Source organism: Lactuca virosa, chromosome 1 (genome assembly GCF_052849685.1).
Source record: "Lactuca virosa cultivar CGN04683 chromosome 1, Lactuca_virosa_CGN04683_v6, whole genome shotgun sequence".
In the NCBI taxonomy this organism is placed as follows: domain Eukaryota; kingdom Viridiplantae; phylum Streptophyta; class Magnoliopsida; order Asterales; family Asteraceae; genus Lactuca; species Lactuca virosa.
In genome coordinates this window covers 97,719,342-97,791,430 of record NC_136426.1, presented here as the reverse complement: position 1 = coordinate 97,791,430, position 72,089 = coordinate 97,719,342, and the positions used below count along the sequence as shown (strand labels likewise).

The window sequence follows — 72,089 nt, the reverse complement described above, 5'->3', positions numbered from 1 at the left end:
TGACAGTGGACTCGCCGATTCCACTGGGGGAATCGCCGAGTCCCAACACAATTCTGACCAACTCGCCGAGTTTGTACTTGCACTCGACGAGTTGGTGCTCCAGAATGCAGATTTTCGATGTTTTTGGCTAGAATTGGACTATGATCATTACCCTAAGCTATTTTTGAACTTATAAACCTATTTTTGATGTGGTAATGATCATGCTTATCCAATTTATAAGATAATTGTCAATGTTTCATGTTTTGTATGATTATGCTAATTACATGAAATTTGTTTGATATGAATTATCTTGTTCATATGAGTTTAATCTAGATCATGGACATTATTTGACATGCTTGTTAGTTTATTTGATGATCTTTATGGCCTTTAATGTACTCCATAACTTGTCCTCAGGTTATGGAAAATGAAAAGTTTTTCTTTTAAAAGACTTCATTAAACTCATAGGTTATGGTCTTGAAGAGTTTTTTTTTTCCATAAATGACTCCATAACTTGTCCTCAAGTTATGGATTTCCAAGAGTCTTTTCATTAAAGCCTATATTAAACTCATATGTTATGGATTCCAAAGGTTTTTGAATAGTTCAAAACTTGCCCTAAAGTTTTGGAATTTGTAAATGTAGAGTCTTCTTTTTCACACATTTCGGTCCAAAACCTAGAATTTTAAAAGTTTAAAATTCAACCCTTATACTATTATAATATTATAGGTTTCATATATATATATATATATATATATATATATATATATATATATATATATATATATGTATAAGAGTAAAGTCAGTCTTACCGTTAGTAGGCCTAATTCACGAAGCCGGTCTGTAAGGTGGGTATAAGGTTACTGCCTATAAAATGGCAGTTTAATGGGTGTCCACTCTCACCAACCGCTTCCTTGACTGGTGGAGGGTCTTTAGCCGAACGGGTAGGACAGGACACTAATTCTCCCTTCATTAAAAGTATAATGATAAATATAAAGTAACTAAACTTTTATTAAATTCCCAATCTTAGTTACTTTAGGAAAAATGTGAATATGGTGCTAACCCATGAAATTGCACTTTGCACCTTGGTAAGTCGTTAGTGGAGCGTGTGTGGTTAACCGACACACTAATCTGGGACTGACAATGCGTGGAAAAGGGTAGCTTGATGTTAATCATAGATTAATAGAGCGTGTGTGTTTAACCAGCACATTGATTGGGTGGTTGTAACATTGGGTGTACCAAGCTAATTTGCATGGTTATTCACACCTTGTTTGTGATCCTCGGCATCCCAATCACAAACTTGAAGGGCACAATTGAGATTAAACATGCCATTGAAAAGTTCAATGAATCTCAAAAGATCTAGGAGTTTCAATTCACTTAAAACCTAAAATTCTTTTTCGTTTTTTCGTGGTGGAAATTGGTAAATCGTCTTTTACCTACCTTCAAATATTTTGCAAATTGGATTACGGCATCCCTCTTCCAATTTGTTAAATATTGTGTTGGGTCCTAGCCTTAATATTTCAAATTAGGTGTTATATTAAGGACTTAAATCAACGAAACTTGAATTTCTCCCTCATAGATGTCTAGTTATGACAACTATGGTCTTCCTTATCCTTTTTGGATAAAGCTTTCCAAATGAAGATGATATCCCACATGAAGATCAAGGTGAAAGATTAATCCCTTTGTCGTGCATTATTGGGACTCGAAATCATACTTCACTTCCTCTACCTCCTCCAATTATTCTCCCTAACCCACAAGTTCAAAGACTTGAAAAAGTTCAAGGTCACTCAAGCCCTTTTGGCAAGCAAACACAAAGATGGATAGTCTGTGTGCACTCACGTCTTGGAGATGAAGTCACTTACTGACAGGATGGGAGAGTTGGGTGTCGAAGTCTCAAGGAAGTTGATTGTTGACTGGGTTCTTCAATCACTTTCCAAGTCATGTAGTGAGTTCATTAAGGTCTACTATGTAACAGACCACGACATGACCCTTAATGATCTTACCTATTTGCTTGTTGCTGTTGAATCAGCAATGATTTGGAGCACTGGTAAAGCAAATTTGGTTGGAAGATCTACTTCCCAAACTTACATGGACATTGACAATGGAAACATTAGAAGTCTAGAAAAGTCTTCTCTTCCCAATGGAAATGGATCGGCCATAGTCAACCCGGTTGACCAAATGGTAAAGAGAAAGGCTAAGTCTAAGATAGTCTCGTGTACCATTACTAAAGAGTCCATATGTTTCTATTGCCAAAAGAAGGGGCATTGGTTGCGAAGTTGCCCAATTTACTTGAAAGTTCACTAGGATGGTAAAAGTAAAAAATTTGACTATGCTTCAGGTAAAGTCCACTATTTAACTCTATTAAGTTCCTATTTGGAGATTCTTAATACATGATGTAATGTAATTACATTTTGATGTTTAGTAAAATCAAAGGAAGCTTAAAGGAAGAGTGAGCTGATTCTGATCATGAAGAGATGGATTTCGATCGCGTGGTTCGCTGATCAGAATTTTGAGCTGCTTAAGAGTTATGATAGATTGCTTAGGAATAGATAACAACATATTTTTCATATGTATTTGCATTGTAAGGATAAGTTTTTCGACATATATTTTTTTTAAATAAAAGAAATTTTTTTGATTTTATTTCTTTTAAGTATCCTTACAATGGCATTTGTGAAAATTATTGTTTACATGTTTTCATTGATAGCAATATTGGAAAATAGATTTGATTCTTTCGTTTGTGGTAGTGTCATAATTTACCAAATAAGGAAAGATTCTCATCAACCAAGTTTCAGTTGGATAGAAACTTGGAATCATGTAACTTGTATTGTATGATGAATGAGAACTTCATCTTTGGAAAATTAAGACTATATTCCTTGTTCACATGTATATGTGAGTCATGTGAAGGACTAGGGGATCGAGTACACTTGGTTGTGTGCTGGTCAGGTCTACCACAAAGAACAATAAGACTATTTGTTGTGTTTACTAAAGTTTAGTGAATATGGTTATACTTACAAGATTAAGTATAATTCTGAATCGTTGGAAAAGTTTCAATGTGTAGCAGAACGAATAAGAAGAATCAAATTAGGCAGAAAGATAAAAGTTTCTCCAATCTGAAGAGATGGGAGAGTACTTATGTATCTTGTTTTATGATTATCTTAAAGATTATGGAAAGCCATATCACAATTTATCCTCTAAGGACATCTTGGTGCATTTGTTTGGCTAATAATAGGAATCGTGAATTGTTGAAAAGGTTAAATCAAGAAGATGAGTCATACTTCGTTCCAAAACAAGTCTTAGAGTCATACTCCAAGATTGTAACTCGAGTGACATAATCTTAAGAAAGGTTTATAACACTTGTCAAATGTAGAGTAAAATGCTTTCTACTCTTGTACATTTGAAATTGGTAAGTTGTGATGTTTTGGATAAAACAAAGACCAACTAAGACCAATAATGTGAAGTGTTTTTCTTTATAAGAATCCGCACTAACTCTTGAATATTTTTTGTCAAGGAATGGTTCTTGACAAGAGAATCTCATATGTCATGGAGTCAGTGGGAGTCTTAATGATCTTGAAAAGGGTCTCACGAACTAATCAAGAATAAAACATGTTGTTTATAACTAGCACACGACTTGAGGTTTGTAACCTATCGTGTTGACATATTCTTATTTTTGTGCTCAGTTGAATATGCTTGTGACTTCTATGAGTTCTCAATTGGTTACATAACAACCTGTAAGCAATGGTAGGCATTGTGCTGCCAGGTGGCAAGAAATTAAGATTGAACAAGTTCAGTCCATATGAGTTTGGATTTGTTACTAACCTTGTCTTGTTATTATGGTTTTGACAAATTCACATGGATAGGAACACATACACCATAGAAATCTAAGTGTCATAAGGTTTCTCTCCGCTTCATGAAAATGATTGTAAGGAAACGCTTTCACTAAGTAGATTTTGAATAGTTAGCAATTATGATATTTGCATTTCTCAAATTCGATTATGATTACGGCATCCCTTTTCATAATTCGAATTGGGAGCAATGGAAAAGGTCTAAACATTTGAGACTATGATTACGGTATCCCTTTTCATAGTTCTAAAATTATTTAGACACACATGTGTGCTATCTAAGGAAAGGTGTATGATTTTGGGAAGCTTAGATAAAGTCTTATCGAAGCAGCTTGTATCAGAAATCTGAACCTTGGTAAGAAAGTCAATAAGTATTGATTTCTAGAAGTCCAGCTGATTTATGGGTACATGTCAAAGCTAGTGGGAGCATAAGTGTTATGCTAATAAGGATATAGTTATCATGTTAGTGGGAGCATGATTATTATGTTAAGTGTTGCAAGTTAGCAATGTTAATTATGGAAAACAAAAGTTTCAATTTGCAAAGTTGCAGGGTTTGAAAAGTTGTTTTGCTATAATTAAGGGAGAGGAATTCATATTTCATTTCAATTCTAAAAGCTTAGATTGAGATTTTAATCAAATTTAGTCAAGTATATATATGAATGTTATGTTGGAATGGTTCAACATAAGGAAATTCTATATATGGAAATATTATTTGCGTTCTAAAATTCGATTATGATTACGACATCCCTTTTCATAATTCGAATTATGAGAACATGACAAATAGAAATAGAAATATTATAGCAAAAGACTGGTCTAGTATCATGTCTTTATGTGAGACATCATGAATCGTGTCCCATATACTTCGGATATAGGATCGATTATATGTGCTGTAATATTCATCCGTTCTAAATTTTCCAAATGCCTAAGGCATTAAGAGGGAAAAAGACTAGAACTGGATATGACTAAAATGATTAAGCAATTGTCAAGGACAATCTGAGGTTTACCAAAGATTGGTTGCTCATGGACACTTGGAAGTATGGTGTAAATTTTGGAAAGGACCATATTGACATATTCTGAAAAGATGCAACTCTTGTTTAGAAGTGATAGTCAAAATGGGAAAATGGAAATGTTTCCATAAGTGGAAGTCATTCTTTAAATCTGTGTAAGATTAGAAAACTTAATGCAAGAAGGATGTTCAAAGGAATGTATTTTGAATGTGAGACTTCATTTCCATGGAATTGCTCTCTATTGGAATACTTTGTAATGTCTGTTGCCAAGTCTCTGTGACTTTTGTGCATAGTCATTACAAAAGGATCATTGCATATAAGTTTAGAATCTAACAGATTATAGTAAATGACAAGAATTTGGTATTCTTACATTTACAATAAGGATTTGGAATTGTGAAATGAGCATCATTGAAATGTTGTCAATTGATCTATTCCACGACCATAGGTAAACATAGCGTGCATGCTTGGAGCATAGGACAACTATTGTTTTAATTCAAGTATTAAGTTGATTATTCGAAACATTATACAATGAATAATGAGTAATCAATATGGCACTCAAAGTCTTGGGGCCATATAGGATTAGTATTATTCTTGTTTTTCACTTTGCATTTTTTGACTTCCCGAATAACTAGGTTATTCAAACCATCCACAGTCGATCATACTTTGGAAGTAGGTATTGAGGCAAGACTCTCATGAATGGGTCTGTAGTTTGTCTAGGTTTTTTAGACATAGCTGCAGTATTCATGAGTGCTCCTGGAATAATATTCGAGTATTAGATTAAACCCACGCTCATTTAAATCACTTCATGGATTTTATCACGAGTGATCATGAGACGATAATATCTTATATTTTTGAAACTAAGAGATATGAGTTGCACTTTGCGAGTCGGTTGCACATTGATGATGTGAAAACGCACCAGTAACTTGGTGTTATAAACGCATCATTGTGTGTGATTTGATGAGTAAATAGAGCAAGCATATGAGTCGAAGTTTATCCATTCCTTTTACCCTTAGAGGGATAAAAGCGATATCTGTGGGCCCCTCGATGATTTAGTGATGACAACCCTAAGTGCTCGGCCGGGCCTGGACTGATTTGATTTGTTCAATTAGTCCGTCATCAAAAATCAGAAATCGGGAAACAACAAATGGACAAAGAGAATGATTATAATACGTGTCTCAATCCATATGATATCTAGAATGGAGGAATATATGATCCCTTATCTAATGGACGCGTCATTGACTAGGTCAGAGTTCGACAACGGCTTTTAAGAGCTACGATTGCTAGTCGGGATTTTGGAGTCGTACTTGCAATAATAGTTATTAGACTTATCCAAGTGGGAGACTGTTGGATTAGGTGTCTAAGCCCATAACTATAACTGGTATGTACTTGACCCGACAGTAGCATGGTCCATTTCGGTTGCATATCATCAAGACAACTTGTTAGGATGGCCTTTTGAGAAGAGGTTATTTATGGTTTATTAATATATTATAAGTTCTAATATATTAATATGAAATCATATGATTTAATTACTATTGATCAAGAAGTAGTTTGGAATTAATTTAGTGATCAAAAGAGACTAATTAAATCAATGGGGACTAATTGTGTAAATTAGTTATATTTATATGTTGGGCTTATGATCCATGTTGGACTAAGTTTATGTATGGATACATAAAGAATTGGGCCACATGAACCATGGATCATAAACTCATGGGTACGGATTAGGGTTAACCCATGACCCTTGGAATCCTACATATAAATATGTGCTCCATAGCCTAAAAACGCCTCTAAGATGTTCTTGGAGTTCATGGAGGTGTTTTAGTGCAAGAAGATTCTCTCTCAAGAGCCACCTTTGTCCTAGGTGTGTTGTGATTCCATTTGAGGCATTCATACTTTTGGTGCTAAGCTCTTAAAGGTTTAAGGCTTCCAACTACACTAAAAGGTATGCCATCTAACTTGTATTTCATGTTGTTTATGCTTCATTGTATGCTAGTTAGGATGATGCTTTGGAATATTGAATGTATGCATGTATAATAGAGAAAACATAGATCCAAAGCATCTGGGGTTGCATGTACACCATAGGAGTGTTAGAATGCTCAAAACCCTTCAGGATCATCCTCCGAACCAAGTGATAGGAAATCCAAACGTTGGCGTACAAACTCGATCTGCTACAAGTGTTCAACATGAATGTCATTTTTCGGCATTTATCTGTATGGTTGAACCTAAATCCATCAAAGAAGCACTTGAACATGCTGATTGGATCACATCCATGCAAGAAGAATTAGCAGAATTTGATAGAAATGAAGTTTGGTCTCTCGTTCCTCCCCCTCAGAACCATCCCATTGTCAGTACTAGATGGGTATTTCGCAACAAGTTAGATGATGCAGGAGTATCATTCAAAACAAAGCAAGATTGGTGGCTAAAGGATTTACACAGATTGAAGGCCTTGATTATGATGAGACATTTGCTCCTGTTGCACGTCTTGAAGCTATCAGAATCTTTCTTGCTTATGCTGCTCACAAAGGCTTCAAGGTTTACCAGATGGATGTCAAAAGTGCTTTTCTAAATGGTGAACTTGACACTGAAGTATATCTTCAACAGCCTCCTGGTTTTGTTAATCTCTCATATCCGAACTATTGCTATAAACTCCGGAAAGCTGTCTACATCCTTAAGCAAGCTCCTCCCGCATGACACGAGACCCTCACCGATTTTCTCAAGCATTCAGGTTTTCAAAGAGGAATTCTAGATCCCACTCTATTCCGAAGGTCAAATGGAAAACATCTCATGCTGGTCCAAATTTATGTTGACGACATCATTTTCGGATCCACCGATTCTTCAATGGTTGTTGACTTTGCTAAGCTAATGGTCAGTAGATTTCAAATGAGTATAAATCGGGAATTAAGCTTCTTTCTTGGCCTCCAAGTCAAACAGACTAACCGAGGAATTTTCATTCACCAAGAGAAGTATATTTTATAACTCCTCAAAAAGTACTCAATGGACAGCTGTGCCTCAGCCAAGGTACCAATGGGTTTCGGACACATGATCTTTGTCGACCCTTCAGGTGTAGCAGTTGATGAAAAGAAGTACAGAGGAATGATTGGATCCCTGCTCTATCTCACAGCAAGTCGTCCAGACATCATGTTTTCTACATGTTTGTGTGCCAGATTTCAAGTCGACCCAAAGATGTCTCATCTTTTCGCTGTGAAGCAAATTTTCCGATACCTTAAAGGTACATAGAGTCTCGGAATCTGGTACCCAGCAAATGAGAGCTTCCTACTTCAAGCATATTCAGATTCAAACTATGGTGGTCTACAATTGGATAGGAAAAGCACATCAGGTGGCTGTCAATTTTTAGGTGGACGATTGGTTAGTTAGTCATCCAAGAAGCAGAACTGCATTGCACTCTCTACAGCCAAAGCAGAATACATTGCTGCTGCCAGCTGTACCTCTCAATTTCTATGGATGAAGTCTCAACTCTTGGATTATGGTTACCACTTTCAACGCATTCCTATCTATTGTGATTCTCAAAGTGCCATTGCGATTTTGCACAATCCAATTCAGCACTCCATGACGAAGTACATTGACATACGGTACCATTTCATAAAAGATCATGTCTTAAATGGCAACATTGAACTCATTTTTGTTCCATCTGACGATGAAATTGCTGATGTCTTTACTAAGGCATTAGACGAAACCAAATTCAATGGTTTTCTGAACAAGATGGGTATGATGATGCCTGATCCTCAGTTCTTTCAAGAGACCTGCTCTCTTTGATGGTAACATCAGATAGAAAATTGGTTCCGAACTCAAAATTGTTTTCGTCTCGGAACTATTGTCTCTCTGAATACATAGGATCATTTTACTTGTCTTTATCTCTAACCACCACTTGATTTTTAAGTTGTACAGTTCATCTTAGCATTTGATGCCCATAGTCCACACAATCACATTGATCAAATTTTCACCTCGGAATTTACTTCATAAGGTCATCCCGGAATTCCAATCCGGAAAGGTACTGCTTTCTACACTCCAAAAGTCTTGCAAATCTTGTTCCGGAAATTCTTTCAAATTTCACTCTGGAACATCAGAATAATCCTCTCGGAATTTCGAATTTTGCTCCGGACTCATTTCTCAAAACCTTTTCCGAAATCATTGAAAATTACTTACTCCGATTTTTTTAAAGGAATTCTGCTCCGGAATTCAAATGTGTTTGACTCCGGAACCTCAAAGTTTCACTCTGGATTGTTCGAATTCCGGACCCTTTTCTCAGATCACCATGATCCAAAATTCACCTATTTACCCTCCGGTTCTCAAACTGTCCGGAATCAATCATTCGGAAGTCCAATGGTTTTTAAGGTGATACTTTTTCAAACGGTTACTTTTAAAAGATGCTTATCGTGTTCCTTGAAATTTGTGCCATGTTTTCACGTCCTTTAAAGCAAACATCCCATCGCCGTTTGACGGTTTCTATTCCTCACTTCATTCCATAGAAACCTTTCATCATCATTAGTCAACTCACCCCCAAAACGACAACATATTAAATGCGACCCATTTCCATTTCGGATCCTCATCATTACCCTTTCTGACCCGACCTGTTTCCATCACCTATATAAACTTTGTCAAACCCCCATTTGCCTCTTTACGCGCTCAAACCCTCCAAAATTCCCAAATTCTCTGTGTTCATCGTGTTCTTCAAGCTATCATAATCTTTCATCAATGGCGTCCCAATCTTCTTCCCAAAAACTTGCTACAACGGTCTCAACACCCAAGAAATCTTTCACCAAAAAGAAATCTTCCAAAGAATCATCATCCTCACATTCATCTGAGCCTTCTCTTAGAGACACCACACAACTTTTCTCGATAAAACCTCTGGATTTTGATCAACGCATTAGAGTGATGACTGAGTTCATTGCTCATCATCCCATATCCATCCCACTCACCAAAATCCCAGAACCTCCTCTGCCACTCAGTTTCTTGCACACCGCCTTTACAAGAATCAAGATTGACTATGGCATTCTCGAAACAAAGATCACAGGTGATAGAATCGTGCCCATCCACAAATCCACATTCCTCAGGGCTATCAGAGTCGATGAAAACCATGTTCAAGGTTCAGGAACCAACCACTGAAGAATTTCAACAATTCCTGAATCACATTGGGTACAATCAAGACTATAGGGCCAAGGACTTCAAGAAGTCGGCAGTTTCAGGTCTTTGGACCGTGTTGATGTATTTCATCATTCGAGGGCTATCCGGGAAGCATGGTGGTACGGACACCCTGAGCAAAGACTGGCTGTATGTAGTGTACAACATCTACTCTGGACACAACAACGCAGTCGATCTTCCGGAAGTGTTATGGCAGGACTTCCGAAAATTCGCTAACAAGAGAAAGAGCAATGAAATCTCAATCCCTAGGTTTTGGGCCCTGACGATTCAAGAACTCTACAAGGAACGGTCCGAACCTATCCCAGTTGCTACAATTCTGAAATAGGTATATCTATCCTGCAAAACTGTTAAGCACTATAGAGTTCCGGACCAATCTTTCTTTGGTCCCGTTAGACGTCTTCCGGACCACATGTTGGCCTTAATACATTCTGATTCAATTTACTTGAAACCTCATCTAGTGACTTCGGTTGTGTTCGACCCAACAGAACCTGCCCCTGTCTCTGTTGAGCCTATTCCGGAAGAGGCCCATCCCACTACGTCCGGAGGAAAGATTAAAAAGTCTGCTAAAAGGAAGACCTCTCCCACCAAGTCAAAGACTAAAAAGAGATCCAAAGTCAGCTCTTCCTCTCAACAGGAAGGAGCTCATGACATTCAGGCTGACTCTGGCCTTCCGAACACCCCACCAACCTACTCATCCGAGGTACCCCTCGATGTTTCAAAAACACAAGCACACACTCACGGGGAGTCTGCACATAATCCACCCTCACCTTCTCAAAAAGGCGATGCCGGTGTTGAACAAAGTTCCTTCCCCCCTGGAACAAACCCACGTGTCGTATTTGCTATTCCAACTTCTTCTACACGCACACACTCCGGAACCCCTGTTCTGGACCCCAAGCATTCCGAGGCTGGAGTTGTCCCTCCAACCTCAGGTGCATCAACTGGTCTGATACCCGGTAAGGGTACAGGACGACCAAGTGTTAATGATCCTTTGTGGGAATATTTTGTGAACAGGGCACATTCGAGGCACTCGTAACTTACAAGATCTCAAGTTGAAGCCACACTCATTTCCATGCGAAACTGGGCTATTCAGAGCAACCTTCCTTATGTTTCTCCTTTAGATGAGATTACTGATCTTGAGTTTACATCTGGAGAATCTCCCAAGACTCCACCTCATACTTCCAATCATTCAGCTTCGGATGATGAAATTTCCGAAGAGGTGCTGCTAACCAAAGATGATGCACATGTTGCTGATACAAGTGTGTTTTCTTCTGTTCAACTTCACTCCAAGCCATCTTCGTCCAAGCCTGCTTTTGATTTTGGATCCTCCTCCTCCACTCAAGACAATGAATCAGAATCGACTCAGAAACTTCATGATGATGCAGCTACCAACAACCATGGTCATTCGGTTACTCCAATCAATCCTGAATCTTAGAAGCACAAGCCTCAACATTCTGGTTCAGACAACGGATCCTCAGCAGGAGACCACATTGACCCGTTTGCTCTCCTTGATATTCAAACCAATGTGTCAGACACCATGAAGAAGGTCAACTCTCTTGAAAATTCCGTAGCAGGGCTTAACTCCAAGCTTGATGAGAAAGTCTTCGGACTGGATTCGAAGCTTGATGCCATCCTTAAATCTCTGTTCAAAGCCAAAAATTTTGGACCTACTTTGGCTGAACGTGAAGCCCAGCTGGATCAACTCATCTCCTTACGGCTCAAGCATACCATTGAGGAAGTTGAGAAGAAGTATGATGAAAGTGTCGATCACTACCTTGACATGATAACAAAGATGTTGAAGGTTCATGACGATATGTTGAATGCTTCTAATGAACTCATAAAGCAAACACATATTTGTCATGAGAAGCAGATCCAACGCCTGGAAAAGGAGATCCGGAAAAAGGATGAGATTAATCTCATTATACAACAAGTCCTCCTCAAGCTTCTTCGTTCATGCTGGAACATTGTGGATGTTCTGAACCAAAAGTTTGACGGGATGATCGCTAAACTCTCCTCCTTATTCAACCATCTCAAAGCTCAAGCCCTCACTGCTGATGCTTATGACACCCTCACTATTCAAATCAACACCAGCTTTCAGATGGTGTTTGAAAAGTTTTCCGAAGTGAAGGAGTCACTTATGCTTGCTCCGGTTGTCGGGCCTACCGGTGCAAGAGGGGGAGAAGGTCAAAGTCAACCTTGGAAGACTGCCTCAGAATTCCAAATCCGAGATGAAGATGAAAATTCTGATGATGAAGTCCAAGTTCTTTCCGGACTTCTAGGAAATGTTGATGATGATGATGATGGAAGTGATGAAGAGGAAGTGGAGTATGTCACCAATGCTTTCATTGAAATCCCTGCTCCTAAAATATTTCCTGCTAAAGTGCTCACGGAGGAAGAGCAGAGAATTTGGTCTGCAGTCTAATGGCCATCCACTCTGCCGGATGTGTTTTAAAGAAATGTTCAAATGGCCAAAGCTAAGACCAAGCTAACGGTTGATGCTTTCCGGGCCACTCCATCCATGCTGCCACCAATTCCGGCTCCCAAAATTGCTCCGATCGATGAAGGTTCTCCCCTACAAACTCCAGGCGACATTCCAAAAGAACCTCTACCATCTTCTCCTCCAAAGTTCACTATTGACAAGAACATGATGCATGTCATCTCGGTTCTCAACAAAGACAAAGGCAAGAAACCAATCACGGAAGAACATCAAGCCCTTCACTCTGGACCTCCACCAAAGCAAAAATTTGGATGGTATCAGGAGGAAATCAACAAAGTCGTAGAGGATAGCATCCTGATCCAAGCTCTTAAAGATAATCCTGATCCGATGCGCGGTATCTCTCCTCTATGCCGTGAAAGCATTCTTCGTGATACAGACAGAGTACCTTTCATGTACTACGATATCCCAACAACTGATTCAGAACAACTTGATCTGCCTCTCTCTCTGTATAGCAAGTTCTACACCAAGTTTTCTCCTCTCCACCCAAATGACGATCCAGAGATGATCATCCGGACAGAGCATGAAAGATTGAAAACATTCTACTCCAAGAACGCACAAACTCAAAAGGAAGTGTGGACAAGGAAGAGGATAACAAAGATCTCTAGGTTTGGAAGAAAGATCTTGGTGAAGTATGAACTCAACTGTCCATTGTTCCTATATCACATCATCCGGAACAAACCTACATACCGCACTATCACTGATGCTGACTTTCCTGCAATGAATCCGAACGATGTCCTTACCATTGTTGCTCATCTCCGGAGTCTTCAAAGAGCTGACATCAGCATGGGTGCTTACCACGCAACCTTAGGCTTTCTCAAGGACTATGTTGCGGAATTTTATCGATGCGACTATGAGTTGGCTCACTTGTTCGGAATTGAAGACTTTGTTGCCAAGATCCAATATGTGCTTCCGGAAGCTGAACTGCTAGCTGAAGATCCTATTGATGATTCGGTTCTAGGGTTTGTGTACAAGAAAAAGAAGACAAACAAAAAGACTTTTTCCGAGTCCTTGACAAACACCTAGTTCCAACAAAATCCCTCAAGAAGTTTATCAGTCGAGCATCCAGATCCGAAGCCCCTAAAAGAGTTAAGGTAAAGTTTGTGAGTCAATTACAATGGTATGTTGATTTCATAGATTGGTTGTTCAGAGCTTACATGTTCATCAAGGAAGAAGCGAACTAATTTGACTTTATTGCTAAGTTCACTTAGGGGGAGATTGTTGGAACCTGAAAGTGGACCTCTAGCAATCCCAATCACCTTTGAAGATCCGAAGTCAGTCAGATTTCCGAAATTAATTAATTGGTGTCCGGACTTGAAGCTTTGCTCTGGAATTACTTTTGTATCCGGACTTGAAGATATGCTCCGGATGAGAAGATTAGTTGAAGGCATTCCGGAATGGACTATGTGTCCAGAATGTTTGTCTATCCGAATCAATGTTTTGTCTTTGTGCATTTATTGTATTTGTCTTTTAGCTTGATTTAACTCGTCATAGGACTTAGTCTCTTTTGTCAAACCAGATATTCAGAGTGTCAGAAGTAAATCTTTTATCCAGTCCTATGTATGTAATCAGCCAGTACTATGTACCTTGTTCTCCTATTTACAGGAGCTTTCAAAGTTAAATCAAACGACAGATAATTCACTCAAAGATAGCAATATTCTAGTTACTTCACCTTTCAAGTTATTCTCTCAAACATTCTTCTTGTTCTTCATTTATTATCTTTACCTTGATCATTATCTTCTCTCTTCCTTTATGTCTTGAACACTTTGTTGAATGCATTAACTCAGACTTGACTGGTCTTACCAGACTTGACTGGAATACCTCTTAGTAAGCAGACATTGATCTTAAGCATTCATTCAAGGTTTGAGTTTTCGAACCTTGTCCATGCACATCAGATCGTCCTTGTTCTCACACTACTCCCTCTTCCAATCCGAAGGATGCATGGTGCTTCCACTGTCACGATAAAGGGCATTGGAAACGAAGCTGCTCGAAGTATCTGTAGGATATCAAGGATGGGAAGATAAAGCCCACCTTCACAGGTATTTACATTATTCAATCTAACAACTCATCACATGCTATTTCTTGGGTCCTTGATACAGGATGTGGTTTTCAAATTTGTTCTGATTTGCAGGGTCTAGGAAGAAGTAGGGATGTGGAACATGGGAATTTGAACTTGATCATGGGGAATAGGAAAGTGTCGCCTGTCACCAAGATTGGAGTTTCTTCTTTAGTGCTTAATTGTGGGTTAGGTTTAAAGTTGAATAACTGTTGCTACTCGTCATAAATGACACAAAACATTATTTCTTTTCATGGTTTGTATAAACAAGGTTTTAGATTTTCATTTAAAAATGAAGTTGGATCTATAAATACTTTCTATAACGGTACTTTCTATTTTGAAGCATTTCCTTGTAATGGTATATATGAAACTGTGATGGTTGTAGAGAACTTAGGAAATAATGTGTTGCATATTGATTCGTCCAATGGTTTGGACAAAGCATGCTTGTGGCATTGTCGTCTTGGACATGTCAACAAGAAACGCATAGCCCAACCCCAAAAGGATGGAGTCTTGGAGTCATTTGACCTTAGGTCAGATGACACGTGCGAATCTTGTTTGCTTGGAAAGATGACCAAGTCGCCCTTCACTGGTACTTGTGAAAGGGATGAGGGTTTATTGGATCTCATACATACGGATGTATGTGGACCCTTTAGATCCACCACAAGGGATGCGAACCGCTTCTATGTGACTTTTACCGATGATTATAGCAGGTATGGGTATATCTACATAATCAAGCACAAGTCAGAAAACTTTGAAAAGTTCAAAGAGTTTAAGCAAGAAGTGGAGAATCAGCTGGGCATGAAGATAAATATGCTCCGATCCGATCGAGGTGGTGAGTATCTTAGTATCGAGTTCCACGACTATCTTAAGGAATGTGGAATTTTTTCACAATTAACGCCACCTAGGACACCACAACTTAATGGTGTGGCTGAGAGGCGCAATCAAACCATGTTGGACATGGTTCGTTCCATGACGACTTGTGCTTCGTTACCTATTTCATTTTGGGGGTATGCCTTAGAGACTGCCGCCCACATCCTTAATCTAGTCCCAACTAAGAAGGTTGCCAAAACACCTCACGAGATGTGGACAGGGAAGGTTCCCTCGGTGGCACATATCAAGGTTTGGGGTTGCGAGGCTTTCATAAGATGAGAGACTCACGACAAACTCGAACCTCGTAGTGAGCGATGTATTTTCATCGGCTACCCGCAGAAGTCCTTTGGATATCTCTTCTATAGACCGAGTGACAATGTTGTCTTCGTTACGAGGAGACGGGTTGTCCAAGAGAGAGAACTCATATGCCAAGAGGGCAGTGGGAGGCAAATTGATCTTGAAGAGCTTCAAGAATCAAACGATGAAGGAACCTCTAAGACTAGCGATCAACCCGAGGAGAAAACTCCTGTTGAACCAGTTGACGAGTCCTTACCTTTTAGACGTTCCATTAGACTTAGCGTTCCACCTGAGTTTAATGGTTTTCATATTACTACTGAAGGTGATACGTTTATTAGTGATAATACACTAATAAATTTGGATGAACCTAACAGCTACAAGGAAGCCATGGAAGGCCCGAAGTCTGCAAAATGGAAAGAGGCTATAGACAACGAGATTCAATCCATGTATGACAATCAAGTTTGGAACTTGGTTGACAATGTACTAGATCGTAAGACGGTCAGGTGCAAATGGATCTTCAAGAATAAGACCAACATGGATGGGAAAGTACACACTTATAAGGCACGATTGGTTGCGAATGGCTTTACTTAAACTCTTGGAGTTGACTATGATGAGACCTTCTCACCAGTAGCAAAGATAAAATCTATAAGGTTTATGCTAGCCATAGTTGCGTTTCATGATTATGAAATATGGCAGATGGATGTCAAAACCGCTTTGCTTAATGGGAAGTTGGCTGAGGATGTTTACATGAGTCAGCCAGAGGGTTTTTTCGATGCGAAGTACCCTAATTGTAACAACCCAAAAATACTACCCAAAATTTTTTGTTTTAATATTACTAAAATCACATCATCGAATGTCATACATACTAAGAACCATAAAATGAGTAACTCAAAAGTCATGTAACTGTGTCAAAACAAATACTGTATCAATCATATCAAAATATCTGAATAAAACTCCCAGGATAAAACTGAAACTGTGGTGTGTGCCATGCCATCCCGAGCTCTTCCCTTTACTTGCGGAAGTACCTGAAACCAAAAACTGAAATTGTAAGCACAAAGCTTAGTGAGTTCCCCCAATCTACCACATACCACATAATAACATATAAAGCAACTACTGGGTCGTGCCCACTGCATCGGACCGAAGTCCGGAAACTGCATCGGACCGAAGTCCGGAACTAAACAGGGCCTTGCCCTCTTCATTGGACCGAAGTCCGAAAACCGCATCGGACCGAAGTCCGGAACTAACCAGGGCCTTGCCCTCTGCATCGGACCGAAGTCCGGAAACCGCATCGGACCGAAGTCCGGAACTAACCAGGGCCTTGCCCTCTGCATCGGACCGAAGTCCGGAAACCGCATCGGACCGAAGTCCGGAACTAACCAGGGCCTTGCCCTCTGCATCGGACCGAAGTCCGGAAACTGCATCAGACTGAAGTCTGGAACTAACCAGGGCCTTGCCCTCTGCATCGGACCGAAGTCCGGAACTAACTGAACATAGCATAGCATAATCATAACTACTAGCATCAACACATATACTGCATACTGCATCGGACCGAAATCCGGAACACATAACACAAAATCATACTTGAATCACAAAGACATCAAGCACACTGAACTACTGCATCAGACCGAAGTCTGGAACTACTGCTAACTAAACGGGCCGGCATTGTGGCCGTAGACCCGTTCCTACTGGAAGGAAACTCACCTCGTAAGCTGGATGCTGAAAAAGCTACTCGGGAACTGTCTGCTGCTGCTCCGGTATCTCCCCGGCTACAATTCCCATAAATATACTCAATCAAATACTGATAACTAAACTGAGGGTGAAATGACTATTTTACCCCTGGTCAAAGTCAACTTCCTGGTCAAAGTCCACTTCCAGTTGACCGGACTCGCCGAGTTGGGCCGTCAACTCGCTGAGTCCCTTTCATCCGTTCTAGTCCTCTACTCGCTTCTACTCGTCGAGTTTGGCGAAGACTCGATGAGTTCTTCTTCGATACATAAATCGAGTCTAACTTCATCCGACTCGCCGAGTTGTATGAACAACTCGTCGAGTTCTCCTTCATCATATGAACACGTCCAGTCTGCGACTCGCTGAGTCGTAAGAACAACTCGTCGAGCCTGAAGAATAACTCGCCGAGTTGAAGAACAACTCGCTGAGTCCCAATCATGCTATTACTATACAGTCGATTCTAATCGATTTTAGTGCTTCCAAATCATAGATCTATGCTCTTAGGGTTGGTTTTACACGTAAAGTTTCCAACTTTACGTGCATGCATGAAGAAATGAGGCTAGAACATCAAAATAAGCTAAGAATGGGGTCTTAAGGTTTGGAACTCGACCTTAGGTGCATAAAGGCAGCTACTTTGAGCTCCTACAGCTCAAATATACTCAGATCTATGATCCATTTCCTTATAGGAGTCCCAATCTCGAGTTTGGATCCAAAAAGTCCCAAAAAGAAGCACATCTAAGCATACAAGACTATCAAATGGAAATAACAAGCAAGGTACAAGCTTTAGTACCAGAATGTGAGGCTGATGATCAAGAGACTCTGGATCTTCTTCTTCTCCTTTGGATCCTTCCTTCTTTCTTTCTCTTCCAAAACCTCCAAACTAGCACAAACACACTCAAGCTCAACAATGGGGGCTAGGGTTTACAGGGGAAATGCTCTAAAGGTGCTGGAGGCTGGGGTGGGAGGCTATAATGACGTTTATATAGGGTACAAACCCTTGAAATTAGGGCTTCATCTAGACAGGCAGACTCGCCGAGTCCCTTCATATGGACTCGCCGAGTAGCCAACTTAAAATGCGTGAACATCCCGTCTCTACTCGACGAGTTGGGCTACTGACTCGTCGAGTACCCCTTAAGAAATGAAACTTACTTTATTTAGATTACATACCAGAAATGGGGCGTTACAACTCTCCCCCACTTATCTTAGACTTCGTCCTCGAAGTCTGCTGCTGCTGAATCTGTAAACAACTCTGGATAATGCTCCCTCATTTCCTCCTCGGTCTCCCACGTCCACTCCGAACCCTTTCGGTGCTGCCACTGCACCTTCACTAACTGAACCACCTTGTTCCTCAAGGTCTTCGTTTTCCGATCCAAGATCGCAACTAGTCTCTCGATATAATTCAGGCTGTTATCAACCTGAATATCCTCCAAGGGTACAACCGCTGACTCGTCCACCAAACACTTCCTCAACTGAGAAACATGGAAAGTGTTGTGGATCTGGCTAAGCTCTGCTGGAAGATCCAACCGATAGGCGACCCGACCTACTCGGGCCAAAACCCTAAAAGGACCAATGAACCTGGGGCCCAGCTTGCCCCTCTTTCGGAACCTGATAACACCCTTCCAGGGTGATACCTTCAGGAGGACCATATCGCCCACCTGAAACTCAAAATCCGAACGCCTCCTGTCGGCGTAACTCTTCTGCCGACTCTGCGCAGTCTGCAGTCTGCTACGGACCTGCTGGATCAACTCTGTGGTCTTGAGTACCACATCTGTACTCCCCATGAATCGCTGACCGACCTCACCACAACATATTGGGGTCCTGCACTTCCTCCCGTAGAGCATCTCGAAGGGAGGTCGGTCTATACTGGAGTGGTAGCTGTTGTTATACGAAAACTCCGCTAACGGAAGATACGTATCCCAACTGCCGCCGAAATCTAGTACACATGCCCGAAGCATGTCCTCGAGGGTCTGAATCGTCCTCTCGCTTTGTCCATCCGTCTGAGGGTAGAAAGCGGTGCTGAAATGGGGACGAGTACCCATCTCGTCATGAAACCGCTTCCAAAATCTGGAAGTAAACCGGACATCTCGGTCTGACACCACCGAGACAGGCACTCCATGTCGTGCCACTACCTCGCGCACATAAATATCAGCTAGCTTCTCGGCCGATATACTCTCCTGAATCGGTATGAAATGCGCGCTCTTGGTCAGCCGATCCACTATGACCCAAATCGAATCAACTCCACGTGCGGTCCTGGGAAGCTTAGTGATGAAATCCATGGTGATATCCTCCCATTTCCACACGGGAATGTCTAACGGCTGCATCTTGCCGTGGGGTCTCTGATGCTCCGCCTTGACCTTCCTGCAGGTCAGGCATCTCTCCACGTACCAAGCTACGTCCCGCTTCATGCAGGGCCACCAATAGTCGGGTCGAAGATCTCTGTACATCTTCGTCGCCCCTGGATGGATGGAAAACCGAGACTTGTGGGCCTCATCCATCAGTACCTGCCGTACTCCTCCCCAGTACGGTACCCAAACTCTCCCATGAAGGGTCAACAATCCTCGACTGTCATAGTCAAAGAAAGCTACTCGGCCCACAATCCTCTCACACTTCTGTCTCTCCTCCTTCAGGCCCTCAACCTGTGCCTCTCTGATCTGCTCCAACAATGGAGTAATCACTGTCATCCTCAGACAAATATCCCTGATCGGGGCGGCTACCGCCTTGCGGCTCAGGGCGTCGGCCACTACGTTGGCCTTGCCCGGATGATAAAGGATCTCACAATCGTAGTCCTTTACCACATCTAACCATCGGCGCTGCCTCATGTTCGTATTCGGCTGATCCATGAGGTACCTCAAACTCTTGTGATCCGTGTAAATGATACAGCAGACCTCATAGAGGTAATGTCTCCAAATCTTGAGGGCAAACACTACTGCCTCCAACTCTAAGTCATGTGTCAGATAGTTAGCCTCGTGAGGCTTCAACTGTCTACAGGCGTAAGCTATCACATGCCCTCGTTGCATCAACACTGCTCCCATACCTGTGACTGAAGCATCACAGTAGACTACAAAATCCTCTACTCCTTCTGGCAGGGTGAGAATCGGCGCCTCGCACAATCTCTGCCTGAGGGTCTCAAATGTTGCCTGCTGCTCAGGCCCCCAACGAAACACCACCGACTTCTTGGTCAGTCGGGTGAGCGGAACTGCTATCTTGGAGAAATCCTGAATGAATCTCCTGTAGTACCCTGCTAATCCTAGGAAACTCCGAATCTCAGTTGGAGATCTCGGGACCTCCCACTGCATCACGGCCTCTATCTTGGCCGGATCCACTAGTATACCCTTCTGGTTGACGATGTGTCCAAGGAACTGCACCTCACGCAACCAGAACTCACACTTGGAGAACTTCGCGAAAAGTCTCTCCCTCCTCAGCGTCTCTAGCACCTCTCTCAGGTGCTCCTGAGTCTTGGAATAAACCAAGATGTCATCAATGAACACTATCACAGACCGATCCAGCATCGGTCTGCATACGCGGTTCATGAGATCCATGAACGCGGCTGGAGCGTTGGTGAGCCCGAACGGCATCACCACAAACTCATAATGACCATATCGGGTCCTAAAAGCGGTCTTCTGCACATCCTCATCCCTGACCCGCATCTGGTGATATCCTGACCGTAGATCAATCTTGGAGAACCAAGATGCTCCCTAAAGCTGGTCAAACAAGTCGTCTATCCTCGGAAGTGGGTAACGGTTCTTCACCGTTACCTTGTTCAACTCCCAGTAATCTATGCACATACGGTGCGACCCATCCTTCTTCCTCACGAAAAGTATCGGGGCTCCCCATGGTGAACTACTCGGCCTGATGAAACCCTTGTCTAGCAGCTCCTGCAGCTGCGTAGACAACTCCTGCATCTCTGGAGAAGCCAACCGATACAGTGCTTTGGCTATCGGAGCCGCACCCGGAAGCAGGTCAATCCGAAACTTGGCCTGTCTCTCCAGAGGTATTCCAGGCAAATCCTCCGGGAATACGTCTGGGTACTCTCGTACTACTGGCACATCATCAATCGTCGCCTTACCCTTCTCCCGGGCATCTATGACATAGGCGACGTACCCTGCGCAACCCTACTGAACGTAGCGCCTCGCTCTCGCTGTTGAACACAGTATCGGTCCGTGCTGTGGCCTCTCGACCTGAATCACTAACTCTCCCCCACTGGGAGTGCGAACCCTCACTAACTGCAGCTGACAATCAATCACTGCCCCATTGGGGCTCAACCAATCCATACCCACTATAACCTTATTCCCTCGCAAGGGAATGGGAACCAAGTCCACTGAAAACTGCTCATCGAATAACTACAGCGAACACGCTCTATGAACTCTCGCGACCCTAACGGTCCTGTCATCATCTATCTCAACCTCTAGTGGGCAATCCAGCTCCCCCGGAGCTCTGCTAAACCTCTTGCTAAGCGCAAGAGACACAAATGATCGGGTAGCCCCCGAGTCAAACAATACTGTAGCTAAAATGCCGTTCACTAAGAACGACCCTATACGAAAACATATAATCATGAGAAACAATCAATATCACTAAAGAGTTAAGAGGAATATACATACCCGTCACCACATCAGGAGTCGCTCGCGCCTCCTCTGCTGTCATCTGAAAAGCTCTACTCTTCGCCATTGGCGCCTCACCCCGGCCCTGACGGCCGTCTGTAATCCTCAAAGTAGCAGGGGCAGGTGCTGCCACCTTCCCTGCTGCTGCTAAACTCGGGCACTGGGACTTTTTATGTCCTCTCTGATTGCAATGGAAGCAAATCAGATCAGCTACTGCGGTGGCAGTAGTAGTAACTGTACAATCTCTACTCATATGCCCGGTCCGGCCGCACTTATAGCAACCGGCACTACCTGCCTTGCACGCCCCATCGTGCAATCTCCCACACTTGCCACACCGACTGTGGCTCCGCTGTCCTCTAGGTCTGTGATCCGATACCTTGGGCTTTTTGCCCGAACTCCCTGTGCCAGATACCGCCTCTGGCTTCCTCTTCTTCTCCATCTCTAAATCTATCTCTCTCTCACGAGCCCTCGCAATCATATCATCCAGCGTTTTACAGCTGGACCGGCTCACAAACTGGCGGATATCACTCCGTAACATCTCATGATAACGGGCCTTCTTCATTTCCTCATCAGCTACATATTGAGGAACGAGAAGAGCCATCTCCCTGAACTTGGCAGTAATCTCCGCCACTGTCTCTGAAGTCTGAGTGAGATCCTGAAACTCCCTGGCTAACTGCTGCACCTCAATCACCGGTGCAAACTCGGCTCTGAACCTGGTAGTAAAATCAACCCAAGTCATGGCATCAAGCGCTGCGTCATCCCCGATGACATGTCCGACCTCCTCCCACCAATCTCGTGCTCTATCCCTCAGGAGACAGGAAGTAAGTCAGATCTTGTCTCCTTTCGAGACGACGTCTGGTACGAAAAGTGTTGGTGACATCTGTCAACCATCTGCTGCTAACAATAGGGTCCCTCAACCCCCATGACAATCTGAAGCCTCACAAACTCTGAATTCCCGAAACGTCAACGTACGGGTCTCTATCATGACTGCTATCTCAGTGCGGAAAGCACTCGGCCTCTCATCATAAATCTCTATAATTCCCTCCTTGATCACACTGAGGATCACATGAGTCTGGTCAATGATACTGTGCATCATTCTCAGATGGAATAAACTCCCTCATCTGTTCATCAATCTGCCCGGCTACAGAGTCCGAGCCTGATCCCTTGTCGACACCAGAACTACCATCTGGTCTACCACGTAGTGCCACTATACTCGGCAACACACGATCACTAACATCATAATACTCATCCAAACTCGAGGGATCTCACACACTACAAGTTCCCTGGTCTTATCTCAGCCTTCCTTGATTCAAGTACGGATCCTTTGCTTTCAGTAGTACGGGCCCATACTACCTTCCACATCTATCTGTACTTTCCTCAAGAACTGCCTTGACTCCACCAAGTCCCTTTTACTGCTACTGTTCTCTGCTACTCTCATCCTAGGCTTACCCCATGAAAATCTCCGACCCAAACCAGTCCTCAGCTGCTGAAGGCCTCCTTGTAATGCCAATTAGCCATCACCTGAATACCATCACATGTGACGAGGCTCAGATAATCCTTCGAGTAAAAGACTCGTCCCCACAACGGTTAGACTCAGACAAGAGCTGCGCAATAGGGCCAAATCCAACACTCTGAGATTATTCAACCCTGGTCATATGTGACGTAACGTATTCACCTAATGGCTAACTCCCATCACTCAGAGTCCTACAAAGCACAAAGCAAGCAACATTTGGACATAGGAAACTACTCAAGCAAATCTATTCTCATAACGAGAAATTGTACTAGCACACAATGCTAAGCTCATACTATCAGGCATAACCTAAACAGGCTATCTTACTACTGTCTACTCAATACTAGCATGCAATTCTCATAAAGCTGAAACACATATAGCAGGCACATAAGGCATCCTCCTAGATCCTTAGTCCTATTCTAGCATGCTGTTCTACTGAAACTGAAACTGATAATCATAACATAAACTTGTATGGATAATTTGAGAGTACTCAGTTGAGCTCGGCTGATTGCATGCACCACACCCTTTTCTCTTTTCAAAATTCTTTTCGCTTTTTCTAAAACTCTTTTCTCTATACTTTTCTAAAATTGTTTTCTTTTCTCAAAATCCTTTTGTAAACATGGTTTTTCTCTTGAAAACTTTATACCACTTCCTTAGTTTGAGTTCAGACACGCCCGAAAGTGTGCCCGAATCCCTCAAACCAAGGCTCTGATACCAACTTGTAACAACCCAAAAATACTACCCAAAAATTTTTGTTTTAATATTACTAAAATCACATCATCGAATATCATACATACTAAGAACCATAAAATGAGTAACTCAAAAGTCATGTAACTGTGTCAAAACAAATACTGTATCAATCATATCAAAATATCTAAATAAAACTCCCAGGATAAAACTGAAACTGTGGTGTGTGCCATGCCATCCCGAGCTCTTCCCTTTACTTGCGGAAGTACCTGAAACCAAAAACTGAAATTGTAAGCACAAAGCTTAGTGAGTTCCCCCAATCTACCACATACCACATAATAACATATAAAGCAACTACTGGGTCGTGCCCACTGCATCGGACCGAAGTCCGGAAACTGCATCGGACCGAAGTCCGGAACTAACCAGGCCCTATGCCCTCTTCATTGGACCGAAGTCCGGAAACTGCATCGGACCGAAGTCCGGAACTAACCAGGGCCTTGCCCTCTACATCGGACCGAAGTCCGGAAACTGCATCGGACCGAAGTCCGGAACTAACCAGGGCCTTGCCCTCTGCATCGGACCGAAGTCCGGAAACTGCATCGGACCGAAGTCCAGAACTAACCAGGAGGGCAGTGGGAGGCAAATTGATCGAGTGACAATGTTGTCTTCGTTACGAGGAGACGGGTTTTCCAAGAGAGAGAACTCATATGCCAAGAGGGCAGTGGGAGGCAAATTGATCTTGAAGAGCTTCAAGAATCAAACGATGAAGGAACCTCTAAGACTAGCGATCAACCCGAGGAGAAAACTCCTGTTGAACCAGTTGACGAGTCCTTACCTTTTAGACGTTCCATTAGACTTAGCGTTCCACCTGAGTTTAATGGTTTTCATATTACTACTGAAGGTGATACGTTTATTAGTGATAATACACTAATAAATTTGGATGAACCTAACAGCTACAAGGAAGCCATGGAAGGCCCGAAGTCTGCAAAATGGAAAGAGGCTATAGACAACGAGATTCAATCCATGTATGACAATCAAGTTTGGAACTTGGTTGACAATGTACTAGATCGTAAGACGGTCAGGTGCAAATGGATCTTCAAGAATAAGAACAACATGGATGGGAAAGTACACACTTATAAGGCACGATTGGTTGCGAATGGCTTTACTTAAACTCTTGGAGTTGACTATGATGAGACCTTCTCACCAGTAGCAAAGATAAAATCTATAAGGTTTATGCTAGCCATAGTTGCGTTTCATGATTATGAAATATGGCAGATGGATGTCAAAACCGCTTTGCTTAATGGGAAGTTGGCTGAGGATGTTTACATGAGTCAGCCAGAGGGTTTTTTCGATGCGAAGTACCCTAATTGTAACAACCCAAAAATACTACCCAAAATTTTTTGTTTTAATATTACTAAAATCACATCATCGAATGTCATACATACTAAGAACCATAAAATGAGTAACTCAAAAGTCATGTAACTGTGTCAAAACAAATACTGTATCAATCATATCAAAATATCTGAATAAAACTCCCAGGATAAAACTGCAACTGTGGTGTGTGCCATGCCATCCCGAGCTCTTCCCTTTACTTGCGGAAGTACCTGAAACCAAAAACTGAAATTGTAAGCACAAAGCTTAGTGAGTTCCCCCAATCTACCACATACCACATAATAACATATAAAGCAACTACTGGGTCGTGCCCACTGCATCGGACCGAAGTCCGGAAACTGCATCGGACCGAAGTCCGGAACTAAACAGGGCCTTGCCCTCTTCATTGGACCGAAGTCCAGAAACTGCATCAGACCGAAGTCCGGAACTAAACAGGGCCTTGCCCTCTGCATCGGACCGAAGTCCGGAAACCGCATCGGACCGAAGTCCGGAACTAACCAGGGCCTTGCCCTCTGCATCGGACCGAAGTCCGGAAACCGCATCGGACCGAAGTCCGGAACTAACCAGGGCCTTGCCCTCTGCATCGGACCGAAGTCCGGAAACTGCATCGGACTGAAGTCTGGAACTAACCAGGGCCTTGCCCTCTGCATCGGACCGAAGTCCGGAACTAACTGAACATAGCATAGCATAATCATAACTACTAGCATCAACACATATACTGCATACTGCATCGGACCGAAATCCGGAACACATAACACAAAATCATACTTGAATCACAAAGACATCAAGCACACTGAACTACTGCATCAGACCGAAGTCTGGAACTACTGCTAACTAAACGGGCCGACATTGTGGCCGTAGACCCGTTCCTACTGGAAGGAAACTCACCTCGTAAGCTGGATGCTGAAAAAGCTACTCGGGAACTGTCTGCTGCTGCTCCGGTATCTCCCCGGCTACAATTCCCATAAATATACTCAATCAAATACTGATAACTAAACTGAGGGTGAAATGACTATTTTACCCCTGGTCAAAGTCAACTTCCTGGTCAAAGTCAACTTCCAGTTGACCGGACTCGCCGAGTTGGGCCGTCAACTCGTCGAGTCCCTTTCATCCGTTCTAGTCCTCTACTCGCTTCTACTCGTCGAGTTTGGCGAAGACTCGACGAGTTCTTCTTCGATACATAAATCGAGTCTAACTTCATCCGACTCGCCGAGTTGTATGAACAACTCGTCGAGTTCTCCTTCATCATATGAACACGTCCAGTCTGCGACTCGCCGAGTCGTAAGAACAACTCGTCGAGCCTGAATAACAACTCGCCGAGTTGAAGAACAACTCGCCGAGTCCCAAGCATGCTATTACTATACAGTCGATTCTAATCGATTTCAGTGCTTCCAAATCATAGATCTAGGCTCTTAGGGTTGGTTTTACACGTAAAGTTTCCAACTTTACGTGCATGCATGAAGAAATGAGGCTAGAACATCAAAATAAGCTAAGAATGGGGTCTTAAGGTTTGGAACTCGACCTTAGGTGCATAAAGGCAGCTACTTTAAGCTCCTACATCTCAAATATACCCAGATCTATGATCCATTTCCTTATAGGAGTCCCAATCTCGAGTTTGGATCCAAAAAATCCCAAAAAGAAGCACATCTAAGTATACAAGACTATCAAATGGAAATAACAAACAAGGTACAAGCTTTAGTACCAGAATGTGAGGCTGATGATCAAGAGACTCTGGATCTTCTTCTTCTCCTTTGGATCCTTCCTTCTTTCTTTCTCTTCCAAAACCTCCAAACTAGCACAAACACACTCAAGCTCAACAATGGGGGCTAGGGTTTACAGGGGAAATGCTCTAAAGGTGCTGGAGGCTGGGGTGGGAGGCTATAATGATGTTTATATAGGGTACAAACCCTTGAAATTAGGGCTTCATCCAGACAGGCAGACTCGCCGAGTCCCTTCATATGGACTCTCCGAGTAGCCAACTTAAAATGCGTGAACATCCCGTCTCTACTCGACGAGTTGGGCTACAGACTCGTCGAGTACCCCTTAAGAAATGAAACTTACTTTATTTAGATTACATACCAGAAATGGGGCGTTACACTAATAGAGTGTGTAAGCTTGAGAAATCCATCTATGGATTGAAGCAAGCATCTCGCAGATGGAATCTTTGTTTCGATGAGAAAGTCAAAGAGTTTGGTTTTTCGAGAAGCGAGGATGAGTCTTGTGTATATGTCAAAGCTAGTGGGAGTATAGTTAGTTTTCTTGTTTTGTATGTGGATGACATATTGCTCATAGGAAATGACGTCCCAACCTTGCAGGAGGTTAAGTCCTGGCTTGGGAAGTGCTTCTCCATGAAGGACCTCGGAGAAGCTGCTTATATTCTAGGGATAAGGATATTGAGAAATAGGAGTAAGATACTAATAGGACTTATTCAAGTACTTACTTGGATAAAGTGTTGAAACGTTTCAGCATGGAGAATTCCAAGAAAGGGGAGCTACCAATCCAAAGAAATACCAAGTTGAGTAAGACTCAGAGTCCGAGTACCGAAGTTGAGATAGCAGAAATGAGTCGAGTACCTTATTCTTCTTCTATTGGCTCGATCATGTATGTTATGATGTGTACTCGCCCTGATGTGGACTTCACTTTGAGCATGGTCAATAGATATCAAGGGAATCCTGGTAGAGCTCATTGGACTACGGTAAAGAACATTCTTAAGTACCTGTGGAGGATTAAGGACTGGGTTCTTATCCTCGGTGGGAGTGATGACTTGAGAGTGCGAGGGTATAGTGACGCTAGTTTTCAGACCTACCGAGATAATTTCCGCTCTCAGTCGGGCTGGGTATTTACCCTAAATGGAGGAGCAGTAACCTGGAAAAGTTCCAAGCAGGAGACTGTAGCCGATTCAACGTGCGAATCAGAGTACATAGCAGCGAGCGAAGCGTCGAAGGAGGCGATATGGCTAAAGAACTTCATTGGAGACCTTGGAGTTGTACCTTCCATAAAGGATCCTATAGAGATTTTATGTGATAACGAAGGTGTGGTTGCCTTAACCAAGGAACCGATGGATCATGGCAGATCCAGGCATATCGACGAAAAATATCACTTCATTAAACATCGGGTAGAAGAGGGACTCCTCCTAGTGAAGAGGGTATCGTCAGAGGAGAACCCAGCAGATCCCCTTACCAAGGGACTGAGTAGGGTTAAGCACTTGCAGCATGCTAAGACTATTGGGCTGAAGGACGATATTAGTTTTAGTGATTAGATAGCTTTTAGAAACTTGTAATAGATAAAATGTAATTGACATTTGATGATTAAATAAAGGTGTTTTATTTATAAGTAATGTTACTGTCTTTTGTCAATTGTTTACTATTGTTTCATTTTGCATGTTTTGACTTCCAGAATAATATGATTATTCAAAATTATCCATAGTCGATCATACTTTGGAAGTAGGTATTGAGGAAAGACTGTCATGAATTGGCTTGTAGATTGTCTAAGTGTTTAGACATAGCAAAAGTTTGCTGCAACATTCATGAGTGCTCCTGAAATAAGATTTGAGTATTGGATTAAACCCGCGCTCACATGAATCACTTCATGGAATTTATCACGAGCGATTGTGAGACGATAATATCGTATAGTCTTTATACCGAGATATATGAGTTGTTGTTTACAAGTTGGTTGTGCATTGATAATGCGTAAACACATCAGTAACTTGATGTTATAAAATGTATTGTTGTGTACGATTTAATGAGTAAATAGTACAAGCATATAAGTCAAATTTTATCTGTTCCTTTTATCCTAGGAGGATTAAAAGCGATATCTTGGGCCCCTCGATGATTTTGTGTTGACTTATGTGCCGGGACCGGTCAGGACTAAGTTGACGTGTTTAATTAAGTTCTATGTTAGACAAATCAGAAATCGGGAAATAAACTGCTGGACAATAAGTATGACTATGTTCCATGTATTTGTCCGCATGATATCTTGAGAACGGAGGATTACATGATCCCTTATCTATAGGACGTGTCAAAGTTCGACAGCGGCTTTTGAGAGCTACGATTGCAAATCGGATTTTGAAGTCGTACTTGCATTTATAGTTATTAGACTTATCAAAGTGGGAGACTGTTGGATTAGGTGTCTAAGCCCATAACTATATTTGGTATGTACTTGACCCGATAGTAGCATGGTCCTTTTGGGTTGCCTTCACCATAGCAACTTGACTGGATGGATTATGGAGAAAGAGGTTAATTATGATTTATTAATATATTATAGGAATAATATATTAAAAGATAAATCATATTATTTAATTAATATTGGTCAAGAATTAATTTATAATTAATTTTGTGGTCAAAAGAGATTAATTCAATTAAGGGGACTGGTACTGTAATTCTAAGATCGTTACAAAGTTGTGCTTAGGGTCCATAAGGAAGGGATGGACAAAATTTATGTGGGAGTCCACATAGAATTCGTCAAATGGGCCTTCTGGAAGGATCATATGGGCTGCTTAAGGACTAAGCAACTGGATTAGGGTTTTGACTGAAACCCTAACTGCTCAACTATATAAGGAACCCTTGGGCATCCCAAAATCGGCCACTAGAAACCTTAGAAGGATCTTGAGCCGATTTTATGACTCTCTCTCTCTCTCTCTCTCTCTCTCTCTCATTCTTCCAACTTGCTCTTGGTGTTTGTGATCTATTAGAGACATCACATTTGAGGTGCTAAGTTCTCAAAGGTTGAAGATCAAGCAAACTACAATTGAAAGGTAACATTCTAACTTTGTATTAGATATAAATTTCGATTTATGCATGCTAGATTAGGGTTATAGCTTTGGATGATTATTGTTGCATGTACAATTAGAGAAAACCTGGTTCTAAAGCTTTAGGGTTGCATGTGCACCATAGGATTGATGTAATGCTCAAAACCCATCAATACTAACTAAAACAAACTGAAATAACACAAAACAAAGACGTAAAAAGGAACTAAAATGATAAATAAAAAAAAAAGAACAGCGAAGATGCGGTGCGGTAGGGTAGTGCCGCGATGCGCTTTCGAACAAAAATTAAAACTAGATAAAATTAAATAACTTTCTATGGAAACCAAAAAAAGGATCGAATAACTATAGGTTAATTAATCCGAAACAGAATAAAACCATTCCCCATCAACAATGTCAAAACCTTGATGTGTTATTTTTAACTATTAGTTTAATATTTATAAAGTCATATCGAATCTCAACTAGTTTTAAACACAAATAGACAGTGTATCTAGTCGTGAAATAATATAGTTTAAGGTAAGAAAGTAAAGATGGGGGTTTTTGTTTAAAATAATTAAAATTGTTTTAACACTTAAATAAAGCAAACAAAAGCAAAAAAAAATTGTTTTTAAAACAGTAGATTTGAAGTACTTCCACTAGTATCTAAATTCCCTTAGTTCCTATGTTTGATTCGTCAGAAGTGCAACAAATTAATAAGTTGGTTATCGAATTTTATTGTGACTAGTCATCCTGATTGGATTTCCTCGTACTAATAATTAATGAACAACTAACACAATGATCATGTGATTGGTGAACACATAATTAAGTCAATAAATACGAATTATGAAAATATGATCTAAGTGGCTTCTTATCAATGTTCATGACAATAAATCAAATGATAACATGGATATCTACTGATCTCTAAAACATTCAAAGTTAGCAATTAATATTACCTAACCATAAGATTCTCTAAAACATTCAAAGTTAGCAATTAATATTACCTAACCATAAGATTGGATCGATCTCTAGTCCTAACAGTTTATGATCATAAATCAATTTACATTCAAGTTAATGTAATTTGATTGATAGTCTTAACTACACATAACTTAGCAATACACAATACAAATCATAACTTTAACATTAAAGGTAAAGTGATCAATCAAACATAAATAATAACCAAACTCAATTAATCCTACTAACGAAATCGCACCATATTAAATAGAGTTCATCATCATCTAGGGAAAGCATAAGGTTTTTAGCCTTGCATTAGAACTAGAAAATAGAATCTAACAAATTCGGAATCGAAATACATATCATAAAACAAACCGAAACGATAAAATAGTTGATTTCTCTTCTTGACCTTCAAACAAACTCTTCAAAAGTGTTATTCAATTCTGAAATTCATCTAGTTGTCGTAACAATCTTGTTCCCCAAGTTGGTACATGTTGGCACACTCAATAGGGTTGGAAAAATCGAATATATATATATATATATATATATATATATATATATATATATATATATATATATATATATATATATATATATAGAGAGAGAGAGAGAGAGAGAGAAATTTGCGCAATCACATAGTGGTGGTGTTCATACCGCGCCATGGTATCGAGAATCCGTATTACACATGAACACGTAAACTTGTGGAGGAAGGGAAACCAGATCTTCATTTGATGAGAGGTGCAACGTGCTTTTCAACATCCTTCAGTTCTTCTTCTGTATCAGCTCCGTTCTCTTCCTTTTTGCATCCCAGCTTCGAATTTAACTATAATTATCAATTTCAAAGCATATTAAATATCATTTATCTTTAAATATAACATTTTAGATTAATTCATTAAGATAATAGCGTAAAATATATAATTAAATAATGTCATATCAGTATGTATGTTGTCTTATTTTCATTTTTAAGTGTGTAACATTATTAACAACCATTTACCAAAATAGTGGTATAAAGAGAAACATAGAGCAAACTCCATTCACGTTTTAAAGACCAACCATCAAGTCATTGTAAATTTCTTGGAGATTGAACGACCATAGCTTCACAACATTTAGGTCAACATCTTCAATAATTGTGTTGATTTATTAGTTCCATATGTTCAAGTATGATTGCTTCTGTATATTGTGGGACAATAGCTTTTGTTTGGCAATATTCATCATTACTCTTTGTTTTGATTCCATGTACTTGACATATCTTGTTCAAAGTATAAGATAATTATTGTATACCTTTAGTATATCTAGAGAAAACTTAATATTAATTTATAATTGGTGGTAGTGGATTTGAAGTGGACCACGTGGTCATGTGGTTTTGACTCTCGTTTTGAAGGTTCCCATGTTAAAATTTCAGTATCTCATATTAGTTAGTTACCTACTACTTTGGGCCGGTTATATTGATGTATAAATATCACACTGTGGCTAGTTTGGTTGTATTTAAAAGGGAAAATTGCAATAAAGTCACAAAGTCAACCGAAAATTTCGATTTTGACACCGTATTTTTTTCTCAATTAAGTCACTATAAATATAGTTTGGTTGTAATATCAACCAAATGACTGGCTCTCCCTGTTCTCCCGGTAACCAATTTTTCCAAATTTAATAAAGTTACAAAGTTTACCAACATTTCAATTTTGACACAGTGTTTTGTTTTTCTTAATTATATCATTACATTTACATTTTTGTTGCAATGTCAACCGATTAACCGGTTACCATTAATCTCACATGTTACCAAATAAATGAAATGACAACATTGTGATGTAGAAGCCACATCAGATCTTATGTGGCAGGATTAAGTTTCAAATATGCTTCAAACGTAATTTTACATATCGTCTTCTCTTCTTTTCTTCTTCTTGTTAGAGTATTTCTTCACAAATGGCATCTGAAGGTCGATCCAGTGGTTCAAACTCACTTAAAAGTCAACGAAAAGGGGGTACTTACCCTTTTAAGAGATGTTATTGTGGTTTAGAAGCTCGATTTGTACAAGACATTAATGAATACCCCTAGTAGGGCGATTCGGGTGATGCTTAGTGAGTTTGAACCACTGGATCGACCTTGTAGGGGTATTCGTTGCTTGTTGTACAAATCGAGCTTCTAAACCACAACAACATCTCCTGAAAGGGTGACTATGACCTTTTTTGTTGACTTGTAAGTGAGCTTGAACCATTGGACCGACCTTCATATGTCATTTGTGAAGAAATACTCTTACGAGAAGAGGAGAATAAGAGAAGAAGATATGCGAAATTAGGTTCGATGCAAACCCTAAATTTGAAATTCAATTATGCCACATAAGATCTAACAGGGCTTCCACATCACAATATTATCTTGTCATTTATTTGGTAATCTGCTAGATTGATAGTAACCAGTCATTTGGTTGACATTACAATAAAATTGTAAATGTAATGATATAATTAAGAAAAATAAAACATAGTGTCAAAATCGAAATTTTGGTAAACTTAGTGATTTTATTGCAATTTGGAAAAGTGGTTACTGAGATAATATGGAGAACCAATCATTTGGTTGATATTGCAACAAAATTGTAAGTATAGTGAATTGAGAGGAAAAAAATATGATGTCAAAATCGAAATTTTCGGTTAACTTAGGTGCTGTTTGTTTTTTCGAAGAGAAAATTCATGAAGTCTACGGACCACCTCTGCAATCCTCTGTAGCAGAAGAGGTGGAACAAACGGTTGCAACCTATAATAAGAAGCATGTTTGTTTTTTAACATCTGCAGACTGCTGCAGTAAAATGAAATTTAAATAAACTAATTTTATAAACTGAAAATAGTTCTCAACACCGAAATTTTAATAATTCTACTCTCAAAACATTGAAAGAATACTAAAAAGAACATGTAAAAAAACAAAAATATATAACTTTTAAAAAAAAAACTTAGAAAAATATAAAAGAAGCTAACAGGTTTATTTTAGAAAAAAAACTAATTTTAAAAAACATAAAAAAAGAAAATAATAAAAAAATTAAGAAAGTATTGCAAACAATATCTACAAAATTCGTAAAAAATTACTCACGTTAAAAAAGATGCAACTGAAACTGAAAATATTATTAACAGAAACGGTAAAAAAAATTAAAAAAATCAAAGTTTTTTTTTTATTTTTTAAATCAAGTTAAAAAAGTTTGTGGAAACTATAAAAAGAAATTGTATCAAATCCGTAAATAAAAGTTTAAAAAAATCAAAAATTTTTTAAAAAAATTAAAAGTTAAAAAAAAATTAAAAGTTATACTAAAATTCTAAAAAAAACACTTGGAAAAAATGAAAGCTGAAGAGGTTTGAAGAGGCAAGTCAAGTGCTGCACCACGCAGCACATGCACAGAGGTTTTGTAGTCTGAAGTCTTCCAAAAAACAAATTGCTGTGAGAGGGAAAGTGTTGTGCGTGTGTTGCGCCACGTAGCAAAAAATGGTTTGAAGAGATTTAAAAAAAAAACAAGCAGCTTAGTGAATTTATTGTAATTTGTCTTTATCTAAAATATCCTATTCATCTGCACTTTCAAAGTTTCATTGACTCAGAAAATTTTAACCAAACGAAATTGTAATTTTCAATGATATCATATTGTTGTTTGAAGATGGATTAAATCCTATCATGTCGTAATTTACAAATGAGAATAGATAAAAGTCAGAAGTGAGCGATTGGGTTTGTTATTTGTAATCAATTCAATACCCTTAGGAGTGAGTCATTTTCTTCCAACCCACCGAACTTACTGTCACATCATTTTTTTCTTTTTTATTTTTCTTCATCTTTCCCAACCCACAACACACGGAAACCATATTTTTTTGAAACCACTCAACACATTCAATTAAAAAACATACAAAACAATCAAAGATAAAATCTTAATTAGCAATAGAGTTACCGCCGGTACCATTCCCGCTTCAACGGATTGTTTAATTGGTTTGACTAACACACTTCATTATCTCTCTCTACTTTCTCTCTCTCATTTTCTCTTATACCATGTGTTTAAAAACGTGTACCTTAGTTGTTTTGTATTTCTTTTAATTGAGTAGGTTGAATGAGTTGAGAAAGATAAGATTTTCGTGTGTTGTGGGTTGTGAAAGATGAAAGAAAAAAAATAGACACAAATTAATGTGACAGTGAGTTAAATGAGTTGGTAGAGAACGACTCATTCCTCCCTTATTGGGCTAAAAACGGATTAATTACACCCAACAAATCAAACGTGATGTCGTGATCTACAAATAATAATAGTCGTTATTGTCTCACAGAAAATGATTTGAACCCAATTTTCTCCCGTATATATATGAATTTTGTCCTTTGCACTTAATTGTTGAAAATACAAAAAATAATAAAATAATAATAATTAAGAAAATACCAAAATACACGCCGTCAGCGAGGGCCATTGTAGGTGTAAACAAACGTGTTCGACTTTTAACGCCGTGCAACTGTATATATACCTCCACCATTCGTCCCCCTTCACGCTTTCGTCTTCCTCTTCCTTTTCCTCTTCCTCCGTTCATCGTTATCTCCTCCCGCGTTCTATCTGTCTTCCATTATCGTCTCTCTCAATAACTACACACATATACATACTGATATTATTAATTCTTGGTGGGTGAATTGCATTTAGATTGGGGTTCTGAAGTTCAATCAGAAATGAAGATGTTTGTCTGACACCCATGGTAATTGAAGTTGTACTTATTTTGTTTTTTCTTTATAAAATTATTGTACTGAATCACTTTGTGAATTATTTGGGATCATGTTCATTTTTGGCAACCTTTTTTGCTACTGAAATTGAGATTAAGATCAACGATAAAAATCGATTTTTTTTCTTTTCCCAATTCGAATGGGTCGTGCTCAGAAATCTTAATGCTTAAGTTTTGAATAACTTTTACTTCATCTTCCGTATAGGTACGCGTATTCAATCGATTGATGCTTGTTTTTGTTTGTTGTATTTGCTTTTCTTCTATATTCTAACATTGAGATTCCACAATTTGATTGGAGATGTTATATGATTATGATAAACACATGAATATTTCGAAAGGGATCCCTCTATCTGAAATTTTGCACTTGTCTTACATTAGTGTTATGGAGTCCCAAAATTGGAACAACTGTTTATGAACTCGTTGAGAAGGGGTATTTCACTAATCATCCTTCTGATGCTAATTAACATCCCACTTATAAAATAATACATTAATTCTAGGTCATCTAGGTAGCTTATTAGTTATTACTTTCTTCTCATCGTCGATTCACCATTTTTAATTTTCAGGAAGAATTAGTTATTGAAAGCGTAAAGCTCTGATCGTATTTGTGAAAGCGCGAGAATACATTCAATTGTTGATAAAATATGTGCGAACCAGATTCAGATGTTGTGAAATGGGGACTCCACTTCCTCGATGTCGACCAAATATTCAGTTCCACTTATTACGGCGATAGCAATCAACACGACGTGAACATCTGTCATGAACAGTATAACAATGGAGGTAACAGTTATCAAGAGAATGATTTCAACAATGTCCAAAACGATGAAATGCTAGCTCACTCTCTTCAACAAGAGCTATTAGATCTCTCAATTTCAGATGGAAATGAATTATCCAATCCAGAAGAACATTTACAAACATCAAACGATACTCAAGAATGGTATACTCCATCACCAGATAATTACTATTATGGTAATCTTCTCTTCAAATTCCAATACCTAATCACCATTTTTTCACAACATTAGTTATAAAAAACTGTTTTGATTACAGGTGATGAATCTAGGGTACAGGAAACAGAGGAAATGGGACATTCAAGTTCTTGTTCAAGTCCTGGAAATAGGTCTTATGATGGTGATGAGTATTCATACAATTTAGAAATAACAGATGAATCTGAGCTTGATGGTGAAGTAGGCAAGAGATTGACTGAAATTGTCCCTGTTCCTGTAAGTCTGAAAACAAAAAAAAAAAAAAAAAAAAACAAAGATTTAATATTTAATTATATTTTGAGTAATAACATCTGTTTTACTTTTATTATTACATGAATGCAGCATATCCCTAAAGTTAATGGAGACATACCTTCAGTTGATGAAGCTACTTCTGATCATCAAAGACTATTAGACAGGTGCTCATATTAATATATCATAAATCAAATTTGCTAAATTTGATTTTTATTAAAACTGTTATATTATTATATATCTTGTTTGCTTTCAGGTTGCAGTTATATAACTTGGTAGAGTCAAAAGTTCAAGGAGATGGTAACTGCCAGGTCAGCATTGATCAATCATTTTTAAAAACTTATAAAAAATTTGAAAATTCTTTTGTAATTTTTATAACCAATTTCTTGTACAGTTTCGGGCATTATCAGACCAATTTTATCGTTCACCAGAGCATCATAAATTTGTGAGAAGACAAGTGGTTAATCAGGTTAGTTTTGTTTTTAAAATAATAAATCATGTCTACTTTTTATTCAAATTTTATATTATTCAGTTTCTTAAGCTTCTAATTTTATAACATTTGAATATATGAAGCTTAAATCACATCCAGAGATGTATGAGGGATATGTCCCCATGGCATATAGTGACTACTTAAAAAGAATTTCCAAGTAAATACTTCTCATTTTTCTTTTTCTTTTTTTTTTCTTTCAATTTTTGATGAGATATATGTTTATATATTTATATGAGTATAGGAGTGGAGAATGGGGAGATCATGTCACCTTGCAAGCAGCAGCAGATTCTGTAAGTTAACCATCTTTTTTTATTCTTTTTTTTTAATTAAAATATGAAAATATATTTTTTTTCTTAACTTTTCTCATGTTTATATTGCTTTATGCAGTATGGGGTCAAAATTTTTGTTCTAACCTCATTTAAAGATACTTGTTCCATTGAGATTCTTCCAAAAGTTCAGAATTCAAAAAGGGGTAATGACAATGTTCAAATCTTTATATTTATAGTTATTAATTGTCTTTTGTTACTTTTATAACTAAAGTTATAACCTTTTTTATATATTGACTATATTGTAGTCATTTTCTTGAGCTTTTGGGCTGAGGTGCACTACAACTCAATCTACCCTGAAGGAGGTATGTATGCACTATTCAAAATCTTTTTATTAGCTTTTACTTATTTATTTATTTTGAATTGATGAAATAACATGTTTTTGTTTTTATTATTTTAAAGAATTGCCACCACCGGAATACAAAAAGAAGAAAAGGTGGTGGAACTTTAAACACAGGCATCAAGCGTATCTTGATTGAAAAGATTTGTGATGAGGGGTGGTTAATGGTTATTCTTGAAATCTATAGGAAATAAGTTGTCATTTTACATCATGTATAGTAATGTTTCTTGGTTCTTTAAAAGGTGATGATGCTGATATAAGCATGCATGCTTCTGTTTTCTTGAATTGGCATGGTTATTTATGGCATTGTGATGGATTGATGGAGCCTTGATTTTAGATTCACTCATTAATAAAGCTTACTTTGTAGCTAGATAGTTGTCAAAGAAAGATGGTTGTTTAGGAGTAAATGTGACTGATTAGCTGAATAAAATGGTCAATTCTATGGGAAATTTCTTTAAGGACAATGATTGCAATCTCCGTAATTTGTTGTTTATTGTCCATTTTGTATATTTGTTAAAGTTTCTTTGATAGTATTCCACTTCTAATATTGGAATTAAAACTTGATGACTTATAAATGGATTGTATGGGAATATTCATTTGCATGTTCAGTCAAGACACCATTACATTTGACTGAATGGACCGTATAAGTTTAATGTGATGGTGTGAAAAGATGAAGCTTATGCTCAAGGTCTTAATCGGTTATGATGTCTTGGAACCTCATTGGCAAGTGATTGTTGAAATCAATGAAGAAAACATTCACAAGAGGGCACACGATGATATAATGTGTCGTGGCTACATTCACACCACTATTAGAGACGGCTTATACAACTTCTATGCTCCCATGCAATCTGCAAAATAAATTTGGGACGCGATTGAGAACAAATACAATACATAGAAACAAGGTCCATATAAGTTCATTGTGTTCAATTTCTATGAATATACCATGAAAGATCAATGATCTATCGTTAATCAAATCAATGATTGTTGTTTTTAAGTTAAGGAATTGGATGTTGACATTCTTGATATCAAGTCATTGGATTGTTGTTTTTAGGTTAAGGAATTGGAAAAACAATTTTAAATAAAACCCAACAATTGCTTAAAATAAACCACTATATCAATTGTGGCCTTCTTAAATCCAAATCCTCGTCTATGATCTTCATTCACTACTCTCATCTGAATACATGCCAAAATATGCATGTTAGGAATTAGAATGTCAAGTAAGTAACATCGAGATTCATCAACTTTTAAGTCAAATGATTGGTACATTCCTTTAGCCAATGAGAATCCCCAAAAATCTTTTAAAGTCATTTAGAAACATTCATTAAGTCATTAAAAAACTCTTAAATCCTTAAATCCCAATCATATTTATTAATCATTTGTGTAATCATCATAAGGTCTTCATCGTTATTAATAATAGGTGTAATCATCATAATGTCTTAGCCATCAGACTTTAGTCATCACTATTAGACTCGAGGGAGTGGGAGGGAAGTTTCCCTCACTTTTTGTGGGTCATACCCTCCTTTCCCCCACTTTTCTTTCCCTCACCTAAAACCCAAAGATTTGGTGGAAAGAGCTTCCCTCACTATTTTTATTTTTTTTATATAAAATTAATTGATTTTTATGATTTATAATTTTTAGATTAAAAATAACCAAAAAATTTAACTAAAAAGAAAATGCATTTCATTAATTAAAATAAAAATTACAATAAACCTAAAATTTAGAAAACTAGAAAATTAAAAAAAAAAATCTAACTAAAAATCAAACAAACCAACAACGACCTACGGGAAATATTTTTTCAGAATTTTTTCCCTCTTCTTCATCACGAGCTTGAGAGTCGGTCCCGAGAGATGATCGGTGTTTTCCATCAAAAACTCCATATCCTCCATTTCTTGTCTCTCCGTCCGCTCCTTTTTCCTTGTTTCTTCTTTTTCTTTGTCGAAAGTCAAACGTTCGGAGAAATTAAAATTATATCGATCAAACGACGATGTTATTTTCCGCATTTCATCAACGTCCATGCTGAAATCAGATGCACCCGAAGAAGTCTCTTTTCCCTTTCTCTTCGCTTTGTCCCTACCCATTGGGCGGACAATTTCTTCTAGCTCGAGTTCGTCATCCTGATTTAAATCTAGACCGACCCGAGCATCGGAGGAGGTTGTGTAACCACTAGAGCCCGTTTTCGTTCGTTTTGATTGTTGGACTCCAAAAATAAAATCTTGCTCGTATTTTTTCCACTTAGGACATCAGACCAATAATTTTCAACAATCATGCCACTTGAATGGTTTTCCGACTTCCTCAAGGTAAAACTGCAAAGTTTCTTGAAGTATTTCTTCGTCGCCTTGGCCGCTTTTTCGTTGGGTTTTTAGGTTGTTGTACAACCTGTTTATTTTTGAAACCCCCTTTGCTATTTCTCGAAACTTCGAATTCAGTTGATGTTTCGTACGGTAGTCGTCACCTTTTTCTAGCTCCTCTCGAAACCGTTCTAAAATGCGAAACCAAAAATGTTTTCCTGGTTGTGCGTTTCCTTGAATCGAATCTTCAGAAATGTCAGCCCAAGCTTTGACCAAAACTAGCTCTTCGTGTGGAAGCCATGTTGTCAGCTTTTGTCTTCCCGGTTGTACGACACCCTCGCACACTTGTTTTTTCCCTTTACGTCTTTGTGGGGGTGGTGTTGGTTGAGTTTTGGGAACCATCTCTTCTTCTTCCGAGTCAGCCAACTCATCGACAAGTTGGTGTTGTTGTTGGGTTTGAGTTTGAGTTTGGGTTTGGGGTTGAGGTTGATTTGACGATTGTTGATCCGGAAACACAACAAAGTTTGAAAACATTTGCGGCGAAACATTTGGAACTTGGATGGGGTAATATTGTCCAACATTTTGGTATTGGAATTGTAGTGGAGATTGAATGAGAGCATCGAGTTGGGGGCGATAAACTCTTTGTGGTGATGAATCGATAGCAAAAATGTTACGAGAAGGGATGTTTAAACTCTAACCATGACTTTTTTTCCTTCGATCGGAAGTTGGGGTTTGATTGTCAGGATTCATTTTTTTGTGAGAAGAAAATAGAGAGAATAGAGGGTTTGTTTGAATGTTGTTTGATGGTAAATAGTTGTGTATTTATAGGTGTTTAAAAAGGTAAAAAAAAAAAAAAAAAAACAAAAAAATGGTGTTAAATGCATTTAGCCGTTAGTAAAAAAAATTTTATTTTTTTTTACCGTTCTTCAACGGCTCATTCACACAAAAAAAAATGCTTTAGCCAATTAGAGACGGAGAGAGAACGCGGGAGAGGCTCCCCTCACCCGTTCCTGCGCCACCCTTCCCCGCACCGACGGTGCAGTGTTCCGTCTGGCGGGAAGCTTCCCGCGGGTCTTCCCCGCAACCATTCCGTCCAGCCTTAGCCATTTGAATAATTATCATAAGTATTTGAGTCATCATGGTAATTCATCAAGTCGTCATAATAAGTCATTATTCTTTCATTATTATATTATTATTTAAACATTTAAGGATTTCAAAAGTAATCACCATTTAAGTCATAATATGAATAAATGCAATGAAATGTGCTTTCAATCTATCCCAAGTCATCTCATGTTTAATACTTTACAGGTCCTTGAGTGAGAACTATCTCACATCGTCATTAAGGGAATGCCCAATTAAATAAGGCACTTGTGCCAAGCTTTACCCATAAAAAATGAACATATTCCAAACATTATGCAAGCTCGCTGTTATACCTAGGATAATATGATCATTACACAAGATCCACATACAAGGTAGCTAGCTATTGTATGCAAGTGAGGCATGTATATGCAAGTGAGGCATGTATAGAACACCATCAGTAACACCTTGATCCATGTATTTTCCATTTCTACCCCTAAGTATTTGATTTGTTACAAAATTGGTCTCATTGTCCACTTAATGAAATCGCGTGACTTTTGTGTGTATGTTGGGTGTACTCTTTGGTACGCAGTGCGTAGGTGGCAAAAGTGCAAACACTAATTTTTAGGGTTTGAGCACTATTTAAGTATCATTAACTTCTCAAGACCTTTCCCTCATCAGCCTCCATCTCTCAATCTGTCCCTAACAAACCCTAATCCTTTATATGAGCCTTTTGAGTTTGAGAGTGCATTTTTTGTGTTCTTAAAGGAAGACAAAAGAAAGGAAATCATCTTGGAAGCTCAAAGGTAATGCGAGTAGTGGTCAAGAAAAATAACATAAGGGAGTTTAACATAAGTTTAACATGTTTGTCAGTTGACAAATGACATCAAAGGGAGTTTATATTGTTAGCCCATGTTGTAACCACTAGTCTAGGCTCATTCGTATTCATGGGGGCGTTGAGGGGGTAAAGTGGGTAGCTGCACAGGACCCAATTTTTTTGATTATATATTTTTATTTAAAAGTAAAAACTTATAATAACGATAAGAGCCTTTTTTTTTCTAGTTCATCCTGGATTTTTGAGAATATTTAATTCTTTAAGACCGGCACCGGTGTTACTTGTGGTTATATATATATATATATATATATATATATATATATATATATATATATATATATATATATATATATATATATATTCTCTTGTGTATCTCATTTATCAATCAAGGAACTTCAGTACTCAATATAAACACATACATACAATGCAAGTATACTAACAAATCTTAGACTACATATATAACTTATATGTACATGTATATACATAAATATATCGTGTATTTATGTATCTTTTTTATTTTTATTTTTGAACGGCATCATAAATCTACACATACACATGTTAAAATAGATTTCCATTAACGATATATAGAAAATGACAAAAAAAAGTCTTTATTTTATCTTATTCATATAATTTTCTCAAGGATGGCATGACTTTAGTCAACATCTTATAGAAAATGACAAAAACATCTTTATTCCATCTTATTCATCTAATTTTCTCACCCCTCACCCATGCAAAAAAAATAAAAAGTTGTCTTTATCTGCCTATTGGATCGCATTTATCAGCCATAGTTATACGGCACCTGGGGGTAGCCGTAATTCACCGTCGTTGCTGATGGTTCGACCTCGGTAACCACCTGCTGCAGTTGTGCTTGCCGCATGATAATGTTAGGCGATACACTTTGAGGGATGTAGCCGGTGCTATTCATCATGACTGGGCCCGAGATCGGTGTTTGGTGGTGGTTTTTGGTAATGGATTCGCTAATGCTAGAGAAGCCGGCGGGAACAGTGCCGGTACCCGTAGCAGCTATGATGGCGTTTTCAGATTGCTGGAGAAGCCATCGTACGGTTTGTCCATGAGTTTTAAAGTGTAACTCGTTTGTGAGCTTGAATAATCTTGCGGCACAGGGTGCCGGCAACCTGATACGCAGCCCACGGTCGTCAATCTTCTTGTCTTTGAACTTCCGACTCCTTTTCCTGGTGGTGGTTTTTGTCGTTGTAGTCGGAGGTGATGGTTGTGGTGGTGTTTGGGCGGGTTGGACGGATGATGGTGCAACAAGACGATGAGAGTCGGTGGTGGAGAGTGGTGGTGTCGACGTTTTCGAAGGAGGAAAGAAGGTGGTTGTCGGCGGTGGTGCATACCTTTGTGAAGGAGCGAAGGTGGTGGTAATGATTGATGGTGGTGCTGATGGACGTAAGGGAGCAAAGAAAGTTGACATTTCTAATGGTGGTTGCGGCATCTGTAAAGGAGCAGAAAAGGTGGTTATGGTTGATTGTGGCGCTGGTGGAGGAGGTGGCGATATATGTGAAGGAGCAAAGAAAGTGGTTATGGCTGATGTTGGTGGTGTAAAGGGGCGGTTCGCGACGAAGGGTAGTGGTGATAATAACGAGGATGATGATAAAATCGGTGGTTGAAAGTTTGGAATTGGAGAGGATGGTTCCCATTGGAACGATGGATCGAAACGAGGTGAATCGTCCATTTTTATCCGAGAGAGAAAAAGTATAAGTTATGAACTCGGATGAAGTTTTTATAAATTTGTTTGGATGATTTTATCGATCGCACTAGTGATCTCAGGTACATTTTGTTTTTGTCATTTCGCATGCATGATGAAATCATGACTTGCAAACACATTACCTTTTTAAACTCTTAAGGCAGTATATGTATTAATTAATTAAAATTGAAATGAAATTGAAATTATGAGTTTTTATATTATAGTAGGGAAAAAAATTGGGAAAATACCGAAAATAGACAAACACATTACCTTTTTAAACTCTTAAGGCAGTATATGTATTAATTAATTAAAATTGAAATGAAATTGAAATTATGAGTTTTTATATTATAGTAGGGAAAAAAATTGGGAAAATACCGAAAATAGACAAAAAAATGGGGGTTAATTTCTAAATTTAGTCATAAAAAAAGGTTTTTCCGGATATAGATATACATTCCGCGGAGGACCCTCCGCGGACCTCCGCGGAACCATGAAATCTCCGCGTAGAGGGGGTAATTTCGTAATTTCAACCATATTTTTTGAGAAAAACGAAGGGGTCCTCTTTTGGTCCCCACTGGTCCCCATTCCTCTTCGTCACTCCGCATCGGGTCGCATTGGCTTTGATCGAAGACTTCAAATCCGGCGACGACTTCAACTCCGACGACGACTTCAACTTGAAACGACTTCAAATCCGGCGAAATCGAGTCGCAGAGCTCTTTTCGTCACCGATGGACCCCGAATTCCCCGATGTTATGGCCGACGGATACGGTTCCCGGGTATTTCTCACATTCTCATCTAATTATTAATGTCGAAATTGTCGAATATGATTCAAATTAGAGGAAAACCCATTTTGATTACATTGAATATGTATAAAGATTTAGGATTTCTAGGTTTAGAAATCACAGATACGTTTTTTGGGGATGATCCATTCCGCGGAGGGGGACGTCAGTCCGCAGAGGGTGCTCCGCGGAGTGATGGTTTTCTCCACGGAATGTTATAATCCAACAAACCATCAGTCCGCGGAGGCAAGAGGTCACTCCGCAGAGAGGCCTCCGCGGAATGACCTCTAGCCTCCGCGGAGCGATGGTTTTTGCACAATTTTTTATTTTTCTGCTTTTAAGTATGTTGCTATTTATTTCATAATGGAATAATATTTTTTTTTTTCAATTAGTAATGTTTTAAATGAAATAATATTTTTTATTTTTTTTGGTGTGTAGCACGAATATCTCAATCAAAAAGCGGATTTAACTTTGAAAGGCGTGGTGGGGACTATCATTAAAGATTATTTTCCGCGCCTAACACAATCACAACGAGTATTATTCGAAGCTTCCCCCTTTGGAATATTCTTAGGAATGCATATCCCACATGGTGATCCCTTACTTGTGCATATGATGATGTTGCACGAAGTAAGGTGTCAACAAATATTTGAAATGGGGAGGTTTATGTTTGATATAGAGGGGATCCAGTTGGGTTTTGGTGAAATTGAATATATTCTGATTTGTGGTTTAAAAGTTGGTCCTTATGTGGATTTACTCTATGACGAAAAGGGCCAGTCAAATTCAAAGCTCCGTGCTCGGTTGTTCCCAGATATTTCTGATGCACGTTTGCAGCTGAAAGATTTAGAAGACTTGATTATGTCCCCGAATTATTTGGCACTACAAGATGAAGATGTTGTGATGCTTATCTAGCTTGTTTTTATGTTGAAGGGTCTACACGGACGGGACGTTAAAACGTGCATTCCTGCAGCAGTATACAAGCTTGCTGATAATATAGATGATTGGAACAGGTTTTACATTTAAAACAGGCATTCCCGCAGTAGTATGCAATGCACTAATTATAATAAATAAATTGAAAATTGTAGGTTTGCATGGGGTGCGTATTTGTGCAAATATACTTCGCGTATGATGCGTGGAATGTTTAAGAAAATAGAAGAATTTAGAGAATTCAAGCAGGCCAATCCCGAATCGAAGAAAGTACACAAGTATATCGTTCCTGGTTTTATGCTTCCGTTTAAGGTTACTTTCTAATGCATTTAATAGTTATGATTGTTTAGTTTTTTATACTATAAAAATTTGAACTTCGTTTTGTATTATATAATAAGTTTGTATCATGACTTTTATAGTATAATAGAACGATACTTACATTTTTTTTTCATAGATATGAATTTTGGAGACGTTCCCAGAGGCAATCAAGTTTTATATACACACGCCGACAGAATTGTCACGGATGAGGGCGTGGAGAAGTAAAACACCGTTAAATTGGGTTCAATGTTGTCGAATAATGAACGTGTTTGTGGTATGGTTTTTATATTAACAATCATTTATATTTACAAATTTCAATGTATTTTCATGTTAAACTAATAATCTGATTTTTGCAGCCTAACAACCAACCTATTAATGTCGTGGCAAACCCGGAGGAGCTGATGTTGCCGTTTTATGTTCGTTATGTCAATTAGACTCTTAACCCTGTAGAGTCTCCCCCACGGCAACATAGTCCTGTCCGAAATAGTCCACCTCATGTTGCCTCGCCTGCTCGAAGAAGGATGTACAAGTCCGAAATAGAAACATCTTCGACTGATTCTGCCACAAATGCTTCTTCCTCGCAACATCTTGAAACAAGTTATATGTCAAACGACACATCAAGATTGGTAAAGAAGAAGAAGACGAGCACAAAGGCATTAGTGAAGCGTCTACTAGGCGTTGTGGCTGACTTAAGTTCTAAAGTAGACCGTGTATTACAGAAAAAAGATGAACCAGACACAAATGTTGAACCAGACAGAGGGTTTCAAGAGGAGGAAGAGATGATAAATGAAGAGGAGGAAGAAAAATATTACCATGATACACATTTTGACTATGATGATATCGGTACTCATGGTTTGGAGGGGGAATTTGGGCCTACACCTACGCATGTTGAGCAGTCATCGGACGTGGGTGAACATCACACAAAAGAAATGACTCCTATTGTTAGGCCGCAACGAAAGATGGGTGTTCCATGGTATCAGCGGACTCCGTTCACAGTGGTACAAAACTCATATTTTAAATTTGGTATATTTTTAAATATTACCGTATTGATAATTATTTAACATGTTAATTTTTTAGTTGCAATTCACACCAAAAGTGAAGAAAATCACCAAAGCAAAGAAAAAAAGTGGTGAAGAGTCCTGAAAAACCAAATGAAGACATTGTGAATGAAGAGAGTAATGATGTTTCAAATCATCTCCTGCTCGACAGTGTTGAAGCTGCCAGTACGTTGAGTTTTTGGAAAGACTGGAATACGATCTCTTCCAACCTAAACACTAAGCATAGGCTGCATATGCTCACATTGGATGTAGAGTTTTGGTCGAGGTTACTTGCAGTTACTGACGCTGGGTGGTTAATTTCTTCGGTAACATTCGTTAAATATAATTTTTAACTACATTTTTAGACGATAATTTATATAAAAAACTGTAACATTTTTATCTTAAAATGTACAGCATATTGCGATATGGAGTGCCTTGCTCATGGAAAGACAGCCGGCGAACGCAAGGTGGACGATATTCCCTCAAGAAATTAATTTGCAAAACGGAAAAACATATTTTCTTAGGAATATAGCAAATGGTGTCGGAGGCCATCCTAAATGGAAGGATGTGGATATGGTTAGTTAAGTTTATTAATTATTTATTTTATATAGGAAACGAATTAATGACTATTAAATTTGTTTTTGTTTGCAGGTTCTATTCCCCATAAACGTTCCTCATGCCCATTGGGTTTTGGCAGTGCTACATTTAGATATTTGGAAAGTACACATTTATGATTCAGCACGATCTATGAATTACTTCACAACGTACTTGACTGGTGGAGAATTCAAAAGTTTTGGGGATAGTATAATCGAAGAGCTAGATGCGATTGACTACCGGAAGGATTTCCCCGATGGACACAAAGACAACGCAGTTGTGGAGTTTATTGATATTGTAGACGCGCCACAACAAGAATATATTCTTAATAAAGGGCATTGTGGAGTATTCGTAAGCATGTATATGGAAATGATTGCTTCGGGGGTACCGGTGAAGAGTGATAAACAATGTAGAGATGCGGGATTTCTCTACAGAAATAGGATGACAAATATTATTTGAGATACTAAATAACTTGATGTGTGGAAGTTTGTATACATTATTATGAAATACTTTTTTTTAGTAGTTTTGTTTAATATAAACAACTTTTGTATCATATATTTTTTGAAACATAATTCACCAACATATATTACAAACATGTGAAATAACATAATAACATTACAGAAAACATTACAAATAAAAGATGAACGACTAACAAACATTACATAGAACATTACGAATAAAAGAGTCGTCTACATGAAAAAGGGTTTATTTCTAACCAGATTCCAAACGTCTGTATACTCGAACTCAGTTTCATCAAACTGGCACAGGTAATATCCGTTCACGTATTTAAGAAGTTTTTCATCATCAGCATCAGAGCATCGCATTTTCTCATAATTGTAGCATCGATTGTACCATGTGACTTTAGTCTTTAAATCCATCCATTTACTAACAATATCGGGTTTAGTCGTTCTTGTCCTTGTCCCACCTTATAGTTGAACAAAGCTACTAAGCGGGACCATTCATCACCAAGAAGGCAATTAAGGGGAGCCATTACCGGTAGACCCTCGTAAACGGTAATCCAATATCTTGTTAGGACCAACTCCTCTGTTGTCGTCCATGGAGATGTACCATTTGTTGGAGCAGACGCATTAGACAGATTAGCTGCATTTGAAGACGTTGGTACATTGGATGCCATTTTGTGAAATGATCCCTTACCTGTAATTCAGACGTATAGATACGTGCTTTACTATATATAAAAAGATAGGTAACGCGGATTGACAAGTCAGTAACGCGGACTGACCATTCGCTTTGCGGACTGACAAGTCAGTAGCGCGGACTGACCATTCGCTTTGCGGACTGACAAGTCAGTAACGCGGAATGACACGTCAGTAACGCGGAATGACAAGTCGCTTTGCGGACTGACAAGTCAGTAACGCGGAATGACAAGTCAGTAACGCGGACTAACCATTCGCTTTGCGGACTGACAAGTCAGTAACGCGGACTGACAAGTCAGTAACGCGGACTGACGAATAGCTCTCTGCGGAGTTGAAGGGTCTATATATTGTCATGGATGATCATTGGATATTTGCGGACTGTCATGTCTATATAAAACGACAAAAAATTATGTATCACTTCATCTAAGCTATTTTAGTTCATGTACTTTGTATGTTTTACATTGGGTTCAAACCCATGGACCACTAACGAGTATTTGCATCTAACTCGTGCATATATTAATGTCAAAGAGAACACCAGTTTGGAGGATAGAATGTTTTGGGTCCTATTAACGAATACCTTCAACACTGACGCTGAAACCACCATACAAAACCATCGCAGCACGCTTGATATAGCTGCAAAATGGTATGAATTGAAAACAGAAGTTGTGTTATTCAACGATCTTTATAATAAGATTGAAGACGATCGTGTGAATGATACTGAGGAAGACATCTTGGAGGCGGCTAAAGAAGAATACAAATCCATTAGCAACGGACATAGTTTCGAGTATGAAGCCCCTTGGAATCTTTTGAAAAATGTCCCGTTTTTTTAACTAGTATTGCGTTTTGTATTGTTCTTGTATTGCTTTATTTATATGTAATATGGTATTTATCCTTTATTTTTTGAAAAATAATTCACCAACAAATGTTACGAAACCATACATTCAAATAACATAATCTAACAAACAGGTTACACGGACTGACAAATAAGTTACGCATACTAACAAGTCATTTACGCGGACTAACAAGTAAGTTCTGCGGAATAATGTATACTAATTCCTTATAAATTGGACAACCATGACGAAAATTTACAAGGTGTCGAAAGTTGTGAAAATGAGTTCAGTCAATCAGGTATTAAGAAAAATTTTCTCCAGCCTACCGACTTTTTTCCATAATCTGCAAAGAACCAATCCTAACGTACATTACGAAAGATCAGTACAATCGTTTCCAAATTTGTTTCGTGGCATTGGGATGCGTGGTATGTAACCCCTTATAGTAAATAAATATTTAGTTATTTCAAGTTGTTATATGCCTAATATTCTTATGTTGACTTATAGATTCGTACGTTTCTCACGTCTATGATACCAATCATATTCGTTGGTCAAGTACCTCTAATTGGGGCGTATGTAAGATCCATGTACATTGCGGTTGCTTTAGATGGAAATCATGAACCCCTTCTCATAGCGTTTGCTTTGGGAACCATAAACCGTGACAATTCATGGTTATGGTTCATGAGAAGGCTTAAAGAATGTTTATGTGACAATACAAAAGTTGGTTTCATAAGCCATATGTCTAATTCTATAGACTTTGCAGTTCAAAGAGTCTACCCTGATTCATATCATGGCGATTGTTGTAAAAATATAGCCGAGAAAATACGCGCTTCCATCGAAAGCAATACAGTCGTAGATCCGTTGTTCTGGAAGACTTGTAAAGCGTATAATTTATCTCATTTTTATGCATGTTTGAACAACTTAAAAAATGAGGTTAATGGGAATGATCTTCATTGGCTTGACAATATTCCCATTGCAAAATGGGTACGGACTTGTTTTCCAAGAGTACGTTTCAATGTTAAATTCATTGACATTCCCGTTGTTGTCAATTGGTTTAAAAAAAACAAACATGAGTTTCCAATAACAACAATCATTGAAATGGTCCATGACTCGATGCAAGCAGTGTATCTTCAACGTGCTGCGTTTGGAGGTAATTATAAGTTATGACATCACTCAAATGGTGAATTGATATGTTATTATACGTTATGACATCATAATTTATGTTTTTTGATTCAGTTCATTTCACAGGGGATTTTCATGGTCTTCTAACCCCTTATGCACTTAAGGTGATTCATAAAAGATTTATCCACTCGGATGGTTGTAGGATTACGCATATTGTTGGCGACAGATATAAAGTGACTAAGTATTCAACAACCGAATCTATCCAATTAAACCGTGGTATTTGTAGTTGCGGTAAATGGCAAAAATGCGATATACCTTGTGAGCATGCTATAGCTTCACTACAAAGACTCGAAATTGCAGAAATCCAGCAAATGGTAAATTTAAAGTTAAGTACAACGGTGTATCGAAATGCTTATCAAACCGAGACGGTCAATCCTATTCCAACCCTTAGGCATTGGGAAATACCAGTTGAAAGTGTTGTGGTCTTACCTCCACGACAATTCAATTGAACTGTATTGTATGGATCACAATGAATATTAGTTTGTATTCAGTTCTATGTTAACCGTAGTTGTAATGGTCTGTTGGCGTTCTTTACTTTTTAATAAAAAATGTTTACCTTTATATAAATAATTGTATTCCCATAATTGTAATGTATGGATGACAACGACTAGACAAACAGCTCTGCGGACTGACAAACATTATTGCGGACTGACAAAAAGCTCTGCGGACTGACAACAGCTCTCTGCGGAATGGAAGGGACTATATATAGTCATGGATGGTCGTTGGATTTTTGGTATAGAGTTATAATTTTTTTTAAATTTAAAATGAGTTCATCTTCAACTTTGTATATTTGCTCGTGCAACGAAGTTGATTGTTTCTATTGTGATCCGATCGACCCTTTTCTTGCCCCATCACCAAATTCAAGAGAGCCGTATATATCGGAGGATACTTTGCAACAACTACAATAGGCTGAAGAACAAAAAAAAAAGATAAAGACTCATCTCGAGCTCTCACTGAACGTCGTGACCTCATTGCGGCGGAGTGCAAAGAGGTTGAAGAAAGGATGACGATTGCTAAAAAAATCAAAGATCATGAGGAATGGATAAAAAAACTAAGAAGAATATCAAACGGTCTGAAAAATGGCTTGCTGACAAGGATGCAGAAATGATAGAACTTGGTAGCCAAAAGGACCGTATGGAAGATAAAATAAGAATTAGGGACGACTACATAACAATGGAGAAAGAAAAGTATCCTTTGCAATTCCCTTAAGTTAATTATTGTTGTTGTACGTTTACTATATGTTTCTGGTTTGTTGAATGTATTATCTTCGAGTATTAGTTATTATTCTACTAGTAATTATGCACTAATATAATCATAATATTACCCATCATCTTTAAAATAAACACATCATTTCAAATACACAAATTAATGTCCTCTAAAACAAAACATAATTAATTATAAATACAACATCAATCATTCAAATCAAACGTTGAACAATAGTCTTCTCTCTGCGTCCCACTCGTCCAACGCGTCTCTTGTGTCCCGTGCGTCTCTAGCATCTCTTGAGTCCCTTCTGTCCCTTTCCCTTTCCCTTTTGTGTTACTACCTGATGTTGCACTACTTTTTGTAGCCTTTTTTTGTTTCTTTGGGACCAATGTCGGACAAGTCGCTGCATTATGTGTTGTACTATCACATCTACTACACCTTCTTACTATAGGTTCCTCACCTTGTGACGGGATACGATTTCTGTTTCTCGGTCTACCAGCTTGACGTGTATCCATTATCGGGGGTTTAACAACCATCATCTCAGCAGGAATCTCCCAATCACACGGTTCTGGAAGGGGGTAAACCGGCTCCTCATACGTACTTCGGTACGTTTCCATTTTGTAAGCATCTATAGCCAGATGTCCGAAGTTAGTTTTTTTCAAGTGCTTCAAGACCATTATGACATGACCACAAGGCAACCCAGTTCCTTCCCAATATTTGCATGTACAAGTCTCTTGCCTCATATCAACTATGCCACCATGTTTGAAATCATGCACTTGATATATTGCATCTGAAACACCAGCAACGGACCATCCTGTCGTACGCTCTTCATTTTTACTAACTACTTTTTCAGCCTACTCGGTTAGCACTGTTGAACGTTTCCCTGTAAAGAAGATATATATAATTAACTTATTATTCGACCTAATTAAAGTCCAAATTAAATTCATACCTCCTTCGATACGACGCTTGTTACACCATTCCTATGAAAGATGACGGAAGAACTCAAGAAGGGGTATTATAGACATCTTCCTTACATCTACAGATAAAGCATTCATGGACTCTGCACTGTTCGAGGTCATGTAATCGTACCTTTTCGACAACGAATATGCTCTAGTCCATTTAACACGGGGAATTTGACTTAGATACGCTGCTACTTGCGGCCTAGTAGAACTAAATCTATACCACAATTCTTCAAAAACATTTCTTTTGTAAGCTTTCACAAGCCTCCAAAACAACACTTTTGTTTTATCATTTTTCCCAAACCTATGTACTATGTTTCCTAGTAGATGAAAGCACACAAGCCATGATGAGCATGTGGGAAAAAAATTTCAATACTAACCCGAATTGCATCGGCCCTATCAGTTACAAAAGTCAACTCTTGACAATCACCAACACATTCATACAACTTTTCAAGAAACCATGTCCAAGTAAGACCACTCTCTTTTTTGCATATTCCGTGCGCAATGGGTAGTATCTGGTTGTTCCCATCCATAGCTACTGCATGCAATATGGTTCCCTTAAAATCACCCTTCAAATGGGCACCATCCATAATTATAACTTTACGACAAAAACGTTTGAACGCTCGTATTTGCAATATATTAAAATGGAACACATAAACACTCTGTAATTTGTTTAAAAAAATTATATATTAAATAACAACAAGTTTTTTGTATTTACCGTGCTCCCAATGGCATAAAAACAACACTCGAAACAATCTTCAGAATCTGTTTGAATATAGGCCACTGTACCGGGATTATGCCTCTTCAAATTGTGAAAATAAATAGGAAGTTTGGAAAAACATTCTTCAGAGGATCCCAACAACAATTCCATAGCATATTGTTTTGCACGCCAAGCTTGTTTGTAATCTACATTGATTTCCAGCAAAGCATTCAAATCTCTTGATATTTCATTAGGCCTCCAAACCTTGGAACGAGTTTTTCCCATAATCTCATGCAATAAAGTACCCATCACTTTTTTATTAGCATGCTTATGATTAGGGTGTATTTGTAATGACGAACATGTGTGCACGTTGTTGAAAGTCCTGATTTCAAATTCATCAGTGGGATCAAGGCGTTTTGCATATAAACGCCAACTACAGTTCTCAATTTCACAATATACCTCATAACGATATTTGTTAGAATGTTTGGTCTTAAACTGAAACTTTTCTCTGGTTGCTTTAAGACTCAAAGCAAATATTATTTGTTGTTTGTTATCATATGTTTGACGAACAAACATATCATCATTTGGACCTAAACTGTGAAATGGTCCGGGTTCAACAATAGGATTAGGACAATCAGGTATGGGAGGCATACCGTAAAATATGTTTGCAGCTTTTTTCCCGTGTGTGAACTCATCTTCTGACCATCCTTCATTTGACTCTTCACCGTCTGACAAAGTTTTGTAAGTCAGTCTTCCAAACTCATATAAATTTTTTTCTTCAACCGTATTCACTGCCACAGTTTCTTCTTCTGGACACTCTTCAACATTATCAGATACAACGTTTTCAAAATTGTATGGTACAACTTTCTCAACCGCTTCTGTCTGTTCGACCAATCCCTGAAACACCTCTAAATACAAATGCACAATCTCCTTCGTTTCAGAAATTACATTTCTGAGTTACTGAACATCTTCTTCGTCTAAAATATTCATAACATACCCATGAATAGGGTGTTGAAATGACAATGGTATATTACTATTGAACACATTAGCCTTACTTTTGACCAAATCAAACAATATTCGACGATCAAAATTTGGCGGAAGCAGCAAACCTAAGTTGTTAAACTTTGGTCTAACGTAGGTGTTAATCCCATTACTTATCTGCCAAAAACCCCCAGTACATAAAATAACAAAACTCATATTTTTTTTTGAAAATCAAAGGAAAAAGAACTGATCTATCGACCAAATGGAGCTAAAAAATTGAAAAAGAACGCTTTGTATCAAAAAAACCCTCTACAATTCCGTTCCAACAACCCATTTCGCGGAGACATTACTCTCTCCGCGGAGCTCCTCGTCATCATCTCCGCGAAGGAATTTATGACCTCCAAACAACTCACTCCGCGGAGGTGTTATTGTATCCGCAGAGGGCCTACGCGGAACAATCTTTTAAACGTTAAAAAATCAGACTTTCGGGTGGTCCGCGGAGATGACGTCATTCCGCAGAGGTCCGCGGAGGGTCCTCCGCGGAATGTATGTCTATAGCTGGAAAATTCTAGTTTTATGACTAAATTTAGAAATTGACCCCCATTTTTTGTCTATTTGCGGTATTTTCCCAAAAAAATTCTTCCAAATCAATTATTCATAGAAATCATATATCAATAAGTTTTCTAAGTTTTTAAAAATTTAATTATAGGCATGAAAAGTGGGTTCAAATCTGGACCGTTGAACCCGGACCCGGAAAACCCGGGAACCTGATTTGATTGATTATAAGACCTGAGAACCAGGCCAGTATATAGGAATCGGTTCCGGTTCGGTTCCGGGTATCGGATAGGGTAAAGTGGATATGGAACCGGTTGGGACCGAAAATTGAAAATTGGAACTGGATTCGTGTATTAGACCCGGAAAACCGGAAATGGAATCGGAAACCCTTAAATTTGACGTTTTTTTTTTTGCTCAAATTGTTCATTTAGTAAAGGTTTTCATATATAATGTTGTATTTAGCAAGAAAGTAATGTAACATGTTTTATCCACTAAGTTTAATCCGCTGCGTTTGATATGCTTGAACTTATGGAGCAAAAAAGAAAATACAACATTTTGGATTCATAATATAATTAATTATAGGACTTAATATAACTTATGTATTCAGATTGATACCAAGTCATATTCATTTTTTTGCATGTTTTGAAAAAATTAATGGTTATGGAACCGGTTTGAACTTAATATATGTTATGACGTCAAGACAATATGTGAAAAGTTTCATCTCTAAAATAAATGAATATATCCAAAAACAATTACTAAAAAGACATGATTAAAGTTCAAAGCCATTAACTCGGTTCGGTTCTCTATTTCACATCCGGTTCTAACACCCGGAATATCCGGTTTTTGTTCCTCTTTCAAATCCGGTTCTAAAACCCGGAATACCCGGACCCGTTGGGCTTATACCCGGAATCCGGATAAGGAAAAATATTTAGACCCAAAACCCGGACCGGTTTAACATATTCCGATTATATTGAATCTTGTTTTGGTCCGATTTTCCGGTTTTATATCTCATCCCTATTCTAAAGTATATAACATTTTTTTGTTATATATAATTGGATTCACAAATTTAATGATAAGTTATTCCGTTTGATTTTCTTTTTATTTTAGTAAATAAACAAAATACATATAAAGTTATAAATAAAGGTTTGGTTGATTATCGCACGGCCCAATTTTACATATGATTATGTTCACAATCTAGCAATCGACAATCCAGTTTGCAACAACTCACATTTTGAAAAATTAGGCTTAAAGTTAAAAATTGCATTTGGGCTAATGTAAATTTACAATAAACAAGAGCTTACGGTTTGTACCAATTCTAAACTTCCATTTGTATTAACCAGCAAAGCTCAAAAGAATTTTTGTTTTCTTGGTTTTCTGATTCCAGTAGACTCCACCTCGTGTTTATATTGCACTTTTCGCTCTACTTTTTTATTGTTATCTGAAATTAAACAACTAAGTATTTTACTATTCCTAATTTCTAAATCTGACGGCATCTCATTTTATATTCCGATTGTTGTCGTTGATTAACGAATGTAACACACGAACAAACATATTCTAAATGGCTGAAAAATGCTATGAGAGTCGCGATTCATTTAACTATTGTATTATCGTTTTTTTCTATTGTCTTTATAACATTTATCAAGTTATCGTCATATGAACAAATTTTGCTTATATATATATATATAGGGGATCATTTTTATTTTTTGCACTAGGCCTTCAAAATCAACGAGACGCCCGTGTTGATTATTTGTTAAATACATAGATTTATTTCAAACAAACATGTTTTTGCATTATACCTAACTTATAAACTAACTTATTTTTGAGTTTTTTTTATATTGTAATAATTAATAAACCAAACAACAAGAATGTACTTGACTGGTTCCGAATCGAGATGTGTCGGGTATTTTTTGACCAAATCTATGATCGAATACCAAACCATGTGTGTATCGGTTGTAGGACCACTTTGGCCTGAACGCCAAGCTACTTGCTAGGACAAGGAACACCGCCCCCTAGCACTCGTTAAGGGACTCGCCAAGGAAAGATCGCTACGGACATAGCGAGAGGAGAGAGAAGGAAAAGTCTGGTTGTGATTAGAGGAGATGTTTTTGTGTCTTAACCATTCAAACCTAAATTCATTTAATTTTCAAACCGAACTTCATTTATTAAAAACACGTTTTACCTCTAAAATTCAAAATTTCAAATTATAATTCAACCACTATAAACTAAACTACATTTTCAACATTTCACACACAAAATATCATTACCTCTCTCACAAATACTCTCAATTCACAAAAAAAAAAAAAAAAAAAAAAAAAAAAAAAAAAAAAACTTCAAACCTTCCACCTCCAAACCCTTAAATCACCAAACATTTCATCACTAAACCTTCCATCATCACCATGTTATCGACCATCATTTGATCAACCAATTGATTCACCCGCTAGTTTCTACCATCCTACTATGGCTCCACAAATGTTTCCATTCAATTATTACTCTTCTCAACCCATGCCATTTTACCAAAATCAACCCCAAACTAATATGCAATCCTAACCACGCTGCCTACTCGATGAGTCAACCGATTCTTCCGATGAAGGTCCCATTCAAGAGTCCAAAATCGAACCAAAAGGAAAAAGTAAAGGAAATGGGAAGGCTCTATGCAAAGGATTAGATTTTATTATTATTTTGTTATAGGTAGTAAATTATTAAACAATTGGTAGATCGTTATTTGTGAGTTCAATCTATGGTTTTGACCTAGAATTTGGTGTGTGGGTGAAAATTTCCTCGTTAGCTTTATAATAAATTGCCATGAAACATCATAGTTGGTGTTGTTTGATACTATTAGGATATTTAGTATCAAACTTGAAATGCATGGTTTGAGGTTTCTCATGTATGATAACGATAGTAGAAAGCATCATGTTATGTTGGTGAATTCATTCATTCCATCTTTTGGTAATATATAATATGTTATGTTGGTGAATTTTCCCTAGAAAACGTCTAATAAAACCATGCTCATAGAAACAAGGTAGGATTTAAGTTACATAAATACACATAAATAAATTCAAGAAACCAAGTGTATGTTTACGATTTCACCAGATAACGATAGTAGAAAGCATCATCCGTGTATGAGATTATTAACCAAACTCAACTAATTATAAAGATCATCATCATCAGCACCACCCGCCGCGGCACCAAAGGGGTCCGCAGCACCACCACCTGCCGCCGCAGCACCACCACTTGCCTCCGCAAACCTAAACTCCGACCCAAACCCTCTTGACTGCTGTAACGTCTGTGCAAACGCCTGATACTTTCTAATATCCGCATCACTCACACTCCTCCGCGCAAACTTCATCGACTCTTCAAAATGAGCCGCCTTTATCTCCGCCACCTCATCCTCCTCCATCGCCTCCGGATTCTCACTCCTCCTCTTCTCCCTCTCAATATCCTACAAAACCACACATTACATTAAATCTTAATTAATTAGCTAATTACCATTTTACCCCTCTTCTCATATCAAAAAAACTGTCTCTAACTTACTTTTTCAATGTTCTCACGAATGGCGTATTTGCACGCGCGTTGACAGATTTCGGTGATGTCAGCGCCACTGAAGCCTTGGGTGTACTTAGCAAGGGCATGAAGGTCGACATCCTTTGCAACGGGCGACTTTCGTAAAGCGGATTTGAAGATGGAATAGCGCGATTCTTCATCAGGGAGAGGAATGTAAATTAACTGGTCGAGTCGACCGGGTCTCAAAAGCGCCGGGTCGATTATATCTGGTCGGTTCGTCGCACCGATTATGAAAACCGTCTTTTTCGCCGACATCCCGTCCATTTCGGTCAACAGTTGGTTCAAAACCCGATCCGCTGCACCTCCCGCATCTCCTTGACTACTTCCTCTCTGAAAAAACAATAAACTTGTCAAATAGGAAAATGGCAAAAACGTAAATAGTAAGTAATTTGTTTGTTGTTAAACCTGGGTGGCAATGGAGTCGAGTTCATCGAAGAAGAGAACACAAGGGGCGGACCCACGCGCTTTATCGAATATCTCGCGTACATTCGCTTCACTTTCACCGAACCACATTGTGAGTAGTTCTGGTCCCTTGATGCTGATGAAGTTTGCTTGGCATTCGTTTGCAATGGCTTTCGCGAGAAGTGTTTTCCCACACCCTGGTGGGCCATAGAAGAGGACTCCCTTTGATGGTGACATTCCAAATTTTTCAAATTTCTCCGGGTGTTCAACCGGATATTGAACAGTCTCTTGGAGCTCACGTTTGACATTCTCAAGCCCTCCGATATCTTCCCAACTAACATTAGGCACTTCCACAACAGTCTCACGAAGAGCAGAAGGATTACTTGTCCCAAGTGCAGTTGCAAAGTGCTCATTCGTTACAGCCATGGAGTTCAAAATCTCCGCATCAATCGACTCGTCTTCCAAATCAATCACATCCATCTTCTCTCTAATACACTGAAGCGCAGCTTCAGTACACAAAGCCGCCAGGTCAGCACCCACATACCCATGTGTCTCTTTCGAAATCTTCTCCAAGTCAACATCTTCAGCCAATTTCATATTCTTGGTATGAATACGAAGAACTTCAAGTCTCCCAATCTCATCAGGGACACCAATGTCAATTTCCCGGTCAAACCTCCCGAATCTTCTCAACGCAGGGTCAATGCTATTAGGACGATTAGTAGCACCCATGACAATAACATGAGCACGCGATTTCAACCCGTCCATTAATGTCAACAACTGTGAAACAATCCTCCTTTCAACTTCACCGTGTGTCTTCTCACGCTTAGGGGCAATTGAGTCAATTTCATCGATGAAGATAATCGATGGAGCGTTCTTTTCAGCTTCTTCAAAAGCTTTCCTTAAATTACTCTCGCTTTCTCCCGCCAATTTCGACATGATTTCGGGCCCGTTGATGCAGAAAAAGAAAGCCCCGGTTTCGTTAGCAACTGCCCGAGCTATTAAAGTCTTCCCGGACCCGGGGGGCCCGTATAGTAAAATACCCTTTGGGGGTTTGACCCCGATTGACTTAAAAAGCTGTGGGTGTCTCAATGGAAGCTCAACTAGCTCACGGATTTGTGCCATTTGTTTGCGGACCCCACCGACATCATCATAACCGATTTCATCTAACCGATCTTCATCTTCTCTTCTCACGGGTTCACCTTCACAGAAGATTTCAGTATCGGGTGCTACTACACAATACTCTGGTGGATCGGTTTCTATGACTTTGAACTCTACACTTCTCATTCCTCCCCTTACAAGAAAGAAGTCACCCTTTCTCACTGGTCTATATGCCTCCATGAAGTAAGCTGCAAACAGTGTAAATTATATCATGTATGATGTGAGTTGGGTACATTGAATGGATTATGTTGTAAAGACTAAAGAAAGTTGTGTGATTTTGGATGAAGAAACTTACGTTTTAGATAAGCATCGAAGAGATTTCCTGTAACGCCTTCGATTGTGTCATCAATTGGAAGAATGTGAACACGTTTCCCGTATTTCACATCAGCACATTGATGAACTGAGACTACATCACCAAGTCTGACTCTGAGATTTGCTCTGACTACCTTATTCATCCTGATCTTTGGTTCTTCACAAGTGTCATCAGCAAGAGCTATACAGATTGTGTCTTTCCTTTTCTTTCCCTGTAGATGGAAACAGATAACTTAAGAATCTTGATATATATATAGCATACTAGTTTAATTATGTATAAAACTAGAATTATAAAGGAAACAATAGCAAGAACATGTTTCAAAATCATATATGCTTGTTAATATGGAACTTTAACACAGGATACCCATCTTTATGTGTACCAATGATTCAGGATACACCACTGGGCATATAAACGTAATCTAGCACTAGCAGTAATGAAATCGATCTTCCAAGTAATAAAGCGATCTAGTTTCACGAATCCAGAGAGATTTTACCAGGTTTTTAGTATCAATGGATGTTTAAACAACGGAATCAAGTAAATTTGGCATAGAATACTATGATCATATGATTAGATCGTGAAATCTCCTTGAAATTTAATTATAAGTTCGCAGACGGAAAACCTTCATTGAGAGACTAAATGCATAGTTACATACTAGTCTAAAACCCTAACTTAGCACAAAACGAAGATCAATTACGATACATTAGGCAAAACAACGATAACCATAAGTACGAAATAAACTACCTTGATCAAGATCGTGTCGCCTCTGAATAACTGAAGCTTTTCCATGGTCTCTGGATGTAAGGCAACAACAGAATTATCGTCGTTAATTGCTTCATCGACAACGAGTCTGTTAGCAGCCTTCTTCCGCTCCAGAATCGCCGTACTGAAGTCCCGCTTTGTCCCCTTACTACACACAACCACAATGAAAGTTAGAACTTGAGATCAATATCAAAATCGTCATCAAGAATGGGAAACAGCCATACTCTGGAACTCATATAGCATTATTGCCAGCATTAAATTAGAGATTTAGAGAAAACTGTGACTTACGCATCGGATGATTCTGCTTGATTACTCATGTTGTTGAAGAAGATTGGTTGATTGTAAATTCCGATTGACAGAATTGTGAATTTTTGGGATGTGTGAGGGTTTGGGTGGGGGGTACTTAAGCATATATGGTGAATTTGTGAAAGCGCAGGACTCCTTTCTTGTTAAGAAAGAAATGTTTTTTTTATTTATTTAATAACAATTTATAATTTTATTAACCGTATAAAAGGATGATTATGAGTCATGATACTTTTTACCATTTAAATTTAAAACTTTTCTTGCATTATCAACGTTATGATATTATGATAATTTAAATGTTTTAATAGGATTATAACATTTAGCAAATCTAGAATGTTCCGTATTTTGATGGGTAGCAAAATATAAAATCCGAAAATTAGAATCTCTAGAATGTTATATCTAGAATGTGCGATACGTCGACTGAAAATATTGCAAATATCAATTCAAAAAGAGTTTAGCTATGCGTTTTAATAATAACTACTTGGCCTTTAACTTCTTTTGCACAGCTTCTCTAGCCTTGTTTTGTTTGGTTGTGGGGATGGTAATAATATAAAAGATAAAATGGATAGTTAGGCTTGAGAGAGTGGCCACGTCACCTCTCTCTTGCCAAAACACTCCTACCCATTTTTACACCACCCCTAAGAGTGGTTAAGGGTCTAAAAGTGGGTAAATTTGATTTAGAAGGAAGGAGAATAAAAGGGTTTATATATATATATATATATATATATATATATATATATATATATATATATATATATATATATATATATATATATATATATATATATATATAGGGGATGGTAATAATATAAAAGATAAAATGGATAGTTAGGCTTGAGAGAGTGGCCACGTCACCTCTCTCTTGCCAAAACACTCCTACCCATTTTTACACCACCCCTAAGAGTCGTTAAGGGTCTAGAAGTGGGTAAATTTGATTTAGAAGGAAGGAGAATAAAAGGGTTTATATATATATATATATATATATATATATATATATATATATACTATCTTATAAAAAAAATCTTACATTTTCTAAAAATAGATTTGAATATAATAATATTATTTTTTTTAAGACGTGCAAACATTTTAAGACGTGCAAACCCTATTGAATTAATTGTGTATATATATATATATATATATATATATATATATATATATATATATATATATATATATTGAATTGTTTGCTGATATTTGTTATATCAAATAGTACATTGAGAATAGGGATCGAATAAAAAAAGCAGTGAAAATGAGAAAGGTGTCCATGTCCTCTTCATGCACTCCACTAAAAGACAATTTTTTCATCAAAATTCAAAACCAAGAAAATATGCACACATATCATATCTTAATGAAAAAACAACCCTTTAATGTCAAATCCAAATTTGATATTTAACCTAACTCACAACTATAGAGGCTTTTAATTCCATCTATCTAGCCCGGAAATAATTGAATGGGTAAAACATTATAGATGTTGCTTCCATAATATCTTCCATTACCACAAATTCACTATCTGGTAAAAACAGAAGATAGTAATAGTTAAAGGTAGGTCTTGCAGTTCATCTGCCATAAACAATTGATTAGACCAAAAATTAGATAACCACTCCACTAAATACAACACCAAAAGTCGGTAACGAAGAAAATAGATCTGCAATACAAAAGTATTAGTGAAGTCTAACGAACAATTAAAGATGATGGAGTTTATACAACAAATGTGGTGTATAAAGAAGTGTTGCACGATTAATAATGTATAACCAGTCATGTGCTATTACACATTTTCATATTTGATGTATTTTTATATACACACAATTGATACATCAAATAACTGATAAAGAGAAACCGGTCAAGGTGGCACAAAATATGAAATGTTTAAGCCGTTCAAACAACATTAATGTACTATTTTATATAACAAATATCAGCAAACAATTCAAATATATATATATATATATATATATATATATATACAATTAATTCAATAGGGTTTAAAAAAATTACCTGTTTCTCTAGTTCCTCTAATACATCTTCAAAAAGATCTTTTGGGGTGGCACCTGAGTTTGATGACACTGCTAAATATGCAGGTAATTCTTTTACCTATAACACAACATTAATCTTAATGTCTTTTTTTATTTAAAAAAAAAAGATAAAAACTTTATTGACTTACTTTATTGCAATATTCACGTCAGTGAGATTTTGAAGTCAGCATTCCAGAAGCAATATGCCATTCCATCAACTTGCGAAATCCATCACCATTTTTTCGCTCTGTTTTTCTTATTTCTTCCTGTATATATATAAAAAAAATAATCACAAAAAAAAATTAAGGATTATTATTCATTAGTGAAATTTAATTTTATACCATTCGTAGTTTCCTTTGCTCTTCCTCATCCTTCTCTAAATCATGTATATATTCCTGAAACATAACGAATAATGTAATAAAATGAAATGATTCTTTTTTTATATTAAAAAAAAAGTTTAAAAGAAATATTTGAAAATTTTCTAAGTGATTGACTTTTTCAAGGCGCAAACAACTTTCATCAGCTTCTAAATGATCTTGCACTTTTCTCTATTGACTACTTGCCTAAATATATAAATTTAAATTTTAAATAAAAAAAGGAATAAATTAAAAAAAGAAAATATATTTTTTAAATACCGTAAGAAAGTCACAAGATTTCAGAAATTCAATGTATTCCTTTTTGTTTTTCTTGTACTCCTCTAAATCCTTAGACTTTTCCTGAGAATAAATTTTAATTTTTCATGTCATATGCATATTTAACATACATATATACAATTATATAATATAAATAAATAACGAAGAATCAAAGAATTTTTGACCAATTGACCTTTTTCTCAAGTTCCATTATATGATCCTCAAATAACTCCTCACGCTCTTTCAATCTTTCAACAGCTTTGAAACGATCATCATCCTCAAAGATTGCAATTGCTTTGCTACATCAAAGTTTCAATCAAAAGTTAATAATAATAATAATAATAATAATAATAATAATAATAATAATTGTTTATAATGAATATTATATCATTTAACATTTACCTCCATTTAGTGGTATAAGTAATCTCTTTAGTTTCCTGTGAATAATTTCATAAAAACAAGAATAAAATAATTTCATAGATAGAAACAAAACAAGACAGACAATGATATAGTTGACTTACATCTAACATTTTTTAAAACTCCTCACGTGCCTTTTTCTGTTTATTCCTCCTCTCTTCTGCTTCATGTTTTTTCTTTTGTCCAAAAAACTGAAACATTAAATCAAAAATATATATTAGACAAGTTTTAGTTTTACTTTACCAATTAAAAATGGCAAACATTATTTTAAAATTAAAATCACCTCATTGAAAGCCTGCTTTCGTTCTGAAAGTGATCTAAGAGCACTATATCTTCTGTCATTTATAATTACTCTCATTGCCTAATACAACAACTAAAAATGTTTAAAAAAAACATCTGAAACACAAAATCTAATTTTTAACAAGCAGTCAACAAATACCTGATCCCATGTCCAATCAGAAGCTACATTTGCATTTTCCAAAAGAGCCTTGAATGCATTCTTTCCTTCCTGAAACAAAAATGTAAGACACATATAACAAATAAACATATGACTAATATTTTTGAGTAAAAGTAAACAAATAAATAATTAATTAAATACCTGTTTGGTTTCATAAACTTGAGTTTCTTGATCAACTGTTTTTTATTCTAAGTTAGTTACACTGCTCTTTTCAGGTTCCTGTAAATCATAAAAAAAACTATATCGAACAAAATACTCATAACTAACAACAATTGTAAAAAATAAAAAAAGTTACCTCTAAGTTACCAATAGGAGTTCCATTTTCAGCATCTTTCACTGAAACATCCTCAGTGTTATTATACAATGATGTGGCAACATCCTCAGTGTTATTAGGGTTCAATGTGTGTTGTTGGGGGTAGCGGTGATCGTGAATGGTGGTGGCGAGGACAATGAATGATGTGCAGGTGCCGATGGTAGGATGCGGCTGACCCTAACATCTGTTGCTTAAAATCAAAACAGGAAATCAGAAAGAGAAAAAAAAGGAAAAGACTCAAACTGCTCGAAAAAAGAAGAGATAGAGAAAATGGGGTTTACCTAAAATCAAGTATATTCTGAATAATTTAGAGGGAAGATGCAAATTGAGGAAGTCGTCGTCGGGTGGAGATAAGGAGGAGGGGTGGTGACGATGATTGCTAGGGTCTAACTGGAAGCAAATCACTCTAACTATCATCCTTATAACATTTCAATCTGAAAAGCAGCATGGAAAAGTTGGTAATGGTAATATTGTAATCTCCTTATAAAAATTGCGTATTTTGTGTGTGTATGTGTGTGTGTGAGAGAGTGAGAGAGAGAGAGAGAGAGAGAGAGAGAGTTGGAGACCTGCAAGATTTATACCGAAGGATGACACTTCTTTAAGGTTTTCAACCATGTTTCTGTAGCTTTACCAAGATTCAGACCTGCAAGAGGACATTTCCACAAACAGTTGTTGGGCATGCCTAAAGGGGTACGAATCACAGTGACCAAAAAACTCCCAAGAGTCAATTTGCTACCTGTCTCTCCTTTTCACCCCCCACTCTTTCTTTCATATGAATCACAACCACCAAGAAGCTTGCAGCACACCCACCCCTTTTTGATCAAGCACCAGGTATGATGCGAAGAAAAAAAATACAACCTAGGAACAAGGTCGAGTCCTTGTTGTCTGTCTCTTCGTTTTTAGTAGCAAGAAGAATAAAGATGAATGTTTAGGGCTTTTCTCATTTGTTTGTTCCATATTTGAAATACTATGATCGATGAAAAAAACAATTAAATCAGATATAAATGAAGTAATCATCCCAAAATCCAAGCAATCTGATTCTGTTTTGATCGGGAAAAAGGGAATAGAGCCATGAGGATTAACTCACCACAAGTTATGAATTAGACTCTCGTTTCTTTGCTTATTATATCAGCGACTGTGCTTAATTAGACCGAGAGTGAGAAGGTGAGTCGTGAGGGAAAATTAGTGTTGCTTGGCGGTGATGTTTGAAATCAGCGTTTCTAATGGAAACCATATTAAGAGATCTGGACCGAGATACATGAGAAGGGCTCGACCTTATCGGTTTTCATTTCACCACGTAAACCTTTGAAACTTCAAATTTGAAGTACATAATAGGCTAACACTTCCACAATATATATATATATATATATATATATATATATATATATATATATATATATATATATATATTGGTTTAAGTATTCTTTTAAGACAATCATTATATGTTGTGGTTGAAATTTTAATGTAAATTAGATTAGATTCATATTATCGATCATATGTTATGGAATGTGATATAAATAGTATTTAATTAGATATTGTATATATGTTTGTATATGTGTGTTGTTTCAAAGAAATAATTAATTAAAAATCATGGACATGTCATATTATCCATATTATCCATGTAAGTCTCTTTTAAAATGCAAATTGTCTATATTATCACTTTATATTTTAGTATATGTTTAACATTTTAATTATAATAGTAAGTGTTTTTTAAAAGTTTTCTTTCACTTATTAATAATAATAAATGGTAAATTATAAAAATCATGGATATTTTATATTATCCATGAAAGTCTCTTTTGAAATGCAAATTGTCAATCTTATCACTTTATTATTTAGTATATGTTTTATATTTGAGTAATAATATTAAGTGTTTCTTAAAAGTCTTCTTTAAATTATTAATAATAATAAGTGGTTTAAAATTAATGAACAATAATTTTAAATGATAATAACATCAAGTTAAAAATTATGTAACGTTAGCTACAAATAAATTGTACTCTAAATGATCATCATTATTGAAATTAGAAAATAATCGCATAAGTAAAAAATTTAAATTAATCAATCATAACATTTTTTTACAAATAATACTAAATAGATATTTATATTTTAATTCTATTAATGAGGAAGGTGGGTTGATGTCAATGAATAATATTGTTCAAAATAGTTGAGATTATATATATATATAAATTAGTGTAAAAATATTATGTCAAAGTTAATGTCAATAAATAACCATTTTAAACATATATTTTTCAATATTTTAACAATATATTTTTAACTTGCGCCGTGCAACGCGTGAGAATTCGTCTAGTATATATATATATATATATATATATATATATATATATATATATATATATATATATATATATATATATATATATATATATATATAACATATATCAATGTGTGATATACTAAAATTACTGTTTTTTACCTATTTTATTTTGAGATTGCCTAAATTTGAGACTGCCTAAATGCAAAAACGTATAGCTTCATGCTTTGATTTTAGTTTTAGTCTCTTTGACTCAACTTCAATTTTAGTTTTAGTTTTGATCTCAAGGAATCCCTTCAAACAAGTTTATGTTTTTTACTCATTTTTTGACTAGATTTCTTTACCGTAGATGCATGCTTTAACTTACTCATCTTTCAAATAAGAATTACAAAAGGAATGTATAAAAACAATACTTAAACCTTAAGGGCCATAAACTTAAACCCAAACGGTATTGGAGGCCAGCAGGGGATGGTGCCAGGGCCTAGAAGAGGGAGAGAAAAAAAGAGGCAGACATGTTTTGTTGTTAGGGAAGGGTATCAATTGCAATTCTTTTCATTCAGACTCCTCTTCATCTCTTAATGATTCATATCAATTTTTGCCAAAAAAAAGTTTCAACCAAACACTCTGAATCTGAACGATTCAGAGCCAACCTCTTAATGGAATCATTTGGAGACAAAACAAACAACCCCTAAGTCCCTCCCATGTTCTTGGATCAAATATATCAACATGATTAATATTGACATTAACATCATCAATTTGATCTCCATCAACACCCACATTATCAAAATTAATATCATTATTGTTTTAATTATGAGAAAAAACTTGTGGTTGTCTTGTATAATAAACTATACATAGCCCACTTTGAGACTTTCATAATTATATATCTCTTTTTTTTTATAGGGAGAAATTCATATATGCCCTAAATAAAGAGCTAAATATCATATTTACCCTGTCTAATCTCAAAATATCATAGTCTAATCTCAAAATATCATATATACCATAAATAAACAACCAAAATATCATATTTGTCCAAAACCTTTTTTAAATATTTTTTAATCATTATCAGAAAAAATTGAACAAGATATGTAAGAAGAACTGGACATCTATGCCGGTAAGAAGAAATCAAATAACGACCACCTAAGTATGAACTATGTTGATATGAAGGTATAATCCAAGATCGATTTATTAATTACTTGATAAACACTAAATCAAAAGAGGAGAATACTTACTTGGAGGGATTGATATCTTCAATGGTGTTAAAGATGATGTCATATATGATTCTTTTCACTTTCCATAAACAAACACCTCGTAGGTGGAACATCTGTTTCAATGAGAAAATCAAGGAGTTTGGTTTCTTAAGGAATGGAGATGAACAATGTGTATATGTTAGATATAGTAGGACAATATTTGTCTTTCTTTTCTTATATGTCGAGGTCATTTTTGTTATAGGAAAGGACATTCCAACACTGAATAGTGTCAACGCTTGGCTTAGGAATAATTTCGTTATGAAGGACTTAGGAGAAGCTACTTACATACTTGGTATCAAGATCTTTAGGGATAGATCTAGGCGACTGATAGGACTTTGCCAAAATACATACTTGGATAAAATCCTGAAGAAATTTAAGATGGAAGACTCTAAGAAAGGATTTGTACCTATGCAATGTGATGCAGTATTGAGTAAAACTCAATGTCCCAGCACTAGTGAAGAACTAGACAGAATGAGTCGAGTCTCATATGTTTCGGCTATAGGATCGATCATGTACGTCATGATATGTACAAGGCCAAATGTCTTATACTCTATTAGTATGACAAGTCGTTATCAAGCCAATCCTGGTGAAAGTCATTAGATCACAATCAAGAACAATCAGAAGTACCTTAGGAGGACTAAATATATGTTCTTAGTCTATAGTGGTAAGGAAGAGCTAAGTGTTAAAGGATATGTGGATACAAGTTTCCAAACTAACAGAGATAATTTTCAATCTTAGTTGGGTTTTGTATTCATGTTAAATGGAGGAACAGTAACTTGGAGGAGTTCTAAGCAAGAGACTATATTCAACTCAACAACATAGTCAGAGTATATTGTGGTCAATGAAGAGGCCAAGTAGGCAATGTGGCTAAAGAAGTTTATCAACGATTTGGGTATTGTTCCAAGCATAGCTGAACCCTTTGAGATCTTCTGTGATAACGAGGGTGCGGTCGCTTTAGCTAAAGAACCTCGAGATCTCAAGCGCACAAGACATATACTCATCAAGTTCCATTATATAAGGAAGCTAGTTGAATATGGAGACATTATTATCAGTTATGTTCTGTCAGAACATAATCCTACTGATTCGATCAACAAACCATTGTCACAAATCAAGCATGATGCTCATACTACATCTATTATGTAACGCTTGCGTTTCTCGCTAGGCATTAATAAGATGTGTAATTGACTTTGGTCAACAATTGTAATCATTTGACGAATAAATAAAATGAAATTGTTTGAATCTATGTGATTTTTGTGCTTATATTATGTATATACAATATCAGGAGAAAACTTAATAAAATGGCTAAAAGAAATATTAAAATAAAATATTAATTAAGATAAATAGCCTTGGTGAAAGTTGAATTAGTCATAATGAGGACTCCAGGGTATAAGGAAGGAAAAAATCTGACTTCGTATGAAGAAGTTATGATCGTTTGAAGTTTCACGTTCAACTCGATGCGGCATCGAGCGTCATAAATAATGAATAAGAGATAGATTGCTTATTATCCTAAGTGATCAAAATAAAAGTCGTACTAATCGTAAAACCGAGAGTGTGTGTAACAACGTAAATTTCAAAACAAATTTTCACTTTTAAAGATATAATTTCATTCATAAATATTCTCAAATGTCAATGTATCACATATCAAATCCATAAAAACACATCCCAAGATCACAATGTATAAAACTCCAATAGTGTGTACTGATCATGTTGGCGCCTTCTCGCGATCCTCACTGGTACCTGAAACACATAACACATAACACTGTAAGCATAAATGCTTAGTGAGTTCCCCAAAATACCACATATAACACATATTAGCCACTCGAGGCTATAACTCTGTGGGCCCTCTGGCCGTAACTCTGTGGACCCTCTGGTCCTAACTCTGTGGACCTTCCGGTCCTAACTCTGGAATACACACAGCATAAATCACATAGAAATAATACAGTGCAACACATCACATACATAGCATACAAGATACTCTGTCATATAACTCTAATTACCACTCAAGGTAAAGTATAGTGAGAAGACTCACCTCGGGTAACTCGGTAAACCTCGAACTTTGAAATACTGCACTAGCCTCCGCCTAATCACATAAATAATTACTCTAATTAATACAACTTCTAAAGGCTAGGCTAACCCCTCTCTATAAGTTCTCTAAGAAGGGTAAAAGACCATTCTACCCCTCTAATGGCTCATAAGTCCAAATACTGACTAAACCCTAAAAGTCAACAAAAGTCAACGGTCAACATTGAACGGACTCGTCGAGTGCACTCGTGTGACTCGACGAGTACATGCGTGTCCTCTTCGCCCCTGGTCCTCACTCGACTCACTGAGTCAACCCTACACTCAACGGGTTATCACAGGTCGCGAATCGCGGGGCAACCCGACTCGACTTGTCGAGTCCACTTATGGACTCGGCGAGTTGCTCCCATAACATCTCTCAAATGACCTTCTGAGGTCAGATCTGTTTTTCTAAACTATAGATTTGACCTCCCCAAGACCAATAACCACGTAAAGGTCGAAACTTGCTATACATGCAATGCTTCCAAAGCTTATTTTGGTGAAATCCCCTCTAACATGGCAACCTATGTCCATATCCTCCATAGAACCACAAAAGGCAGCATGGTTCAGGCTCCCTGGACCTCAAAAGGTCCAGATCTAGAGTTTAGCACTCAATGGGACACTATACACAACTAAACAAGCCATAAAAGGGTATAGAAAACCCTAGATTCAATGCCCT

The 72,089-nt window shown here is 37.6% G+C and overlaps 3 protein-coding genes and 1 long non-coding RNA gene across 5 annotated transcripts; 2 read left to right on the top strand and 2 right to left on the bottom strand.

Moving 5' to 3' along the window:
* Positions 1-35,802: 35,802 nt before the first annotated feature.
* LOC145152353 (OVARIAN TUMOR DOMAIN-containing deubiquitinating enzyme 12-like) lies at positions 35,803-38,855 on the top strand. 2 transcript variants are annotated; one of them, XM_079075404.1, is made up of 11 exons: positions 35,803-35,982; positions 36,570-36,972; positions 37,051-37,223; positions 37,329-37,402; positions 37,492-37,546; positions 37,630-37,704; positions 37,809-37,882; positions 37,967-38,015; positions 38,113-38,197; positions 38,300-38,356; positions 38,454-38,855. In XM_079075404.1, the coding sequence occupies exons 2-11, from the start codon at positions 36,648-36,650 to the stop codon at positions 38,528-38,530; spliced, it is 1,044 nt and encodes a 347-aa protein (XP_078931530.1). In that variant the 5' UTR covers positions 35,803-35,982; positions 36,570-36,647; the 3' UTR covers positions 38,531-38,855. The 2 variants fall into 2 exon arrangements, with proteins under 2 accessions (XP_078931530.1, XP_078931531.1); XM_079075405.1 differs by lacking the exon at positions 35,803-35,982 and adding an exon at positions 36,088-36,211.
* An 11,321-nt stretch (positions 38,856-50,176) lies between these two features.
* On the top strand, positions 50,177-51,560 carry LOC145117617 (uncharacterized). The gene is made up of 3 exons (XM_079053920.1): positions 50,177-50,230; positions 50,437-51,079; positions 51,166-51,560. Exons 1-3 carry the CDS (start codon positions 50,177-50,179, stop codon positions 51,558-51,560), a joined length of 1,092 nt encoding a protein of 363 aa, XP_078910046.1.
* Positions 51,561-58,497: 6,937 nt separating this feature from the next.
* LOC145152337 (cell division control protein 48 homolog D-like) lies at positions 58,498-62,147 on the bottom strand. Its single transcript, XM_079075402.1, has 6 exons — positions 61,994-62,147; positions 61,688-61,853; positions 60,929-61,157; positions 59,479-60,821; positions 59,044-59,403; positions 58,498-58,951 (listed from the first exon to the last, which is right to left on the bottom strand). The coding sequence occupies exons 1-6, from the start codon at positions 62,020-62,022 to the stop codon at positions 58,655-58,657; spliced, it is 2,424 nt and encodes an 807-aa protein (XP_078931528.1). The 5' UTR covers positions 62,023-62,147; the 3' UTR covers positions 58,498-58,654.
* A 3,026-nt stretch (positions 62,148-65,173) lies between these two features.
* LOC145105780 (uncharacterized) lies at positions 65,174-65,901 on the bottom strand. Its single transcript, XR_013707408.1, has 5 exons — positions 65,819-65,901; positions 65,665-65,742; positions 65,506-65,574; positions 65,350-65,427; positions 65,174-65,257 (listed from the first exon to the last, which is right to left on the bottom strand). It is a non-coding gene; the product is annotated as an uncharacterized LOC145105780 (long non-coding RNA).
* Between the last annotated feature and the right edge of the window lie 6,188 nt (positions 65,902-72,089).

Excerpts from the sequence above, each read along its gene's own strand:
- LOC145152337 (XM_079075402.1), bottom strand. The coding sequence starts at position 62,022 with ATGAGTAATCAAGCAGAATCATCCGATGC. Across the intron at positions 61,158-61,687 it reads GCGACACGATCTTGATCAAG|GGAAAGAAAAGGAAAGACAC; the intron begins GTAGTTTATTTC and ends TTCCATCTACAG. Across the intron at positions 60,822-60,928 it reads CTTCGATGCTTATCTAAAAC|CTTACTTCATGGAGGCATAT; the intron begins GTAAGTTTCTTC and ends CACTGTTTGCAG.
- LOC145117617 (XM_079053920.1), top strand. The coding sequence starts at position 50,177 with ATGACGAAAATTTACAAGGTGTCGAAAGTTGTGAAAATGAGTTCAGTC. Across the intron at positions 50,231-50,436 it reads AAATGAGTTCAGTCAATCAG|ATTCGTACGTTTCTCACGTC; the intron begins GTATTAAGAAAA and ends GTTGACTTATAG. Across the intron at positions 51,080-51,165 it reads TCAACGTGCTGCGTTTGGAG|TTCATTTCACAGGGGATTTT; the intron begins GTAATTATAAGT and ends TTTTTGATTCAG.
- LOC145152353 (XM_079075404.1), top strand. The coding sequence starts at position 36,648 with ATGTGCGAACCAGATTCAGATGTTGTGAAATGGGGACTCCACTTCCTC. Across the intron at positions 37,883-37,966 it reads TACTTAAAAAGAATTTCCAA|GAGTGGAGAATGGGGAGATC; the intron begins GTAAATACTTCT and ends ATATGAGTATAG. Across the intron at positions 38,198-38,299 it reads AGTTCAGAATTCAAAAAGGG|TCATTTTCTTGAGCTTTTGG; the intron begins GTAATGACAATG and ends ACTATATTGTAG.